Source organism: Malania oleifera, chromosome 2, assembly GCF_029873635.1.
Source record: "Malania oleifera isolate guangnan ecotype guangnan chromosome 2, ASM2987363v1, whole genome shotgun sequence".
NCBI classification, from domain to species: Eukaryota; Viridiplantae; Streptophyta; class Magnoliopsida; order Santalales; family Ximeniaceae; genus Malania; species Malania oleifera.
In genome coordinates this window covers 109,300,803-109,372,891 of record NC_080418.1, presented here as the reverse complement: position 1 = coordinate 109,372,891, position 72,089 = coordinate 109,300,803, and the positions used below count along the sequence as shown (strand labels likewise).

General features: G+C 38.1%; 1 protein-coding gene across 1 annotated transcript; it reads left to right on the top strand.

Moving 5' to 3' along the window:
* Window positions 1-12,441: 12,441 nt before the first annotated feature.
* Window positions 12,442-28,806, top strand: LOC131148625 (nucleobase-ascorbate transporter 1). The gene is made up of 14 exons (XM_058098461.1): window positions 12,442-12,739; window positions 15,711-15,808; window positions 16,236-16,412; window positions 16,838-16,938; window positions 17,028-17,103; window positions 17,634-17,693; window positions 17,782-17,969; window positions 18,049-18,145; window positions 25,783-25,869; window positions 26,966-27,024; window positions 27,128-27,219; window positions 27,549-27,626; window positions 27,979-28,136; window positions 28,284-28,806. Exons 1-14 carry the CDS (start codon window positions 12,664-12,666, stop codon window positions 28,494-28,496), a joined length of 1,560 nt encoding a protein of 519 aa, XP_057954444.1. The 5' UTR covers window positions 12,442-12,663; the 3' UTR covers window positions 28,497-28,806.
* The last annotated feature ends 43,283 nt before the right edge of the window (window positions 28,807-72,089 follow it).

Sequence of the window (72,089 nt, the reverse complement as noted above, 5' to 3'; positions counted from 1 at the left end):
GATCCACTATAACTGTAGATATTCTCCTTCTAATCCACGTAGCGATGTCGGATCACTGATTTTGGCAACAAACGGCACGAAATCTTAGAGAGAGAGAGAGAGAGAATGGAGATAACTTAGAATGTAAGCAATGAATATTCTATTTATAAATAGGTTGACCCAACCAGCCTCATCGATGAGTTCGAGTTCCCATCGACGAGTCAAAGAAGGTCATTCGTGGCTAAGAAAGTGACCTCGTCGACGAGCCTGAGATCTCAGAATCTTTGAAAATCCCTCAATATCTTCTCATTGACAAGTTCCTACATCTCTTCGATGAGCTCCGCTATTTTATCCTTTTTAATTTCTCTTCTCCTTTCTTTATTTATCTTCCGGATTCGGGTCCCTACAAAAACTGCTTCTAGGGTTTACTCAATTCAAACATCTAATTTCCCAAAATCATGCATTAATTCATAAATTTCACTCCCATATACCTGAATATCCAAAAAAATCATACATATAATTTCTGTAATTAAATACTACATTTTAACTGATAAATTTTCTAAAAATTCTTGACATAATCTATCCCCTTACCTGATTCCTGAAGAAATTTCTGCAAGAATCCTAAAATCATGCCTGCAGCGTTCACACAAAACCCTATATCCATAAACCCTAATTTAATCAACTCAATCTTGGAATAATAAACATTTTAACATTCCCTAGGCCCACACGTTCTACATAACTGATTAAACTTGAAAAACAACTTCCTTACCTTAGTTTTGGAACGGTATCCGAAATGCTTGAACTACGAAACCGCTCTGGTTAAACTATAGAGAATCGTTGCCGAGATCTCGTAACGACATTTATCCTTCAATTTTGGGCTGAAATCGGGTCAAAAATCGAGGAGAGGGAGAGAGAGAGAGAGAGAGAGAGAGAGAGAAGGCCACAGCTTTAAAGAGAGAGAGGAAGAGGATTTTAATTTTACAAATAAAATAAGCTTAAGGGCTATTTATAGATGGATGAACCCGGATGAAACCGTTAACTGTATGGTTTTTAACCAAACACTTTTTCACTATTTTACCCTTACCTGGTCATAGTAACTCAAAACTATCAACAGTTTTCTGAGCTCATCCAAAACCGTCGACGGTTTGGTTCGTGCCAAACCAAATTTCCTATTTTCTTTATTATTTTTATTATTACTATTTTCCGGGTCTCTACATTTTCCCCTCCTTAAAAAAATTTCGTCCTCAAAATTTGATATCCAGTACTTTTGTCCTCATTTAAAAGAAACCACCAAAATTTTATTTATCACCCTCACTTATGGCAGAGAAAACCATGGTTACATTTACGGTTCTAGGAGATTACAGATATCCAAAACAAAACTCTCCCAAAACCACTCAAGACACCAAAGTATTACATGAAAATCTACAATTAAATGCACCTAAACTACTTAACCTATACAAAACCTACTTATATACAATGAATCCTTACCTGAATTATTATTATTATTATTATTATTATTATTATTATTATTATTATTATTATTATTATTGTTTTCTTTTCGGCTAATGCTAGGCCCCACTAAATAGATATGGGTACTTCTGACGCATTTCATCCTCTAACTCCCATGAGACTTCCTCAATTGCATGGTTCCTCCAGAGTACTTTTACCAATGAGATTTTCTTGGTGCGTAGTTCTTGCTCTTTACAATCTAGGATTTGGACTAGCACTTCATCATATGACAGAGTATCCCCAAGCTTCAGTGCCTCATAACTTATTACGTGTGACAGATCTGGGACGTATTTCTTTAACATAGACACATGAAATACGTCATAGATTCTGGATAATGCTGGAGGTAATGCTAACCTGTAGGCCAATGGACCGATTCTTTCCAGTATCTCAAACTACCCAATATACCTAGGGTTTAGCTTACCCTTCTTACCAAATCTCATCACTCCTTTCATCGATGCAACTCTCAAAAACACATGATCCCCTACACCAAATTCCAATGCTTGTTAGCGGGTATCTGCATAGCTTTTCTATCAACTCTGAGCTGTTTTAATTCTTTTCTAGATAAGCTTGATTTTCTCAAAAGTTTGTTGTACAATCTCTGACTCCAAAATCTGTATTTCACCCACTTCATCCCAATATAGTGGAGTTCAGCATCTCCGACCATATAATGTTTTATATGGCACCATTTCAATACTCGCCTAATAGCTATTATTATAAGCAAACTCCACCAGTGGTAGATATTGAACCAGCTGCCTCCAAAATCTAATACACAAGACCGCATCATATCTTCCAGTATCTATACGGTCCTCTCTATCTATCCATCAGTCTGAGGATGAAATGTCATACTAAAAGTCAACTGAGAACCCAAAGCTCTTTGTAAGCTCTTCCAAAACTGAGACGTGAATCATGGGTCCCAATCAGATACGATGGACACTAGTACTCCATGGAGTCTAACTATCTCTTGGATATATAATTCTGCCAATCTGCTTATGGAGTAACTACTCCTGATTGGAAGAAAATGGGCAGTCTTCGTCAAACAGTCCACAACTATTCATATGACATTTTGCCTATGCTGTGCTGGTGGCAATCTTGTGACAAGGTCCATGGAGATATGCTCCCACTTCCATTCTAGAATATGAAGTGGTTGCAATGATCCTACTGCCCTCTGGTGCTTAGCCTTTACCTGCTGACAAGTTAAACACTACTTTACATAACGAGCAATTTCTCTTTTCATATCATTCCACTAGAAAGATTCCCACAAATTTCTGTACATTTTCGTATTTCCTAGATGTACCATATATAGAGAACGATGCACCTCTTCCAAAATGGTCTTTTTAATTCCAGCATCATCAAGTACACACAGTCTGGTACGATACGTCAAAGCTCCACCACTTGAGATATTAAAATCTATCTCTAGCCCACTCTATACCTTAGTCACAATCTTTACTAATTCTGTATCTTTCATCTAAGCAATCTTAATCTTCTCCAGTAAAGTGGGTTTGTAAGAACCCGACCTGAGATAAGTGTATTAAATAAATGAGGAAAAGAGAAGGAAAGTTTAAAAGGCAAAAAATCAGTAGGGCTCGTCGACGAGGCCACCTTGGCATTGACAAACTTCCTTCTGCGGCCCATCGATGAGGAAGTCGTCTCGTCGATGAGTCTGGCCGGGTCAACTTGTTTATAAATATCTTTGGCTTTGCTTAATGGTTAAGAAACCAAAAACCTCTCTCTCTCTCTCTCAGAGCTCTCTCTCTCTCTCTCTCTCTAGAACTCAGATACTTTCTCTTTCTCTCTAGGATTTCAGGCTGTCAGTTCCTAGAATCTACGATCTAACGTTACCATGTGGATTAGGAGGGGAATCTCTATATTTATAATGGATCAGAAATTCGTTTCAAGGATTTTCGGGTTTTGACCCAAAACCGAGGTAAGGCTCTGATTTCAGTTTCGTTTCGATATATATGTAGTAGTAAGAATTATAGTGAAGTATAGTTCTTGGATGTTTAGGTTTTGGAGACTCGGTTTGTAGTTTTGGAGTCGTAGAGTTCATATTTTGGTATTTAGGAAAAGGTAAGGGGATTCTATTTATGTCAATTATTTTTGAAATCGAGATCGGTAAACCTGTAATTTACGATCCTATGTATATTTTGGTTACTTATGTGGGAAAATCTATCGGGTATAAATGCGAGATTTTTAGGTTACAGTTTTTGGGAAAAATGGGGGTTTTAGGTATCATCTCTATTTCTGTTGGAAAATCGTATGTTGTATAAAACTGTAGTATTGAGATGACCGTACTTATATTTGTATTAAACTGTATTTCTTGAACTGAAAACTATATGATTTGTGTATGCTCAAGTAAGTGTGGAATGAACTGTTGTATGTAAAATGTTCTAGGTTTTGTAAAATAGCTAAGGGCAGCTAAATACCGTACGTTGATGAGTATAGGAACATGAGTTCCAAAATTGTTCCAAATTTTGTTAAGCAGCTAGGGGCGGCTAATTATCGTATGCTGCTGCCATGTCTCAGCTAATTACCATGGGCGAGAGTGTGCGGCTCTATATCTGAGAGTGTGAAATATTGCCAGTTTGTTCCGGCTGGTCACTGATGGGTGTGAGTGGACACCGTACTAGCAACGATATCGCTGTGAGGCTTTGGTTATTGCAGGGTATCGTGTGCTTAAGTGTGACAACATTGACCGTATATTTGGTATCGTATGTACTAGAACTAAATTGTAAAAATACTGGAACTGTATCGTGTTATGTTTTATGTTGAAATAACACTTGTATGCCACACATTGATATAACATGCTTTCTTCCTTACCGAGAGGTGTCTCACCTTGAATATACAAATGTTTTTCAGGTCCTTCGGGTAACCGAAACTAGCTTCCTAGCGTCCAGAAATGTGGGTGTCGGTTAGCTACGTTTAGTACCTGTGTCAGTACGGGTTTTGTAACTGAGTTGTTAGTGTTGGGTTTCGTAGACACTCGGAGTATGTATTATATTTTAGGAATGTATATTCCAGTTATGTATAGACTCTGGTATGGTATGATGTATGTATAGAAAGAACATTTTCGCTGCATATTTGATGCGTATGGACATGTATGTAATTGTGTATAGGGTTTACGTGTACCCCACGGGGTTGGACCCTCATTCAATATAGTATCATGGATGTTTTAAATGATATAGAGATAGGTTAGGTTACAAAAATCACACCTGGGACCCATCCGCAGGTTCGAGGCATGATAGGGTTGAAGAAACCAGATTAGTAATAAATGGCTGGTGATTACCCCCTATCAGCTCCACACCAAGTCTCTTTAAATCCATTCTGATATGATGTTGTGTCATCACTACTATTACTGAGGCACTTCCTAACTTCTGGCTCAAGGCATCAGCTACTACATTAGCCTTTCCTAGGTGGTAACTAATGGTGCAGTCGTAATCTTTTATCAATCCTAGCCATCTCCTCTACCTCACATTTAACTCCTTCTGTGTGAAGAAATATTTCAAACTTTTATGATATGTAAATATTTCACATTTCCCACCATACAGATAATGCCTCCAGATTTTCAATGCATACACCATTGCAGCCAACTCCAAATCATGCATTGGGTAGTTCTTCTCATACTCCTTAAGTTGCTGAGAAGCGTATGTAATGACCTTCCCCAGCTGCATCAAGACACACCCGAGTCCCTTCTAAGATGCGTCACTATATATCACAAATCCACCATCTCCTGATGGAATAAACAAAACCAGTGCAGTGACGAGTCACTGCTTCAATTCCCGAAAACTTTGCTCACAATCATCGGTCCACTCAAACTTCACATTTTTCTTCGTTAACCATGTCAAAGGACCCGATAGTCTAGAAAAACCCTCCACAAACCGCTGGTAGTATCCTGCTAGACCCAAGCAACTCATGATCTCTTGAACATTCATCGATCTCGCCCAATTCACTACCGCTTCTATCTTGCTTGGATCTATCGAAATAATGTCCCGGAAGATCACATGTCCACAAAATGTCACTTCCTTTAGCCAGAATTCACATTTCTTGAATTTAGCATACAATTTTCTTTCTCTCAGTGCCTGTAGTACCATCCTTAAATGATTTTTGTGCTCCTCAGAATTATTCGAATATACTAGAATATCATTAATGAAAACCACTACAAACTGGTCCAAGTATTCATGAAAAATACTGTTCATTAGATCCATAAACGCTACAAGAGCATTGGTCAATTTGAAAGGCAATAGCAGGAATTCATAATGGTCATACCTGGTTCAGAAAGCCGTTTTTGAGATATCTTCTGATTTAATTTTCATCTGATGGTACCCAAATCGAAGACTAATCTTGGAATAGACCCGTGTTCCCTGAAATTGATCAAACAAAACATCAATACGGGGAAGATGATACTTATTCTTAATTGTCACTTTATTTATCTCTCTGTAGTCGATACACTTCCTCATCGTCCCATCTTTCTTCTTTACGGACAGAACTAGTGCTCCTCAGGGCTATACACTAGGTCTGATAAACCCTTTATCCAGTAATTCCTGCAACTACTCATTTAATTCTTTTAATTCAGTTGGAGCCATTATATAAGGAGCTTTAGATATCGGTGTTGTCCCTAGAAGTAAGTCAATAGCAAATTCAATTTCACGGTCAGGAGGTAATTCAAATAACTCCTCTAGAAAGACATCTAAAAATTCCCTCACTATTGGAATATCTGCAAGTTTCAATTCTTCCTCTAGCATTTCCTTTACACAAGCTATATACCCCTGGCATCCATCCAGGAGTAGTCTCCTCACTTGAATAATTGACACTAGCTGTGGTGAGGAGCACACGCACAACCCCACAAATATGTACTCTTGCTCCCTAAGAGGTCTGAATACTACCTCCTTCTAATGACAATCAATGCTGGCATAATTAGCAGCTAGCCAGTCCATCCCCAAAATCATGTCGAACCCATGCATATCCAACACTACGAGATTGGATGGTAGCACTCTTCCTTGAATATTCACTGGACAGCCTTTAAGCACATTCCTACAAACTACTACTACTCATGCCCCAAACCCGGAAATGGGACCCAGGGATGAATTTAGTAACCTAACCTGTCTCTGTATCAATTAAAACATACATGATACAACATGAAAAGAGGGTCCGACCCGTGGGGTGAACAGATGCCCCATATACATACATACAAATGTCCATACTCATCAAAGTACGCAGCGAAATACGATATTTTATACACAACCAGTATCATACCAGAGTCTATACAAACTAGGATAACATACCCATAATACAAAACATACCCAGGTGTCCACAAAACTATTTCAACAACTTGGATACCAAAACTCGTACCTAAAAGGTACTAGCAGTAGCTACGACACCCCTGCTCCCAAACGCTAGGATGCTACTTACCGCTGCCTGAAAGACCTGAAAAACATTGTACGTACATTCGGGGTGAGACACCTCTTAGTAAGGAAGAAAACAGTTTATATCAATGTGTGGCATACCAGTGTCATTTTACATACTTCATAACATTATACATACGATACAGTTTGAAACAATTCGTACAGTTCATAATATTCTATACAGTTCCATACAGTTCTAGTAATTTTATAAAAACCATTCCAATTCATACGATACCCAAAACATACATACATACATACATACGGTCAGTGTCATCACACCAGTTCGCAACTACACAAGGTCACCCCATCTTACAACGATTACATTGCTACATACGCAACTACGCTGTAATGAACAAGGCCCAATAGTGATTACATTGCTCCATACGCAACTACACAAAGGTCACCTAGTCTCATAGCAATTACATTACAACACGTGCAACTATGAAGCGACGACTCAGGCCCACAGTGATTACATTGCCACATACGCAACTACACAAGGTCACCTAGTCTCACAACGATTACATTACCACATGCCCAACTACGCTGCGACGACCTAGGCCTAATAGTGAATCCATTGCTTCATATGATGTAGCATATAGCTCACACCACTTCGGTGACCAGCCAAAATTAAACTGGTGTTATTTCACACCCTCGGATATAGAGCTGGACACTCTTGCCTACGGTAGTTAACCAATCCATGGCACAGCGTACCGCCACATAGCTGTTTCGGTGTATGGTAATTAGCCGCCACTAGCCAATTTCACAAAACCTAGAATCATTTTAGAACTCACGTCCCTATACATTTCAGCGTACGGTAATTAGCCGCCACATAACTGTTTTACAAATACCTGGAACATATACATACATCCATACAAACCACACTTATTTGGTTTATGGCAAATCATATCATTTACAAATCAAGTATACAGTTTATGCAAATATGGATTACGGTCACCTCATTAGTACAGTTTTAACAAAACCAACAACTTTCTAAACAAAATAGAGATGATACTCAAAATCCCCAATTTTCCCGAAAACTGTAACCCAAAAATCCCATAATTTTACTCGATAGATTTCCCCAAATAAGTTACCAAAACATACATACAATCGTAGCCTACAAGCTTACCGATCCTAATTTCAAAAATGGACTGATATAAACAGAATCCCCTTACCTTAACCTGAATTCTAACTACGAACTCTACGGCCCTCAAGACTACGAACCGAAACTTCAAAACCTACAAACCACAGTATAGTACATGCTTACAATTCATACTACTACACATATATTGAATCAAAAATGAAAACTGAGTCTTACCTCGATTTTAGCTCAAAACCCAAAACTGCTCAAAACGGACTTCCGATATGCTAGAAATGTAGAGAATCCTTCACTGATCCTCGCAGTGACTTTGGATTTATGATTTCGGTGACAAACAGCGAAGCAATCGAGGAGAGAGAGAGAGAGAGAGAGAGAGAGAGAGAGAGAGAGAGCTTCAAATCCTAGAGAGAGATAGAGAGGAAAACCAAAACTTAGCTAAGAAGCAACTAAAAATATCCTTATAAAGACCTTTGACCCAGGGGATTTCGTTGACGAATTGGTGTCCTCGTCGACGAGGTCTTCAGGGATTTCGTTGACGAGACAGCGATTTCATTGACGAATCCTGATATTTAAATTTTTCCAAACCTCTTAGCTTTTCCTCGTCGACGAACCTCTGAATTTCATCGACGAGAAGCCTTCTACCTTCGTCGACGAATTATGGCCTCGTCGACGAAGTCTGTAGAATTCCATTTTTACCCCTCTTTTACATAATTAACCCGTACAACACAATTTGGGTTCTTACAACTCATGTCAGTGTGGCCACAGCTAATTTAGCGTCCAATACTTGAGGTTCTATCCCATACAATTTAATATACTCCTAAAAAATAATGAATGTGTGGCCCCTGAATCAAATAAAACAACAGCTTTAATTGAATACATAATAATAGTACCTGTCACCACATCGCCTGCCACCTCTGCGTCTCCTGGTGTCAGTGCATAAACTCGTGCCTGCATAGTATTCTTCTGTTGGCCGCCTTGGGGTGCCTAGTTATTTCCCTAGAATTGTCTAGGAGAGGGAGCATTGCCTGACTATGCACGACAATCTCGTGCTATGTGACCTAATCTACCACACTGATAGAAGACATTCCTTCCCACTCGGCACTCTCCCATGTTCCTCCTACTACATCTAAGGAAAATAGGGTAGGTCTGATCACCCTGATACCCACAGTTTTCTATCTCTTGTCTTTGTCCCCCAACATATCTATCTCTCCTCCATGGACCCCGACTAGTACCTGCCTGAAATCCAGGAGGCGTGGGCCTCTTCCTCTGACTCTACACCCCAGCACTCCTCTGCCTGCTCGCCTTTGCTACGATGGCCCTATCCACCAATTCTAAGAATTCTTGCACCTTTAAAACTACCAAATGCTCATAAATTTCCTATCTCAAGTCTTTCTAAAATTTTCTTACCTCTTTCACCTCATCTGGAACCATGTACAGGGTAAAGCAAGACAGTTCAATAAACTTCACTACGTACTACTGAACCATCAGGTGCCCCTGGGTCAAATTCAGAAACTCCTCCACCTTACCTTCCCTAGTGGTGGTGAGGAAGTATCAGTTGAAGAATATTTCCTTAAATCGGCTCTAGGTCATAGCTATTGGTACTAGTTTCTGCTCCTCCAGCGGCTCTAGGTCATAGCTATTGGTACTAGTTTCTGCTCCTCCAGTAATTTCACAGCTGTCCACCAACGCTCGGCTTCACCTATCAACTTGAATGTGGCATAGAGAACACTCTGTTCATTAGTGCAGTGCAGCACTGTCAGTATTTTCTCAATCTTCTGGCTCTAGTTTTCTGCCATGAATGGGGTTGGCTCCTCTTGAGAATGATGGGGGTTTCATTCGAGTAAACTGCTCAATGGTAAAACCCTGGTGAGCTGGTGGCTAGCTATGTTCTCTTGAATTTCTTGCTATCTCCGCCATTACTTGTTGGGCGACACTACGCAATACTGCATCAGAATCACTGCCACCCATACTAGAAGGCCTTGTATCATTACTACTACCAGTGTGTGCATCGCTATTCCTAGGGTCCATCCTGAAAGAGAATGAAAATAGTCTGAAAATCCTAACTTCATAACACAACTAACACATTAATCTAACTAAGAACCACAAAATATCCTCACACCACCAATCAACTTAATGTCGTTATTCCTAATTTATGGTTCAGTCTTATCACTCAGAAACAAAAACCTACGATAATTTACCATGATTTTCCTGAAATCGTCTTCCCAAGAAAATCACAGAAACCGTCACGAAATTCCTACCTCTAGGTTGTGAAAAAAAAATCCTAAATTCTTATCTTAACCTCCAACAATGACTTATTGATACCCTAATCTACCAATTTCCTTCCCTCATCAAGATCCATTCCTATACTCTGGTATTACTTTCCATTGTGCACTAAAGTCTACAGAATCTAGCAACCTAAGCTCTAATACCAAACTGTCACGACTCGAAAATTCTGCTACATTTTTTTCCATACTGTTAAAAATATAAAATTACTCTCATACCAATAGTAACATTGACAATGTCGTCTCGAACCCAAAGTGGGTACCGGGGATACCTATCCATAAATACATACTATCTCCATAAATATACATGTACGTCCCAAAAAATCCATAAAACATCCTAGGGATTATACAAAACATATCTCCTAACACAACCACTTACCCTTAAACTAGGACTATACCAACTCCTCCTCTACCTCGGAGCTTGCTCCACTCGTCTGTCTGGGTTTCTTGAAATGTTTGAATTCTAGGGTGAGACACCTCTCAGTAAGTGGGATAGATTATCATCAACGTGTGGCAACATGAGTTCTATTGTGTTATAAACATATACTGTACATAATTAAACGTAACATAATTAATTGTATCTGATAAATTAAGAAATATGTACTTATACTTATATAAGTCTGGTAAAATCATATTTAATTTCTCAACATAAGCATATCGTGTCATAATGAATTTCTATAAACATGTAAATCATTTGCTATTTCTATATAATATTGAAATTTTCCCCTGAATGGATAGCTAGCTGATATCAGGTATTACCCCCACACGATTAGGTTGTGTAGCCCATAGGCGAGACCTAGCAATGGTTGGTCTACCACGTTAAGCCAAAAATGACTCGTCTATAAGTACGATTGGTCTACCCAGCCTAGTTCGGACTGTCAGGGGGGCACACTACTCTTCTCTGAGCTCAATTAACTATCCAATCACTAACACTCTATCTGAGACATGTGGTGGCACTAATCTGACATAATAGTTACGGTACCATATGTTGAAACTAAACTAATCCATCACGGTTCTGCTCTCATATAATACATTTCATAATATAGTTATAACATAATTCATTTCATGTTTCTATGTAAAATCTATCATAGCTCCAAGTTAATATAGCACAATTAACTTTATAAAAAGACTTATGAAAGGGGAACCCGCCGCGCACGCGGGGTGGGGAGTGGGTGGGTGGAGGAGAAGGTAAGTAGTCTCTACTAAAACTACGAAAGGCATCAATCATACACTATTTTCTCATTTTTCAACACTAACTTTTGCATCATATAAGGTTGTTGGAAGTCTCTCAAGCTCTTCTTCTATTCCATTAGTTGCATGTGTAACAAGTGCATGCTAGATGACCTCTGGCACAAGAATTGGAATATGAGTTGGGTTTTGCATCAACAACAATAAAAGATGTTCAATTCTCTATGCAAATACTCATAAGAAAAAAAAAATAGAGTGCCTTTTTAATTATGTAACATCAAAATTAAAAACTATTTTTTCACAACTGAACAAGTCTTAAATGGTCTCTATCATCATTGTAAATACAAATTGTAGCACACTAAATGGACAAAAAGCTGGAGAAAAAGGAGATCCTTAAGGCAATGAGGTAAAAGATTTTGGTAGATCAATTGAAAACACATCTAGTATAGTAACATAATAATGGGTTTTAAGAGATTATTTAAAACTTGTGACATACTCAAGAACTAGAAAGCTAAATATAAAAATTGAATGTAAAACGTCATACAATTTAACATGATTTTAGTAGAATTTGATTCTCTTATATCTTTTGATAATTGAATTACAAAATTAAAGTATGCACATAAATAAATCTCTCAGCCGCGGATCCAAACACACCACTGCAGTAGACATATATATATATATATATATATATATATAAAATTTTTAAAAAAAGAAAAAGAAAAAGAAAAAGAGAAAGAGAAAATGAGAGGCACAATTCCTGTTGGGAGGGGCACCCCGTAGTTTCCTCGCAAATTTTGGAATCCATAGTTTCAAATTTCCAGACGGAGTCTCCGCTCTCCAGGTGGATTTCTTGTTGGTGATTTATTTGACCGTTTTGGAACGGTGGGTCCCAATGGCAGTTTCGTACTTAATGGCCGAAGGAGGGGTAGGCTGATAAGAAATTAAGTGCCCACTCAAAACAGGCTTATGTCGCTGGTCACTCATCAGGGGAGCTTGTTGCAGGTGCTTCCTCTCTGTCTCTGTCTCTGTCTCTCTCTCCCCCCCTCCCTCCTTCGCATATTTCTTTTCTCCTCTTTTTCCAACTTTTCTCTTCTTTTTATCTGTACTCTACTTTGTTCTCCCTCCTTCTCCTTCCTCTTCTTCTCTGATTCTCTCTCTCTCTCTCTCTCTCTCTCTCTCTCTCTCTCTCTCAGTTGTTCGAGTTTCAACAATGGCAGACATAAGCTTCCCTCCCATGGAACAGCTTCAAGACCTTGAGTACTGCATAGACTCCAACCCACCTTGGGGTATTCTCTTACTTGGGATTTGTTCTATTTTATTTTATATGAAGGCATCCTTTAAGGGAAATGAGTAGTTAGCTTGTGCGTGTACGTGGAAAGAGTTAAAGAGTTTGCTCTAATCGTTTGCAAGCTTATCGATGTCTTCGGGCAAGCTAGAAGCTGAGGGACTCTGGGTTTACAAACTTAATAGAAGTGAAAGATAACTCTCTCATTATCTGAAGAAAAATGGCTTTTTTTTCGTTTCGTTTTTTGTTTTTTCATCTTTAAATATGGAGGTTGATTGTGAGTGGGTTAATGGGAAAAGTGAAAATTTGATGCCGAAATTTATAATGTGATACCTTTTTTGTTTTTGTTAACTTGGGTAAGTGGGCCACGCCGCTTTCTTTTTCATTCGCGCTCTGTTTGGTTGCTGAGAAATGGTAGGAAAAAAAAATTTTGTACGCTCTGTTTTCCTTCTCTCTCTTTTTTTTTTTTTTTCTCGTATAAATTTTCGTTTCGTCCACCATAGAAAGTGCTAGCGGACAGTGCAGGGTCTATGAGGCCTATTTATGGCTGCAACCCTTTCCTTGTGCGTGGAAGCAAACTTCTCCCTTGTCAGCGGTATAATAAACGGATTGATGAGAAATGCTGTTTCTATGATCATATATAATGGGTGCCTTGTGGGAGAAGCTTATGATTTGGTGTATCAGTAGTTGTATCATGCATTGTGCGGCATTTACTAGAACTCTTCTGCAGTCTTATAAGTTGTAGTATTTATGGTATGTTGTACTATTAGTTCCTAAAAAAGGAAGAGTGGGGGTGAGGGAGTGGGGGACATTGCAATGAGAGTCAATTGATTTCTCTATACGGGCATTAATTTGGAAATATTGTGAGCTTGTTAATGAATATGCCGATTATGAGTCAATGTCTCATTTTTTTTTTCTTTAAGAGAGTCATTTTTCTTCTCACTTAATGCAGTGATCTTGTTGTTGTCGTCGTTGTTGTTTTTGTTTATTTATTTATTTGTTTGTTTATTATTATTTATTTTTTTTTCTTTTTAGCACAGTCATGACAGTTGGGTGTTGGCAAGTGAATGCAGTAACTTCAAAAATCATGGAAGGATGTTTCTCCAAATAGAAGATGGACTTTGTTTGTTTATTTTTTATAGGATGCCTAAAAGTTTATTCTGGACTTGGTGAGAAAAGAGTTTATTGAGCATTATTTGAAATAATTTTTTTAAGTGTTTACATGATCTTCAGATACATAAATGGTCCTTAGATGCTATTCTGGTTTGATAATTTGGCATAATGTATCTGTCTGTGTGCTTGGGTGCATGTCTATGCGCTGCAGCCCCAATCTTATGCTTGTTCTCTTGTCTAAGGCTCAAAGACTTTGGATCATCTTTATTTATTTATTTATTTTGTATGATGCATTTACATTCATTGGCTTGATGGTTAGTTTGTTGTCCTTTTCATTCTTACCTATTAAGTACACTAGATTTCAGGGTGTTGTTGCTGTTTACACCTAGACTAGGGGGATGTCCATTGGTAGAATACTCTAAATCTCAAGGTGCTAAGAATAGAATCAAGATTTTTTTATTATGAAGAGAAACATCATGATCCAAGTGGAGCAGTTGGGTAGAGATTAGAATAGGATGAAAAGGTGGTGAAAGATATATTTGGGAATGAATAGAGCCAGAGAATAGCAGTAATCTCTATTGAGGATTGAGGAAATTGCCTTCGATTGATTTCATTAAAACATGCACGAGGAAAAGCAGTGGCATCACACCCCTAAGATGCTGAGAAGAACTTAGGTTTTATGTTAATACCTCAAATTAAAATTCTCTAAATCTCAAGGTGCTAAGAATAGAAACAAGATTTTTTTATTATGAAGAGAAACATCATGATCCAAGTGGAGCAGTTGGGTAGAGATTAGAATAGGATGAAAAGGTGGTGAAAGATATATTTGGGAATGAATAGAGCCAGAGAATAGCAGTAATCTCTATTGAGGATTGAGGAAATTGCCTTCGATTGATTTCTTTAAAACATGCACGAGGAAAAGCAGTGGCATCACACACCTAAGATGCTGAGAAGAACTTAGGTTTTATGTTAATATCTCAAATTAAAATTCATTTGCTGCATTTGTTTTATGAACACAATTCATGGTTAGAATGTTAGAAGACATCAATTTCTTATTCAATTTTTTTTAAAAGGTTTTCATGCACTGTTGAAAATAAGAATTGCTTCTTCTGATATCTTGTTTGATTTAGATTGGATGGTGGGAAAAGCAAAATGAGGGACTTATGTTACATTTGGTTTGTAGAATGGCAATTACTAAAAATATAATGTTCAGAGTGTAAGGATTTGATAGTTTATGAAATAAAATGTGTTTGTCATCTTAAAGCCATGATAATGCAAAATTTTTTTATTGATCTAACATGGAATAGACAAAGAGGTACCAGCATACCTATTTCCAAATTTCATACGGGAATGTATATTTCTATCCATTTCCATGTTGGATGGGATAACGCAAACTTTTGCATTAACGACTTTTTTTGTTCTAAATTATTACATCCATAATATTTTTTTCCTATCACTGCTTCATTCCATTTCATTTCATTCCTATGAATAGACATTCTAAAAACCAAAATTAAGGTAGAAAATTAATCAATTGGTTCTAAAGTTATGTTGGGAAGGGGTTGAGGAAAGGCTTTTTGAATTTGTTTGTGCTAGATTTTTTTTTATTTTCCAATTTTCTTTTCTTTTTATTTATTCTTTGAAGACTTCTTGTTCTCTATTTAGGTTGTAACTCTTTTCTTTCTTTTTCTTGATAAATTTCTTTTGTAATAAAAAAAAAAAAAAATAGCTTGTTCATTTTTTTAAAGAATAATTGCTGTGGCTGCTTCCAGAATTTGTCATCGGCAGGCCTGTTTCTGTTTGCATCGTAATGACATTTTAATTTCTCATGTTCATTATATGATAAAGCTTTTTTCTTGCAGCTGAAACTGTTCTATTAGCATTTCAAAACTACATTTTGATGCTTGGCACAAGTGTAATGATCCCTTCATTGCTTGTCCCAGCAATGGGTGGAAATGATGTAAGCAGATGTTCCATCATATTGTTATTCTTTCCTTCTAAGCCTCAAATATATATGTATATAATATATATATCCTGTGAAGTTCATCTAGTTCAGGAAGTCTGCATTTGCAGGCAAGTGTTGTACTAACATCCTGGTGGGAATATGAAGGGAAATTTCAACCTTTGATGTCCCACTTATGAGATTTCCTAGGTCAAAATTCTACTGATTTAGAAGTTGTTGTCCAATGACCACAAGCATTGTCCCCTTTGTCCAGAAAGAAACTGTGAATTGGGCAGTTGTGGTCAATGTATATGGTTCACTTTTGGTCTAGAATATCTTGTTTGCTAGAATGGTTGTTATGATTGATCATATATGGCTTACTGGACTTAAATTTTCCTCTATTTTATTTTCATTTTATTTTGACCAGTTTCTTGCTCTTAACCAGGGTGACAAGGCACGAGTAATACAAACTCTGCTGTTTGTGGCTGGCATTAACACCCTTCTTCAAGCACTTTTTGGAACCAGGTTGCCGGCTGTTGTAGGGGGCTCCTTTGCCTATGTCATCCCCATAGCTTATATCATAGGCGACTCATCACTACAGCGAATTTCTGAACCTCATGAAGTAAGTGTCCCTCTTCTCACAGCCTCTTCTACACCTGATATATTGGGAACCACTTGCCTCATACGCCTTCTTGATGTTCTGATATTTATCAGAGTTAGAAAAGAAAAACAATAATATGAGATCATTTGCCAGACCTACGAAACAACTTTCATTAAATTGTATGTTGAAACAAATGGGTTCATTCTAAGCTGTGCTAAACGTTGTAAAAACAATATATTTAGTGTAGTTAAGAAAATTAGCTGTTTCATTCCATGTGTTATCCCATTTTTCTTAAACCTGTGACCATAAGTTACAACCCATGATCAATATTAATCTGAGTCTCACAATATCTATGCATTTTCCCTTCACAGGCATCAGAGGTTGTAACTTGAAAGTTTTCTTTTATGATCCATTAAAAGATATCTCCACATGTAATTGGCTTGCAGAGATTTATACAAACAATGCGAGCCATCCAGGGAGCTCTGATTATAGCTGCAAGCATACAAATAATTCTGGGTTACAGCCAAGTTTGGGGTCTCTTTTCACGGTATATTGCTAACATCCCATTGTTTAATGAGGCAATGTTGCTACCTGTTGTTGATGATAGTATTCTTAGTCTATGGGCCCTTTTCACAGGTTTTTCAGTCCTCTTGGTATGGCACCTGTTGTTGGATTAGTTGGATTGGGTTTGTTTCAACGAGGATTTCCTGCGGTAGGTATTGCTATTAGAGGGCTTATAGCCTTTTACAATCTTCACAAGGTTGTCTATAAAGTTGGGTCCTTCCATTTGACAGCATATGATCCATCATGTGACCAACAGCCATTTTTATGATATCATAAATTGTTAATTTAACATAGCATATTTTATAATTGTCAGAATTTTAAATACATCTTCCCACATGGTTCAGAAATTTTAATTCTAGGTTACTGTCTTAGCCTCTAAGAAAATTTTGACATTTTTGGAAATTTTGATAATTTGTTTGTTTGGGGGGGGGGGGGGGAAAGAGCTTAATAAATTACTTTTTCAATACTCTGTAAAATTGTTCTATTTAAATTTTAAATGCAAAAAATGATCTCAGAACAAAGTCTCAAAACTTCATTGGATCATTTGAATTGGGTGCCTTTATTATCCACCATGCTTGGTTCTTAACTTGAAACTGCATATTCCTTTTTCGGTGCATAATTTCTTCTCATTCTCTGCATAGTTTCTGTGATTTTATTGTAGCAATCTTTGTACTGCAGTTGGGGAACTGTGTAGAAATTGGGATTCCGATGCTGATGTTGGTCGTTGTATTATCACAAGTAAGTGAGTTAATACAACAAATGGAGTATTGTGTTATTCTGCATTACTGTTTTTCCTGAATTGAACATGTGTTGGTTGTGAATACAGTATCTCAAGAATGTGAGACCATTGAGGGATGTACCCATTTTTGAACGGTTTCCTGTACTGATCTCTATCGCAATCATTTGGATTTATTCCCTGATCTTGACTGGTAGTGGAGCCTATAGAGACAAACCCAATAAAACTCAACTCAGTTGCCGCACAGACCGAGCAAATCTTATATCCACAGCCCCATGGTATATGTAGGAGCATTTCTCTCTTTTTAACGCTGTTTCTGTGCCGGCTTTTAAATTCCATTTGATGTATTTTCTTCAGGTTCAAGTTTCCATATCCTCTGCAGTGGGGTCCCCCTACATTTGCAGCGGGGCATGCATTTGCCATGATGTCTGCAGTTCTTGTTTCAATGGTTGAGGTATTATTTTGATTTTCTGGCCTGCTTTACACATGGCTGTGAATCTGGAATTGCATCAGTTGCATTCTTAACATCTCTTGAGATGAACATTTGAAAATTGCTCTAGCTAAAGGTGACCAGCTAGCTCTTATGCTGAATCTGAGACAGCTTAATCTGACAGTTCCTTTGATTTTCTTATGCACTGTAACATGGACCTAATACATTTGAAATGTCCAGTTGTCCACAAATTAACTTGGTTATCGATTTTCTAAGTTCAATGTATCATGTAATTCCATTTCCAGACTAGCTAGTGTTTATCTAAAAGATGTTGGTGTGAGCTGTCATTAGAATCAATTAGAAAGATTATAGGGATGAGTCTTGAATGTAAGTCCCCTGTTTTAAGGGTCACCCCTTATTCTAGCCATAATCTTTGTATATCCAAATATAGGTTTCAATTATCTTCTATATATGTGGATTTCCATCTCTGTTTACAGTATGAAAGCAATAGACAATTTTTTTTTTCCAAAGTTTAACATGGTATCAGAGCCAATAGATCAGTAGCTCTCGGTTATCCCCGACCTTTGACACCATGGGTGGCTGCCAACACAGCCCTCTTAGATTTTCTTTCTGTCGACAACAAAAAGAAACCCAAGCCCTCGCGCTCTGCCACTGCTGACACCTGTCACCTCCGTAAGTCATGCTGCTGGTTAGTACAAAGTGTGCCGTCGTGTTTAAATCCTGAGCCTTGAACTGGTGAGTCCCTTAACCTCGTTATCCGCTTCTCTTTCTTACCCTCTCAGCATCTGCATCCTTCTCAACCGTCTCATTCTCCTTTTCCCATCAACACCAATGGAGGACATCGGTGACCTCGGCAACTCTGGTGAACCTTGAATCCACATCATTCTCACAGAACTAACCACCCGAATGATAGAAGTTTCTACCATAGTTCAAACCCCGACCCAGACCATCGAGAATTCTGTTGCACCGATCGACATCAAGTTGGATGGCACCAACTATGCTCTTTGGTCTCAAGTTGTCGAGATGTATATCTCTGGCAAAGACAAGCTGGGATATATTAATGCAGACTTTCCCAAACCTCCTTCGACGCCTGCATCCTTTCAAAAATGGTGCACAGAAAACGCTATCGTCAAGGGTTGGTTGATTAATTGTATGGACTCCTCTTTGATTGGGAATTTTATTCGATTTCCCATGGCAAAGCAGATTTGGGACTCGATTGCGACGGCATATTTTGATGGCAATGACACTTCGCAAGTCTACGAGCTCCGGCGTCGTGTAACCTGTTTGCGATAAGCTGGAGGTTCTCTTGAAAAATATTACAACAACCTCCAAGGTTAGTGGCGTGAGATCGCTTTCTATCGTCTGTATCCGATGGAGTGTCCTACCTATAGTAACCCAAAAATTTGCTCTGATACCAATCCCAAATTTTACGTAGCGGAAGATGTCCAAATATATTTATACCAGAGTATGAATTACCTTTATTACAACGATATCTCCAATATCAAAATTAACAACCCCAAAATTTCAAATACATTAAAAACACAACTAGTTTAATATCTATTCTAAATAATTCTTACTATCCCACCCACGCTTTCGCTACACTACTCTGATTTTGGCTAGACTCTTCAGGGCATCTGAAATATATGAAAATAATTGGGTGAGACACCTCTCAGTAAGTATGAACTAGATTATTATCAGAGTGTGGTTAAAATGAGCTTGACAGTATAAAAATACATTTAATAATTTTACTTTAATAAAAACTGCATTTATAATCCGTAGGTTGCATATATAATTAAATATATGAACTCTTCTCCAAAATATTATGTATAAAAGAACTCCTTTTGGCCTATGCAGGTCATGTTTATTCCCATGACTGGGTTGTGCGGTCCGAAGACTAGACTTAGCCAGTCGACTAACCAACCAGACTAACTCAAATATCATGTTTGTAAGTGGGATTTGCCTATCACATTCTTACTCTTTCTCATATTCATACTCATACTCATACCCTAGGCCAAATCCACTATCCCCTGCCAACATTTTCACAACACCGTGGCTGCACTAATATTCATCTGTAGTTGCGGCCATCAGGATTCTTAAAACATATAATACAATTTATGCAATTAAACAGTATAATAATTTGATCATTTTCCCAATCAAACACATAATAAATAAAACACCGTAAAATTCACTATAAAACACATAATAAATATACCACAAAAATCCCTAACTTACTCAAATATGCAATAAAATAAAATAAACTCATGCCACACAATTTGCATATTAATTATAATATAATAAATTACCAGGGAAAAAGTATAATAATCCACCTATTTAATTTAATACCAATATAATCAGAAAACTCGATATAATTAAATTCCCGCAGTATAATTTAGCTTAGGCATATGGAAATACTTGAATTCGCATAATCAATTTAAATCAAGAATATATTTTAAACTAAATTCTGATATAATCTAGTCCACTTACACTATTAGCCCTCGAGTGATGCCTACGGCGTGCCATCAACAAAATTTCCTCAATTAAATTGTTGCAAACCAGAGCTGGGACCCGGAAATGGTGTCCGTTCTTCAATTCTGCTGAGAAATGGAAGAGAAATTGAGAGAGAGAGAGAGAGAGAGAGAGAGAGGCGAGACCGTGCCTGAGAGAGAGAGGGACTGAACAGAGAGGGGGGGATTCAATTCGATTTGAACTGAATTGAATCTTTAGGATACTTCCTGAAGATTCATATATATATATACATATATATATATATATATGTATATGTTATTATATTATATTATATTATTTAATTAATTATAATTTTTAATTTAATTTTTTTAATTATTTATTTATTTTTTACACTTCCATGCATATTATTTTTGGGGTCGATATTAAACACTATAACCTTCTATAGGAAGACCGAGTGTACGTCTTCTTAGAATGGGCTTGATGATCGACTAGACAAGATTCGAGGTGATGTGCTACAGATGCATCCATTCCCTACCATCAAACAAGCTTATGGTCATGTTCGCCGACAAGCAATCTGGCAAATTGTTATTATTAACGGCGGAACCAATGACACCCCAGGAGCAGTTTTGGCTTCTAAGGGTTTCAAAGTAGGAAAAATAGCATCTTCCTCTACAAGATTTCTTTCATTGGGCAGTGGGAAATTCGGGGCGTCCTCCAAGCCATTATCTGATGAAACCAAATGTACTCACTGTCGAAATTTGAAGCATATTCGTGATACTTGTTTCAAGCTACATTGGTATCCCAATTGGTGGAACAAACTCCAGTTTTGGAAATGCCGTGACGCCGCAAGAATTGATAGAGGAATGGGGAAGGCTACTGTGGCCACTGCAAAGTCATCTCTCTCCTTTACACTGCCTTTCGAACCTTCCTAGTGAGTGTTGTTATCTCTCTCGGATTCAAGTAATTCTGGTATTGTTTTATTTAGTTCTCATCAAGATGCTGACAGTGGTACTTGGATACTTGACTCTGGGGCTGCCGACCACATGATGTTCGACGCCAATGATTTCTCACACACTTCTCCACCGCAATGCACTAGCATTGCTGCTAATGCCAATGGAGTTGTTTCTTTGGTCACCGAGGCTGGCACTATGACTTTGTCACCTTCTCTCACATTATCTAATACTTTATTGGCTCCCTCTCTATCTCATAAGTTATTCTCTATCAACCAAGTAACAACAGACTTAAATTGTGTTGTGCTCATTTATCCTACCTTTTGTATTCTTTAGGATATTCTCACCAAGGAGATTATTGGGCGTGGTACTAGGAGGGGATTATACTACATGGATGATTTCAGTGTGGAACGAGCACATCACATGTATCATCCGAATGGTACCAAGGGACAGATTTGGCTTTTACATCGTTGGTTGGGACATCTGTCGTTTGGTTATATGCAACATTTGTTTCTTGATTTATTTTCACATATACCAACTATTGACGTCAAGTGTGATACTTGCATCCTTGCTTAAATTCATCGAGTTACTTATCCATTGAGTATGAATAAAAGTGATGTTCCATTTGCTTTAATTCATTTTGATGTGTGGGGTCCTCTCCTGTTTCTACCACATCTAGGAATCGTTGGTTTGTAATATTTGTTGATTGATTGTATATGCATGTCTTGACCATACTTGCTGAAACATAAAGTTGAGGCATTGAGTGTGAGGTATTGAGTGTGTTCAAATCATTTCATGTAATGGTTCAAACTCAATTTTCAGCTAAGATATAGATTCTCAGATCCGATAATGGTGGTGAATTTGTTAATCAGGGGTTCCATGATTATTTCCAACACCATGAAGTTATTCATGAAACCTCTTGCTCGTAGACTCCTTAGCAAAATGGTGTTGTTGAACGAAAAAATCGACATATACTTGAAAATGCTCGTGCTCCCTTGCTTGGTGCCCACGTGCCCAACAGGCACTAGGCTGATGTTGTTGCTACAGCCGTACACCTCCTTAACCATATGCCATCCAAAGTATTGGGTTTTAAGACACCCCTACAGGCCCTTTCAACTTATGTATCCTTCCATGATTATTTCCAACACCATGAAGTTATTCATGAAACCTCTTGCTCGTAGACTCCTTAGCAAAATGATGTTGTTGAACAGAAAAACCGACATATACTTGAAAATGCCTGTGCTCTCTTGCTTGGTGCAAATGTGCTCAACAGGCTCTAGGCTGATGTTGTTGCTACAGTCGTACACCTCCTTAACCATATGCCATCCAAAGTATTGGGTTTTAAGACACCCCTACGGGCCCTTTCAACTTATGTATCTTTGCCCACCGTATTGATGATTCCTCCTCGGATCTTTGGATGTATAGCCTTTGTACATCTCCACAAGAACCAACACACTAAACTTGATCCCTGTGCTGTTCGGTGTCTTTTCTTGGGGTATGTCTTGCATAAAAAAGGATACTATTGCTATGATCTGACCACCAAGCGCACCTATGTAACTATGGATGTAACGTTTCTGGAATTCAACACGTTCTACTCCCCCTCGGTATCCAAGTCTTCTTTTTAGTGGGAGATCCAAGCTGAAGAACATAATTGGTTAAGATTTGACTGGAAGGGGTTTAATGACATTAATGTGGTGGTCAATGGGGAACCTGATAAAACTCCAGATGCATCTCTGGAGGATGACATAACTCTAAGAGCGACATATACACCACCTGAAGCTAAACGTGAATCCCCCCACTCCTCAATTCCTGAAGAGCCATCTCCTGAGAATATCCTTGAGGTAAACTCTCCCATTGCACCTTCGACTAATAATGATATGGATACCTCTGCTGGTTATATCTTACCTTTCAGGCATTATCGTGGAAAGCCGCCAAATAGGTACTCTCAGAAATTGAGAAACGAAGGTCAAAGTATCCGATTGCCAATTATGTATCTATCAAGAGACTATTCAAACCCCTAAAAACATTTGCGCACAAATTTCCTTGTGCCATGTTCCCGCTAGTGTTCAGGAAGCTCTAACAGACCTAATTTGGACCCAAGCTATAAAGTAAAAGATGGAGGCATTATTGAAGAACAAAACATGAGCTCTTGTGTTGTTGTCTAGAGGAAAAAGGACAGTGGGGTGAAAATGGGTGTTCTCCATCAAACACAAGGCAGATGGATCGGTTGAACGGTATAGAGCAAGGCTGGTGGCAAAGGTCTATATGCAAACATATGGTGTGGACTATCAAGAAACTAACTCACCAATGGCCAAGTTGAATATAGTTAGAGTTTTGCTATCTCTAGCAGCAAGCCTTGATTGGCTACTGCACCAATTTGATGTAAAGAGTGTCTTTCTTCATGGTGAAAATGGGTGTTCTCCATCAAATACAAGGCAGATGGATTGGTTGAACGGTATAAATCAACCTCAACGACTGAGGTTGTATGCAAATTACAACAAGCACTGTATGAATTGAAGCAATCACCTCAAGCATGGTTTGGGCGATTTAGCTTGGCAATGAAGAAATATGGCTTTCAACAAAGCAATTCAGGCCATACGCTCTTCCTAAAGCATCAATTGGGCAAGGTAACGACTCTGATAATTAATGTAGCTGACATGATTATTACAAGAAATGATTTAGAAGAAATTTTGAAACTCCAAAAGTAGTTGGCGACTGAATTTGAGATGAAGAATTTGGGAGGACTTGAATATTTTCTGGGAATTGAAGTGGCTAGATCAAAGCAAGGTATATTTCTCTCCCAACGAAAATATATACTTGATCTACTATCTGAGGTGGATGCAGTGATCAGGATCTTTCGATACTTAAAAGTCATCTCCTGGAAAAAGCACTTATGTTTTCAAAGAATAATCATCTAAGGGTTGAAGGATATACTGATGTAGTTTGGGCAGGGAATATCTTGGACAGAAAGTCCAGGTTATTTCATGTTTGTTGGAGGGAATCTGGTTACATGGAGAAGTAAGAAACAAAAGATAGTGGCATTATCAAGTGCAAAAGCCGAATTCCGTGGAATGACTAAGGGTCTCTGTGAGCTCCTTTGGCTAAGGAGACCATTGACAAAAATCGGCTTTGCTCCTAGTTCTGAGATGGATCTGTTTTGAGACAATACGGCAACTATTAATATTTCTCACAACCCTGTCTAGCATAATCGCACAAAACATGTGGAGGTAGATCGACATTTCATCAAACAAAATCTTGAAGCCAAAGTAATTCGTTTTCCATTCGTGAAGTCTGAAGACCAGTTAGCAGACATACTTACAAAGGCAGTATGCAGCAAGATATTCTACAACTCACTTGACAAGTTGGGCATAAGAGATTTGTATGCACCAACTTGAGGGGGAGTGTTGGCGTGAGCTGTCATTGGAATCAATTAGAAAGATTATAGGGATGATCCTTGAATGTAAACCCCTAGTTTTAAGGGCCACCCCTTATTCTAGCCATAATCTTTGCATGTCCAAATATAGGTTTCAATATATGTGGATTTCCATCTCTGTAAATAGTATGAAAGCAATAGACAATTTTATTCCAAAGTTTAACCAAAGTTTTTTATTTTTTAATTTTATTTATTATTTTTTTTTGACTTCTAACTATCCTGCAAAAGGTTAGATCTTGTCCAACAAACCTGACATTGATAGTTTTCGTTTGGACATCTAAGAATTAGTCAAACGTCAGATGCTTAGATCTTGTGCAACAAACCTTGACTCCTGGAGATTTGGCCAAGGAGATCTTATCCAACAAACCTTCTGGGTTCTCAAGCATATTCAGCTTTGTCAACTTGCAGGGAAAAGCTTGGAGTTATAAATATAATGTCTTTGTGAAGTTTGGTTAAAATAAACTATTTTTAGAATTTTTATATTTTGAAATCACTTATCTAAATTGGATGGAAGTTTTAAATTTACAGTTAATTTTCCTCTGCAAATCAGAACAGCTTGATGGGTCTGCATATATCTGATATTTTTTTATTCCCATATCTGTATCATTGAACATAATAATGCTAGACTCTAAGCCAAAAGTCAGTGAATTATCTTACATGCTTTGTAATGCTTTTATGCCAGGGATGTGCCACAGGCTGAAAATGACACACCTACTTCTTGGAACAAATATATATTCATGGATAAGCTCTCTCTGACTGAAATGGTTTTTAATTATAATATCTATGTGCAGTCAACTGGCGCGTACAAGGCAGCTTCTCGGCTAGCAATTGCAACTCCACCTCCTGCTTATGTGTTGAGTCGGGGCATTGGCTGGCAGGTGAGTCTCGTGGAACAACTGGTTACTCTAAAACTTGTGGTTATTACTTTTTTCCACACACACTCCCCCGCTCATCTAGTCCTTTGAGTTAGCAAATGCATGGATATTTCTAGTTTTCTGGGAGGTGTGGTGATTGAACGCAGAACCTCCTGCCAGAATATGTTGTTGAATAATCAGTTACTCTAAAATCTCTAGATTGTAGAGAAAAGTGGCTCATTCCTTATATATATAGGTGTTATTTTGTACCCTATTTTAGTGGTACATCAGATAGATGAAGAGAAAATGAGGAATGATGCTGAATGGAACAAAACTTAATGGTTGTAGACATGTTATCCCGGTTGTTACAAAAAGTGCCTTATATAATCAGCATTTGTGATAGGAAAAAATATATGTGTGTATCTTAGTAGTAAGAGTAAAAATACTAAAAATGGTTTTATTTCTCTGCAATCTCATTGCAGGTAAAGTTTGGCGACACACTCAATGGGCCCCAAACAACTATGTGATTCTGAAAATTGTTAATCTTGTTCCTGCATCTGAATGTATTTATACTAACAAGTCCTGTGTAAGGCCTCATTTTTGACAATGTAAAACACATAACTCAAGGAAATTACTATAATTTTTTTCATCAACATTTATTAAAATTAGTTGGGAAAAAGATTTCTAACCGTTTGATATTACACAATATTCCAAAGTAATTAATTGGTTTTTAAGGATGATATATTATAAAGTTATAGTATCATTAATATTACTAAATCTGAAAAATATGGACCTATGAATCTTAAAATATTTAATTTCTGGAGTACTTTCAGTGAAGGAAGTTTTCAAAATGAGCTGAAAGGTTTAGAATGCCAGGATATCTCAGTTCGAAATTGAAAAAAAAAATGTCCAATCTTTAACTTCTATTGAAATGTAATTTTTGAGTGTCCTTTTGGTGCTACATTTTTAGAATTTTTTTTAACCAAATCCACACTTGCAAGCAATTTGCATACTAACATTGTCCTACCTAAGTTGTTTTTATTTTACACATGTCATCTTCTTCACCCTCCTACCCCCAAACCTGAGAAAAAAAATATTAATATTGGTTTCACTTTGGCAGGGGATTGGGATTTTGCTTGATGGCCTTTTTGGAACTGGGACCGGTTCTACTGTATCTGTGTAAGAACTCAAAATTAGATGTGCCAGGGCTGCTGGCTGGTGGTTGTGTTTTCTCTCTATGTTATAGAAACTGCTTGACAGAGATAATCATCATGTGTTTTAGGGAAAATGTGGGACTCCTTGGACTGACCCGAGTAGGGAGTCGCAGAGTTGTTCAAATTTCTGCTGGCTTCATGATATTCTTCTCAACCTTAGGTCAGCATTCAAATTTCATAATGGCCTGTTCACTACATCATGATTCATGAGTAAATGTTTGCCCAGGCAGCAATATAATTCATGCTCCCCCCACCCTCTACCTGTTTCCCCTGGAATGGCATGTGATTAGCTGGTTTTCTGATGTCTTCCCAAATGTCCATTGAGTTGGCCTGCGTATGATTTGTTTAATCTTTCCTATTTGATGGCAGGAAAATATGAAGCTGTTTTTACATCTATACCTTTCCCCATATTTGCTGCATTGTATTGTGTTCTCTTCTGCCTTACGTGTAGCCCGTGTATAATTTGTTGTCTTTCTTATTTGATGGCAGGAAAATTTGGAGCTGTTTTCGCATCTATACCTTTCCCCATATTTGCTGCATTGTATTGTGTTCTCTTTGGCCTTGTGGGTATGCCTTTAGCTCTCTGTTTTTTTTTTCCCCCAATTAAATGATAGGATACAACAAACCACCCTCGGTGGGAGCTTGAGTCAGCTTATAACCGGAAGAACCTGAACATGAGCAGGATTTGAATTTTGAACATATTCTTGACATGGGACAAAAAAAAAAAAAACGTAAAACAACCACACTTGGCAGGAGTCAGGTTTTTTATGAGCCCAGTCATCAGTGTTTTCCAGCCTTGGCTCATTTTACCACCCCTGCTGGGCTGAGCGCTCTGGCTGGCATGACCTTAACATTTAGCTGCATGTCTTGTTTTTTTTCTTTTTGTTAAATTGCCTTCACTTGGTTTCCTGTTTTGCAGCATCAGTTGGTCTCTCATTACTGCAGTTCACAAACATGAATTCTATGAGAAACCTTTTCATCACTGGACTTTCGCTTTTCCTTGGGATCTCAATACCCCAATTTTTTAATGAATATTGGCCTAGCCACCATGGTCTTGTTAGGACCAAAGCTGGGTGGGTGAGTATCATCTGAGTAAACAGGATTGCTTTTGACCAAAATGTAATGAAAGGTTCCTAAAGGACAACAAGCCCTACAATAACTTTTTCTGCTGTATATTATTATTTTCAAATGATTCATTGCTGATCTTATATTGGTGATTTGCAGTTCAATGCATTCTTGAATACCCTGTTTTCATCACCAGCAACAGTGGCCTTGATTGTTGCAGTGGTTCTAGATAACACACTTGAGGTGGAGAAGTCAAAGAAAGATCGAGGGATGCCATGGTGGGTAAAATTCAGAACATTTAGAGGAGATAACAGAAATGAAGAGTTCTACACGCTGCCCTTCAATCTCAACAAGTTCTTTCCCCCAACATAGCAAGGTTGAGCAAAATCAGCAAAGCCAAACGAGTTCTTTTTCCTTTCTGTTATATCACCATTCATTTAACAAGATGTAGTAGAGATGGGCTTATCTTGAAAAGTCCAAGCCATGTTTTGTTCCCATCTTCCCTTGTTCATCCCTTCTATTTTTTTGAGGGCCATGTGTAGCAGGGTCCAATTTAGGATGGTAGTTTGTAGAGCCTTGATCTATGCTTCTTTGTAGGTTCTAATTTAATAAGAAAATGTAAGGACCTTCCCTGTTCATTATTATTTAAGCCCTCCTAAGCTCTTCTTTTTAGTTTGGAAAATGCTTGGTGTCACGGGCTATCATGTTTGATTCTCATTTCCCATACAAGCGAGGAGAAGGGCGGCTGCGGGAACAGTGCAGTCTCTTCTCGTGTGCTGCCACGGCTCCTGATTCATAGCTTTGGTTTTTTATTCATCTTCCTAACCTATATTTATATTAATACTACTGAAAAACTTCTGGTTTTTTTATTCACCTTTTGGCCTATGTTTATATTATATTAGTATATTATTAAATTTTAGAAAATGAAAATTTTGAATTAATAAAATATTTATCTTTTAATATAAAAAAATTGCATTTTCAAACCTGGACGCCTGAATCAATTGAAAAGTATAGTCAACTTTTGACTATTTTGTTGATTGGGTCAGGTATAAAAAAATAGTTTTATCTTTTTAAAAGCATAAGAATCAATTTCTAAATCACTTTAAAAAATTATTGGGTTTAAGCATTATTGACAATCAAACTTCCTAACTTAATATACTAATAAAATTTTGAAAAAAATTTAAAAATATATTGCTTGAACATGTTAATGTTAGATTGTTAAATAGCACTATTTTGTTTGTATTATTTTAGGTTGCTTATCTATATTCGTCTCATTGTTAGGTTCTATAGTTGATGGCATTAAAGGTAAATTTTTTTTTTTTTCCTGTTTTAAAGAAAGCAGAAGTTGAAACTCCGAACAGCCATTAAACAACCTAATCGCAATAAATTTGTAATGTATGGTGGCATACATGCTAGAGGATCATTGCTTGTTGGAGTGAATCTACGAATTGAGCCGATTCGAATGACGAACTTGAGAATTAGGAATGGGGATGAAATTTAAGTATACAAGTTATCTGAGTTGCTATTAATCTATCTTATCTTAGGTAGGGTTAGAACACCTAATTATTTACTATCGATAGATTAGTTGTATCTCGGGTCAAGAAACTAACAATTAAGGCCTACATTACTAAAAAAAATTAAGTTTGAGAATACGTTTATGCAAGGGGAAGGTATTAGTGTCCCTTTACACACCTATTCCATAAATAATATCATGATAATATTAGAATTTTCAAACATAAGTCATGCATGACCATTAATTTTGATTTTATTGTCTTATATTAAATATTGGTCCATATGACCATCAAGTACCTTGGTCAAATATATAGGGTTTTCCCTCCCCTTTAAAAGAAAGGATGTTATCATGCCACTTTTGGGTTTTTTGTCGTATTGATTGAATTAATGCTACATTTGAGAGTATGGATTTTGGACCTTGAATTTGGATTTAGGTGAATTTGGATAAATTTTAATACAATTTTATATTATATCTTATCTAAATCCAATACAAATTCAAATCTAAGATCTTTTCAAACATAAAATAAGGGTTTTCAATATTAAATAATGTTGTGATATGTGACTCATATAGTGAGTGGAAGGCATGCACAAAGAGAAAACATGGTGAAAATAAAATGTTGGTGTTTTCTGCGGAAACCATCGACGGTTGCCCTATATCCATCGATGGTTTGGTCCAGTTTCAAAGAGGCGATGGTTTGGTCCAGTTTCAGAGAGATTTTGCTCTCGATATTAAACTGTTGACGTTATGTTTGCAAACAGTTGACGGTTTGACTCAGGAACCTAGCACAGATTTTCAAATTTTGAATTGAGACGTTAAGTTGGTTGGGTTTTGGAGGGAGAGCCTCCAAGAACTTTAGATATGCGGTGTATATGTTGTATCTGTGATGTTATTCATGTCTTTGGACACAAGATAATGAAAAACACTATTGATTGCTCACGTGGATGTAGGCAATGATGAACCACGTAATTCCTTGTGTTATTGTTATTGTTTTCATTATAATATGTGTGATTATTGTTCTATATATTTTCATCGTTGAGTGTTGTGTTGTAAGATCGTTTTATTCCACTGTGCAATTCATTTTTCACAATAAATTGGTATCAGAGCATTGTTGTAATGGCCTTTGGAACTTCTTCTACAAAGTTCGATATCGTATAGATTGATGGAATGGGAAACTTTGGTTTATGGCAGAGAAGGGTGAAGGATCTCTTAGTGCAACAAGGTATGGTGAAGGCTTTATACGGAGTTCAACCGGAAGGCATGGATGATACAGATTAGAATGAATTGGAAGTGAAGGCAGTGTCGACTATCCGACTTTCTTTGACTAATGACGTGTTGTATCTCGTCATGGATGAGGGTTCTCCGACAACAGTTTGGCAAAAACTGGAAAGTCGGTATATTTCTAAGTCTTTATCAAACAAGTTATTTCTTAAGCAAAGATTGTATTGGCTTAAGATGGTGGAAGGTTTGGATTTAAATCAACACATCAATGCATCCAATCAAATTTTAAGTGATTTGATGTGTGTTGATGTGAAGTTCGAGGAGGAAGACAAGGCCCTGATGCTATTGAATTCCCTTCCCGCGTCTCACATGTATGAGAATTTGGTTACTACTCAAATATGAGGCTAAGAAATTAAGCCTGAATTTGGAAGAGATGACAAGCACATTGCTGAGTTTTCAGCAAAAAAAGATGGCTAGCGATGAAGTTTCACATGGTGAAGGGCTTGTGGTTAAGAGTAATCAGGAACGTGGGAGAAGTAAGTCCTAGAGCGGATCTTGATTGCAATCTGGGAAGAAGAAGGACACAAGTCATTTTAAGTGTGGGAAAATTGGGCACATAAAATTGGAGTGTCTAGAGTGAAAGAAAGGGAATGGCGAAAATCATGAGGGCTCGTCAAAATCTGAAAATGTAGTGGAAGAAGACTCAGGAAGTAGTGATGATGATATGCTATGTGTATCATCGGGTTTAGAACGCCTCACGGATTCTTGGATCCTAGATTCCGGATGTTTTTATCACATGATACCAAATAGAAATTGGTTCAACACCTACTGGTCAGTTAATTGTGATTATGTTCTAATGGGAAATGATGTTGCATGCAAAATAATTTGAATAGGAAATATCATAATTAAGGTGTATGATGGTGTTGTGAGAACTTTATGTATATGATGTAAGGCATGTACTAGATCTACCGACGAATGTGATATCATTGGGCACTTTAGATTGTAACGGGTATAGTTACAAGTCTGAAAGTGGGATAATGAAAGTGTGTGAAGGCGACTTGATGGTGATGAAAGGAAAAAAGTTATCGGGAAATATCTATGCATTACAGGGTATCACAGTTGTAGGTCAAGCTGTAGCTGTAGAATCCGAGTCAAATGTTCTGTGGCATATGCGGTTAGAGCATATGGATAACTATATTTATTTAGATGTTTAAGGACCGGTGAGGATACCATCACAGGATGGACATATATATTTCGCTAGTTTATCACGAAAGGTCTTGGTGTATCTCATGAGACATAAGTCAGAAATGTTTGCTAGGTTTAACTTGAGGCTAAAGTGGAAAACCAGACCGAAAAAGAGATTCTCAAGTCAAACATTGGGACTGAGTGCACTGGTTTTGTTCAAGGAGTTTTGTAAGCAGCATGGCGGGTTGTATACAGGGCTTGCAAGGAACTTTTTTGGTGAAGACAGTAAGTATGACGTGTTTCTTGTTTAACCAATTGCAAAATGTATCACTACATGAGAGAGTTGCAGGAGAGTTATGAACAAGTTTTGCAGTAGACTACTCTAGTTTGAGTAGATGTTCACAGATGCACGTTTCTAGTGAGGTGAGATCTAAGCTTGGTATAATGTCCAAACAGTAAGGTTGATTTTGCCATTGATTTACTCCCAAGGATGGCACCAATTTCTAAAGCCCCTATAGAATGGCCCCAGCATAATTGAGAGAATTAAAGGATTAGTTGCACGACTTATTAGATAAAGGTTTTATCATACCCAGTGTATCACCCGGGGGGGGGGGACCAGTTTTGTTTGTAAAGAAGGAAGACGAGACGATGAGGATGTGTATAGACTACCGAGAAATAAATAAAGTAACTGTTAAGAATAAGTATCCTCTTCTTCATATACATGACTTGTTTGATCAGCTCCAGGATACACGGGTATATTCAAAGATTGATTTACGCTCTGGGTACCATCAGGTAAAGATCAAGGCAAAGAAAATCTTTAAGATAGCATCTCGAACCTAGTATGGACACTATGAGTTTTTGGTCATGCTATTCGGGTTAACAAATGCTCCTTTTGTTATCATGGATTTGATGAATAGAGTTTTTCATCGGTATTTGGATTAGTTTGTAGTGGTTTTCATTGATGATATACTAGTTTATTTGAGGAATTTTGAGGAATATGAGACACACTTAAAGCGGGTACTTCAGACACTCTGAGAAAGGGAGTAATACGCCAAATTTAAGAAGTGTGAATTCTGGTTAGAGAAAATGGCATTCCTTGGGCATGTCATAACCGGGGATGGAATATCAGTGGATTCAAGCAAGATAGGAGTAGTAGTAAATTGGGCTAAACCGAGAATGTACAAGAGTTCAGAAGTTTCTTGGGATTGACGGGATATTACCATCAGTTCGTAGAGGGATTCTCTAGGTTGTTAGGGCCTCTGACGAAGCTAACCAGGAAGAATGCTAGATTTAAGTGGAATGATGATTGTGAGTAGAGCTTCCAGGAGTTGAAGCAGCTGGTTGGTCACTGCATCGATATTATCTATTCCATCAGGAGAGGATGGATTTGTTATATACAGTGATGCGTCCCAGAAGGGACTCGGGTGTGTGTTGATGCAGCATGAGAGGGTTATTGCTTACGCTTCTTTGCAGCTTAAGAAGTATGAAAAGAACTACCTGGTACATGATTTAGAGTTAGCTGCAATGGTGTATGCTTTAAAAATCTAGAGACATTATCTTTATGGTGGGAGATATGAGAACTTCACTGATCATAAAAGTTTGAAGTATTTCTTCACCCAGAAAGAATTGAATATGAGAGAGAGAAGATGGTTTGAGCTTATTAAAGATTATGATTGTACTATTAGCTACCACCTAGGGAAAGCAAACGTGGTGGCTGACGCTCTGAGCCGAAAATCAGTGGGAATAGTATTGTCAGCAGTGGAGATTCAACATTCGATTCATATGGATCTGGAGAGGCTCGATGTGGAGCTAGTAGAGGATGATCACTAGGCATATATTGCCAACCTAGTGATACAACCTACCTTGCAGGAAAGGATCAAAGCTACTCAGAGGAATGATGCAGAATTGGTAGAGCTGATAAAGTACAGGACGGACAAGGGGAGGAGTTCAGTATTTAAGATGATGGAGCTCTGAGGTTCTGTACTAGGCTATGCGTACTTCTAGATGCTGAGATTAGGAGAGCTATCCTATAGGAGGCACACAGATCCCTTTACACGATGCATCCTAGCAGCACTAAAATATATCGGGACCTTCGAAAATTTTTCTAGTGAAGTGGCATGAAAAGGGAGATAGCTGAGTTTGTGGAGCAATGTTTGACATGCCAGTAGGTAAAGGCTAAGCACCAGAGATCGGCGGGACAGTTGCAGCCACTCCATATCCTTGAGTGGAAGTGAGATCATATATCCATGGATTTCATTACAGGGTTACCACTGGAATTGCATGGACAGAATGCTATTTTGGTGGTCGTTGATCAATTGACAAAGACTGCTCATTTTCTCCCTATTAAAGTCAACTACTCTATGAACAAACTGGGAGAGTTATACATTCAGGAGATAGTTCGACCCCATGGTGTGTCAATATCCATAGTTTCAGACCGAGATCCATGATTTACATTACGATTTTGGAGGAGTTTTTAGGAAGCTTTGGGGTCTCAGTTAGCATTCAACACAACCTTTCATCCTCAAACTGATGGGCAGACAAAGAGGATGATCCAGATACTTGAGGATATGCTACGAGCATGTGTACAGGATTTCGAGGGTAGTTGGACTCAGTATATGACACTAGTTGAGTTCGCGTATAATAATAGCTACCAGGCCAGCATCAGGATGACACCTTATGAGGTATTATATGGTAGGAGGTGTCGTTCTCCATTATACTGGGATAAAATGGGCGAGAGGCGAGTTCTGGGACCATAATTGGTGTAGTAGGCGTATGATAAAGTCTGGCTTATTAAAGATAGAATCAGTGCAACTTAGAGTCGGCAGAAAAGTTACACAGATACTCGTCGCCGGAAGTTGGAGTTTGATGTGGGAGATCAAGTGTTTTTTAGAGTAGCACCTCTAAGAGGAGCAATGAGGTTTAGTAAGAAGGGCAAACTAAGCCCTAAGTTTATTGGCCCATTCGAGATACTTGAGAGAGTGAGTTCAGTCACCTATAGGCTAGCTTTACCACTAGCTCTATCTAGGATTCATGACGTATTCCATGTTTCCATGCTGAGGAAATACGTCCTAGGTTCCTTCCATGTGATTAGCTACTAGGAGATAGAGCTTAAAGATACTTTAGCATATGAGGAAACACTAGTGCAGATCCTAGATTGAAAAGAACAAGAGTTGCACACTAAGAAAATTCCACTAATAAAAGTCTTGTGGAGGAATCATGCAGTAGAGGAAGCGTTGTGGGAGCTTGAGGAGGAAATATGATAGAAGTGCCCATATCTGTTCGGTGAGGATTAATATTAGACAGGAAAAGGAAGGTAATAGTTCAAATAAAGTCAGTATTGTTTAATAAAATCAATATTGTTTATACAGTGCAGGGTAATTAATGTATAAGTTGTATTTTAGATTATGGGATAGGTAGTGTTTTGGTTTTGGGGGAAATTTTTTTTATGTGTATATTTGTAACCTTACAGAACCATAATTGTAACCACAGTATTCCTTCGCCATAAGTGAGGGTAAATAATTAAATAAGTAATACTTTTTCCTCAGAGAGTATATAGCATAGATAGCAAATTTCGAGGAGGAAATTTTATAAGGAGGGGAGAATGTAGAGACTCGGAAAAATAATAGCAATTAAATAATAAAGAGAAATAGGGATAAATGGGAGAAAAAGGAAAATTCAAAAAGGAACCAAAGTTAGGGTTCGTCGACGAACTACTTGGTTTCGTCGATGAATGCCCTTGTATGTTTTGTGGACGAGCCTCAGTGTCTCGTCGACGAAAAGATACCGAGAGGGGAGAATTTCAGACCTTTGGTTCGTTGACGAACTCTCTTCATGGGTTCATCGATGAGGCCACGTGTCTCGTTGACGAAGTCACATGGATAACTGCTAATATATAGTTGCAAATCACATTTTAGCAAGGAAATAAATTCCTCTTTCACTTTCTCTCTCTACATTTCGATTTCTCCACCTTCTCTTTATAATTTCAGCTCCGTTTCTCCCCGTTTCGACGATTAGAAGTTCCCACGTTGATCTTGGGGAAATTTTCTGCAACTTAGCCGGAGTAAAATTTTGGTTTGAGAAGTTCAGGTACCATCCCAAAATCAGGGTAAGTAGGTTATTCTAGGGTTTATATGGTTGTAGGCTTTTATGAACCCAGATCTTGTGTTAGATGGAAATATACTGAAGTTTGAGTTGATTAAACTAGGGTGTTGTGATTTTAGGGTTTGGGTTTCCAAACACCACAAGCATGGGTTGAGGATCCTGGCGGGTGTTTTCTGAGGAACTCAGGTAACATTGACAAATAATTAGTAGTTTAGAATTTTATGGATAAAAGGGATATTCGAGCCTGGGGAAAAGGCAAGTATAGTTATTATTCTGAGTTTGGTTTAATTGAATTAGGAAATGTACATTATTTTAGGCTTTTGAAATCATGAACGTCGTAGGCGTGAGTTAGAAATCAATAAACGAGATCAGTTAGCCAGGTAAGTGAAATATGTTATGCTAGTAATTTAAGGAATTTTTACCAGTAAAATATAAGTATTTTGGGATATGAATTCTAGATGTTCTATGATATGAAATATGTGTTTTCAGGAAAATTCTATAGATTATAAATTATCTTTATTATAAAAAATATACAGGTTACAGTACATGGATTTAAATACAAATTACAGTATATGGGTTTTATTTATTTAATTGTGTGGCATGAATAAATATCAGTTTAGTACAGAATTTACACAACTTTCAAAGAATCATAATTTACAGAATACCATGATATTCAGATATTTTAGTTTATTCAAATCAAATGTTGCAGTTATTCAAATAAGCTTTTCCAGTTAATACAGTTGAAACAGAATCATGGTAAAACAGTAATATTTATATATAAAATAGTATTATATATAGTATCAGACCATGATGGATCAGATCAGATTTCAGAGCACGATACCATAACTATTTTGGTACATAGTGCAACCACATATCTCATATAGTGTGTGAATTTTATTAGTAGTCGATCATGCCTAGGGAGGTACTGCAGACTCCCTAGTAGTCCCGGTTGAGGCTGCTAATTAAACCAGGGAGATTTCAGTTGACTTATCATGGTAGGCCAACCAGTGTTAAGTCCCACCTACGGGCTGCACAACCCTGTCATGAGGGGTCAAATCATGACTTATAGTTAACCATCCAGGGAAGTTTTCACAGTTGTGTGTATATATAGACTTACAGAAAAATAGAAGACATATTTATAATGACTAAAAGTATGATTAAATAGAAAGTTCAGAAACAGCTGCATTTTAAGCCACATAGGTGTGAGTTATATTGTATATTATTTTATTTGCTATCTTAGTTTCAGTTTTTTAACAATATATTATTCAGGTAAACTCAGCTGCCACACACTGCTAATAGCATATTTCATCTTACTGAGAGTTGTCTCATCCCAGTAATTTAATACTTTTCAGGTGACCCAGCTAGATGAGCAAATCAAGCTCGGAGATAGAAGGGACGTTTGTACTACCCTGTCTACAAGGTAAGTGTTTCAGGGAGATGTATTTTTTGAGTAGATCTTAGGAGGTCTAGTGGATGTTTTTGGAGTGATGTGTATGAATATTTTGGGGAAAATACTGAAATTCTGATATTGTATTTATGGTATTAGGATTTTATGTTTTCCGCTGCATAGGTGTGTTATCTTATGAACAGGTATTCCTCGGTGCCCACTTTGGGGACTGAGATGTTATAGCAGATGTTATTAAGGGTATCAGAGTAATACAATTATATAGCATAAAAAAATGATATGAATTTTTGGGTCGTTATAGATGCACCCATTGATTTCCAACTCAATGCATCAACTACCATATTAACCTCTCCTTGGTGGTAACTAATGGTACCGTTGTAGTTCTTTATCAATTCAAGCCATCTTCTCTATCTCATGTTCAACTCCTTCTAGGGGAAAAAGTATTTAAGACTCTTATGACCAGAAAAGATCTCGCACCTTTCACCGTATAGATAGTGCCTCTAGATCTTTAACGCAAAAACTACTGCTACCAGCTCCAAGTCGTGCATAGGATAGTTCTTCCCGTACTCCTTGAGTTGGTGAGAAGCGTACGCAATAACCTTTTCTTGCTGCATCAAGACACACTCGTGTTCTTTCTGAGATGTGTCACTGTAGATCACGAATCCACCATCTCCTGATGGAATGGTCAACACTGGGGCTGTGACTAGTCGTTGCTTCAATTTCTGAAAACTCTGCTCACATTCACTAGTCCACTCAAACTTCTTGTTCTTTCTTCTCAGCTGTGTCAAAGGACCTGACAGCCTCAAAAACCCCTCTACGAACCGGTGATAGTAGCCTACAACTTCTCCTTTAGCTCCTTTAATTCAGCCGGAGCCATTTTGTATGGAGCCTTAGAAATTGGTGTTGTCCCTCGATTTAATTCAATGGCAAACTCCACTTCACGATTAGGAGGCAATCCCGGTAAGTCCTCTGGAAAAACATTCGAAAACTAACTTATCACTGGGATATCCTCTAGTTTAAGTCCTTCCTTCGGTACTTCTTTTACAAATGCAAGATACCCTTGGTTACCCTCTAGAAGTAACCTCTTTGCTTGAATTGCTAAAAGGACATATCGTACAGAGCGCACACACGACCCGACGAATTTAAACTCCTGCTTTCCAAGAGGTCTGAACACTACCTTCTTCCTGTGGTAGTCAATGCTCGCATAGTTGGGTGCTAGCCAATCCATACCCAAAATGACGTCGAACCCACGCATATAAAAAACAATTAAGCTAGCAAGCAGCATTCTCCCCTAAATCTCCACTGGGTAGTCTCTGATCACCTTACCACACACCATAACTAAACTTGCTGGCATGACCACACCTAACTCGGCATCAAACAACTAAGTCTTTATCCCGCACAATTTAACCAGTCCCTAAGATACGAAAGAGTGCATTGCACCAGAATCAAAGAACACTACAACACTATTCAACAAAATGGAAATAGTACCTATCACCATATCGCCAGTGTTCTTCGCATCTCCTAGCATAAGTGAGTACACCTGCGCCTGGGCAGTGCCCCTCTGGTTACCACCTCGAGGTGCTTGGTTACCTCCCCGATACTGATGTTGTGAAGGAGCATAAGTCAACGCTGCGCGGCAGTCCCACGCCATATGTCTTGTCCCACCACACAGGTAGTAGACAGTTGATCCATACTTGCACTTGCCCCAATGCCTTTGATGACATATAGGAAAGGTAAGACGCGGTGAATTTCCTTGATGGGCTCAATATCCCATACCTTGCTACAGGCCCATGAAATTACCCGGCCTCCTCCATGAACCTTGGCTGGTACTAGTCTGAAATCCCTAAGGCAAGGGCCTCTTCTTCTAGTGTGTTAGTCTCTCACCCTCTTCAATGCTGGCCTTAACTGCCATGGCCTTGTCTACCAACTCAAAAAAACACTAAGCCATCAACGCCACCACCTGTGCCTGTATAACCTGCCCCAAACCTTTCTCAAACCTTCGGGCCTTCTTCAGCTAGTCCGGTGACTCACTCAAAAAGTGAGCATCTCGGAAGTTATCCAAAGTATAGGAGTTCTGTCGTGTAATATTCAGCCCAAAGGCCAGATCATCTCCTCAGGGAATGCGGTTAATCTCAAATTTTACGTATTTCCAATAAAAAGTCACTGAACTCAACTTAGATTCGGGTTCTCTAGTTTGTTTGAGATTTTTTAAGACAAATTAAACGAACATGCAAATTAAATTCTAATCCTAGCATGCACTGAATTAAATAACGAGAAACGGAAATCCTACGTCTAATCAGACAAGAATTAAAACATGCATTTAAACTCCGGAACGAAAACTAAAGGCGATAACTTTAACACGTAACTAAAACACGCAATAATGAAAACTCAATCAAACTCAAACGCAAACAAGAAAAACCGAACTTTTGACAAAATCAAGAACCTGAATCAAGATCAAAAATTAAACGCAAACAAGAACTTGAACAAAGATTAAAGCTTTAATAATTTGAACAATAACTAAAAAACAGAAACTTTAATGAGATTAACCCTAAACTAAATCGAATTTCAATAAAATTTAAATTTTAAAGAAAACAACTAATTTAATTTCTAAAAACAAAAATATTTTTTTCTTTTTGTATTTTAGAAGATTAAACCAAACTTTAATCAATTAAAACTAACTTAAGTAAAAATTAAATCTAATGCTAATTATTAATTAAGAACAAAAATAAAAATAAATAAACTTTAATAATAATAACTCCCAAACAATATTCCAAAAATTAAGACTTTAATTAAAATCCTACCAAAAAAAACAATAACATTTATTCAATTCTTAAAAGCAATAATAATAATAATAAAAAACTAAAAGATAAGATAAGATAAGAAAGAAAAGAAAAAGAAAAAGAAGGGAGAGAGAGTTGAGAGGTGCAGGCCATGGCTGGCCGTGGGATGAAACGGCAGCAGCAGCAATGGAGAAAGCCTTCTAGGGTCCTCCCTTCAGCAACCACCAGCAGCTACGGCAAGAGGAGCAGCTACAGCTGTGGAGTCTCGAGTTGCTGGCAGATGGGTGCTCTCGGACAGTAGCAGAAGGAAGATCTTCAGTCCTTCAGCAACAGCAGCAGCAACCAGAGATAGTTGAGAAGAGAGCTGGAGGCTTGGGTTGGCAGCACAGATGCTTCGGCAAAGCAGGGAGCTATACGTCCTAAGGGACACCGACAGGGGAAGTTCCACAGACGGAAGAAGAGCTAGCTGCAGCAGCTGGAGGAAGAAGAGATGGCAACAAGGTGGTTCTTGAGTTATTACATACACAGCACACAAGGAGAAGACAGAGAAGGAAAAAAAATAAAAGAGAAAGAGAAGGAGGAATCGAGAGAGAAGTTGAAGAGAAAAAGAAAAGAAAGGAAGAGAAGATAGAGAGAGGTACAGAGGAAAGGAAGAGAGGGAGAGAAGGAAGAGGGAGAGTTGGGGATGTCCGTTGTGTACGAGAGAAAAAATATATATATAGGGGGAGGGGGGAAGAGACCTTCCCACGTACGCCCACAAAGACCCGGTTGCATGGCCGGGTCAAATCAAAATATTTTTTTATTTTAACCTTTTTCTTTTTTTTTTTCCTTCTTGTTTCTTCTTTTTCTTTCCTAGAGAGTATGCCCACTTTTGATAATCCTAGAGCCTATATCTCTTGAAGTTTGAAACATGAAAGTCATAGAGAACCCCCTTAGCGTTCTCCTGAATTTTGAATCATCTCGATTGGAGTTCGAACGAAAATTTTACGTGCAAATTACGAAACGATACTAGTTTTAGCTTCCAATAATTTCCCTACAATAAAAAAATTCCAAAAAATCATAAATTACTCAATAAAACCCAATTATTACGAATAGGACACAAATTAAAATATTGAGAGTAATTAGGTATTTAATTAAAAATATAGGCTCTATTAGCTTTGGTGTATTCCAAAGAGGGGGAGGGGTGAATTGAAATTTAAAACTTTTTCCTAAGTTTGACCTAAATAGCAGCAATACATTCATAACCTAGGGTTTGTCTATGCAGTTTCAAATGCGCAGATAAGTAAAACGTGCGAAAATTAAAATCATACGCAGCATTCACCAACTATAACATACATGTGCAAAAATGTAAATTGCAGAAAGATAAACAATGCACAGAAGATATGTTATCGGGGTTCGGCCAACTATGCCTACGTCCCCGCCTCTAGCTCGTAAGCCCAAGGATTTCACTAATGCTCACTTAACGGGTGGAGCGGCACCAATTACAACCAGGTCAATTAGCACAGGGCTGACCTCAACCTTTACAAACTCTCCTTGCGGGGCGGAGAAGGTCCTAAGTCAAATTCACAGGGCTGACCCCAACCTGATCCTTCCGGGCTAGATCAAACCCCCTCAGATCACGCTTGGAAATATAACAGTATTTTTCTCAATAAGACTGGTGCAGTGATTATGCTTTCATGTAAAGCATATATGTACCCAATACGCACAGTATAATCAATCAACCACACATCAACAATGTAGGAAATGTAAGCTCAGTGATGTGTATTCTTGTGCAACCCACACTCAACAAGATATGATCGCTAATATGCTCGAAAGTTTTCTAATCAAGCTATTTCTTTGAAACAGTATATATCAAATCTCAATAATAATTAGAGTTTCAAAGATGCTGCAAATATTCAAAACAACTTAAAATATTTTCTTCAATGTAATATGCTCAATTGTTGCTTGAAAGAATAATATAGCTTGTAGAAAAATGTTTTTGCACAACAAAATCAAGCTATATGAATCTTTGCAATGACAATGCAAAGATCCTTAAGCTAATGAGTTTTTTCCCAACACTAGATTTATCAAATAAAAATCTGTGGGAAAACTCTTGCTTGACACCCCAAAAATAAATCAATCAATCAAACAAGAACAATGGGAGTATTAGCAATCTAATATACACTAGCACAACCAATATACTCTCACAATACTAAAATGTATCAAGGGAATAGAAATTTGAGAGTATTTGGACAAAGGAAGTATTTTCAAGAGAGGATTTTTGGCTAATTATTATGGTTAATCTCTTACTAATCCTCACAAATGAACCCATATTTATAGGCAGGGGTAAAATTATAACCGTTTGGGACTGGTTGAGAATTATTAGAAAAGATTCAAAATGTTTAAACGCACTTAACCCAACTTAACCCGATTTTATAACAATTAAATTAATTTTAACTCACCGAGGTTTGGGTGGTTGAACCAAGCTTTGGTCGCCCGAATAGACACAGCTTTAAATGTTATTTAAATAAGTTCGGTCGCCCGTGTCATGCTTCGGCAGCCCGAAACAAAGTCAGTAGCTTTTGTTCGTGACTTTGGGTGCCCGGTCCTAGGTTCGGTCACCAGAACTCTTGTGTTTGGTCGCCCGAAGCTTATTTTGAACTGTACAGTTCGATCGCCCAAGTTGGTGAAAAGCACTCTGACATGGGTTCAAGTGCCCAAGGAAGATACGTTCAAAAAAGGTTCGGTCACCCGAAACCGAGTCAACTTGATGACTTCCCTACAGTTCAGGCGCCTAAGGAGTTTTGAACTCTTGGGGTTTGGTTGCCCAACCTCTCTCATTTTATGCCTATTAGGTTTATTTTCACTTCAATTGATTTCCCAGAATAATAAATGATATTGGGGACTTTCTTTTGTGCAAGTGCTGGGACCTAGGGTCTTTTCTAAGGTCTTACTGAGTACGCCAAAAACCTGGCATCGGTCGACCGAAAGGTGCCCTAAGGTCATTTGGTCTCTATGGTCAGTCTATGACATTTTGAGCTTACAAATCTTACATGCATGACATGCAGAGATTATTACAGACCTTTGAAATGAAATTATTACAGACCCAAAATATAACATGAATTACAATATAAAAATAGATCTTCTGGGTCTTTCATCTTCAAGTTTTCACGTGCCATCAAATGATCAAACTAATATGAACCTGCACACAAACTTGAAAGCGATCAAATACAACAAGTATTTTTCATTATCAAAATCGGGTGTGACCTATCACGTCAACAAGCTCCAATGTATGAATTAAACCACCTAATTACGCAATTTAAGCGTGTAATCACACCCCCAACTAATGTTTTGCTAGTTTCTAGCAAATAACGTGAATGAATTCCAGGGCGGTATCCACAGATACTAACTCCAACAAACATGAAATAAATACACATGCGACACAATCATATCGTTTCACATTCAGGGATATAACCAAATTTCACACAAGCTCATCATATACAATACACACATCTCCGAAGTAAGTCATTCATGCGAGTCTCATCGTTATATGGTCGTTAAGAACAGTATACTCTCATGAAATTAACCAACAATATAATTCAGAATTAATGCAGTCATAAAAATTCGAGTATAAACAAGTGAAATCTCTATGAATGTGTGATGTGTGTGACTCGTTACACCTAGGATACTAGTGGACACCTACAGAACGGTCGTTTTGACTCGGCCTAACTGATATACCCTAAAAAATACTCAAAAAGAATGGGTTCACTTGTCATATGTGAGGAGGAGTGTCGTGATCAAAGATCTCACATATTGCAAGGAACAACGCTAAATATATAGAGTGGACTAGTCTGAAAAGGATCTAGCCTTTTGGTGAGGTGATGGGTCCTTCACCCTAGCATCTTCTCACCTACTCGCCATGACCAACCAAGACCACCTTAGATCAACTTATTCACAAACTTGGCGTGAATATATCTTAGGTATTAAACGATTGAAGAATCTTCATATGTGGAGAACATGTGTCGTTTTTCCTAACTTTTTGTGGTATTTGTGCAGAGCAAGCATTAAAATTTCATTTCATGTGCATTTCTATTTGTCTTATTCTTTCTTCTGCTCATTCTTCAATTTCTATCTTTTCATTTTCAATTAGGACAATCATTACACTTCTTTCGTTGTCTTCATACCATCAATGGGAATTAAACTCGAACAGTAGTCCATGAACTAAGTCTATCTCTAGGGGTGGTTCAACCTTCACATCTTGAGTAGACTACAATACCTAGGTTTCTTTCTCCCCACTAGCTGTCATGTAACGACCTGCTAATAAAATAAAATTCTTGTTGATTAAGGTGTAATCCCAAGAGGGGGGGTGAATTGGGTATTTAAAAAATTCTAAGGCACTTAGTTACCTCTTACACCCTTCTTATAAATTTACCAATAAATTCTTGTTACTCAATTACTTAAGTGCAAGACTATCCTATCTATGCATTCAATATACACAAATTAAATGCAATGCTGAAAATAAAGAGTGAAGGGAAGAGAGAAGACAAACACAGTTTTACGAGGTTCAACCGACTTGGCCTACGTCCTCGCCTTGAGCAACCACTCAAGGATTCATTAAAAACCCTGCTCCTTAAAGTGGGACGGAACTTCCCGTACAATCCGCTGCTTACAAAAGGCACAGCTTCCTCCTACTCCGCTGCTTACAAGAGATACAACTCTCTTCTCACACACCGGTTCACACCCCGAACCGTGTATACAATAAAATTTGGAAAATACACTCAAAACAATGCTTCTAACAAAATTTTGTGAGTACAATTCAAATTCCTAACACATTAACATATGATATAACTTGAAGCTCATGAATGTATGAAAAACGATACAATCGTTTGATATATGATATGTGTGAACACACAAATTCGTATTTAATCAAAACTTCCAAGTAAAAATATATTTGAAATGCCTTGGAGTTAACTAGGGTTCTTGGTTCACTTTGTAAATATGCAAAAGTATGTTTGAAGTGAACTCGTTAACAAAATGTTTGTCTTGAATACAAGCTCAATCAAAATCACAAAGCTTTATTTCATGTATTTAATCACAAACCGAGAATATTAATTTTTATAAATATCCCTCAATTAAATGTATAGTTGTAAGTACCAAGGATATTTAATCAAGTAGTAATATAACTAAAATATATATCCTTTAGAAAACACACACTTGAATAAAAAAAATCAATCAAGCAAGTTAAATAAGTTTTCTCAAGTAATGACCTTCTCAAAAATATATTTTATATGAATAGGCACACTCAAGATCAAAACTTTTCAATACTTAGTCAAGAACAAGCAATGAGATGAGATGAAAAGTCACAACACTAGTAACTTGAAAGATCAAACCTCAATACTAGATTGAAGTCCAGTAGAGTAAACAAGTTCCCTTTGAAAATCTGATTTGATTTGCCCAAGCTTGAAGATTTTAGATTGATGTATAGGCAATCGTATAACACTTTTCAATGATCTTGCAACAAGGTGTGTTCTTCTCTTTCTTGTGTGTCTAACTTGTGTTCTAGGGTTTAGATATTCATAATATATAGTATATTACCTTTAGGATTGATCTCAGCCGTTGGATCAATAAGATAGCTTGCGAGTCTTTTTAATAAAAACTGATTTTTAGGCTTTCCCGCGAGTTCAGGCAACTGAACTCGACTTCAGGCTCCTGAAGTGGCAACTTCAGGCGCCTAAGGTTCCAGGGTCAGGCGACCGAGGTACCTCTGCCAGGTTCTGCCTTTCCCATTTAATTCTTCAGGCTACTGAACTTAATCTTCAGGCTACCGAAGAAATTCTTCAGGCGCCTAAGGTTAACTTCAGGCTACCGAAGTCCCCTCCTTTTTTATTTCCTTTTTCTAATTAAAAAAATTGCTTTGCTCTTTTTCTTGGGCCTTTTATAAAACATATATTTCGTGATTTTCCAAACATTTCTAGGTCCATGAAGTTCCCTAATGATGTACATGAAATGCATGAATCCTAACAATCATTCTAAGTTATGAGCCTCAAATTAAATCATACGAAAATGTAAGTACATGAGATCTAAATACCCATTCCCAAAATATTCTTGAACTTTGCCGCTTGCATCTTGATTCTCATACTCTTTGAGTTCCATGGTATTTTCTAAAATGTATAAGCTTTACTTTATGGCGTCCATGACTCGTTATCTTTCCGTGCATGCTCAGTGTAAGTCCTGTTCACAAACTCAATGCACAAATCAATTATCAAGTGATTTGTCATTATCAAAATAGGATTGGACTCGTAGAGTCAACAATTCTTTTTCCCTATATTAATATCAAACATTAACCTGTACAGTGGAAGGCCAATCATATAAAATAAATCCACACATAATACAATACCAGAGTGTCAAATCATTCCACAATATACAAACATCACTGTTCTCTCGAAACTACCCTTACTGATACCAAGGGTTTACAAAACATGCCACCCAAAATATTACTCACTCTCAAAATGGGCAGTACGACAGCCCCTCTACCTGCGAGTCTGCTCTGCTCACCTAGCTAGTTCACTTGAAAAACAATTCAACACTAGGATGAGCCAATGCTCAGTAAAACGAAACATGCTATTACTAGTGTGTGGCTACTGAGTTATATTTTGGTAAAAATATTCTGATTTAAGAATAGTATGAATAATTAAATCGAAAAATGATGATGTTACATATCGTATAATAAAACCACTAACTACATAACTTAACATGCCAATATGTATGAAATTACTTTTCATATTAATACTACTATTCTTGAAAGTCTAATAGTACTCACAATATCTGAGAAATTTTCCTAGATGATTGTATATCATGATTTAACCCCTTATGACAGGGTTGTGCGGCCCGAAGGCGGTACCTATCCTGGCTGGCCGACCGGGGTAAGTCAACTGAACTCCGACAGTCTAATCGGTCCCCTCAATCCATATCTGATGGAGAGCCTGTCCCGACATGGGAACGATCGACCTCATACTACTTACTATTTGAGTAAAGTGGTTGCACTTTGAACTGAATATCTGCAGTTACGGTACCGTGCTCTGCTGTCTGATCCATCAGGGTCTGATACTATATAGGTAATTGATATCTGTAATATACTGTTTTTACTGTGGTTTCTAAAATAACCATAATCCCATAGAATTTATCTAAAATTCTAAATAAACTAACTAAAAATCTGATTTCTGTATAATTGAACTGTTGTCTAAATATCTATATATCGGGGCATTATGGTACTGATAAACATGTTATTCTGAAATTACTGAAAATGCATATTGCTGAGTATACTGTATATTGAAAAATTCGTCATTCTATAAACATGCAAATCTCATAGTATTTCTGTCACTCCCCAAACCCCGTAATGGGACCCAGGGGTGAAAATGTAACCTAACCTGTCACTGTATCATACAAATTATCACAGATACAGTACAATGGATGAGGGTCTGACCCCGTGGGGTTCCTAGACACCCTAAACACATCCAACCACAATCATATACGCAGCGGAAAAAGTCATTCTATATCAACATATGCAATACCATACTAGAGTCTATACAAGAGCAGAACATGGCTCTAACAAAACGTACAAACTAGGTGCCCAAATACAACTCAAAATGGTAACCCAACAAACTACAGTCCTAGAACTTATCCAAGTGCTAACGCAGTACGCCGGCCACTACGCTCCCTACACCAGGACGCTAGTTCCGGTTACTCGAAGGACCTGTAAAAATGTATGTACAGCAGGGGTGAGACACCTCTCAGTAACGAAGAACACAGGTTATATCGGTGTGTTTCATTTGAGTGTTATCATGATACAACATACACGCAGTTGAATGCAATCTAGTACTAATTCACACAGTGCATACACGCATGCATACGGCGGCCATTTATACGTAGCCCCGTCACAATACACACACATGATCAGTAATACACAGTGTCCTCACACTCATCAACCTGAAGCTAGTCCGACATTCTGACGTTGGCCCATAGCCAACCCGCGAAGCACGGCGCCACCAGCACATGGCTAGTCCTCGACTCCCATGGCATCGTACCGGTGCTAACTAGTGGATCCACACCCTTCGACCTGATCTACCGGAATAGGCTCACGCCCTCGGATATAGAGTCAGACACTCTTGCCTACGTGACAGGCAATAAACACATGCCCTCGAATATAGAGCCGGACACTCTCAGTACCTGGAATCATTTTGGAACCGTGTTCCTATCAGCAATTCCGCATATCACACACACATGCATGCTCATATAACCAAACAAGCCACACTCATTTGGCAATCTAAATCATGGTTTTCCAAAGAAATACATTTTAAACAAAGTCAAGGCACGACCATCCCAATATCACAGTATAAATCACATATATACTCGGATTTCAACACAACCCGGGATTCAGCCCGCCGCCCCCTTTTTTCCAAAACTGCAATAATGAAAACTCATAGTTTTCCCCGTTAGATTCCCACAAATGAGTAGCCAAAACACACACAGGACCGTGGACCATAGTTCCACCGAGTCCGATTTTGAAAAGAACCAATATAAACATAGTTCCCCTTACCTTAACCCCGTATAATAAATCCCGAACTCCAAGGTTCCTAAACAGCGAACCGAGTTCCAAAACCTACAAATCATAGTACAGAATATACTTACAAGACCATCCTCTATAAAACTACCAGATCAAAAATGAAAACCGAGCCTTACCTAGATTTTTTGCCAAAACCCGAAAACCTCCGAAAAGAGATTCCGATCCATAGAAGTTGTAGAGAATCCTTCCACGATCCTCGTGGTAACTTCCGTTTCCTGATTCTATCAACGATCGGTGAAGAAATCTAGAGAGAGAGAGAGAGTAGGGAGAGGTTTAGAGAGAGAGAGAGATAAGTTTGAGATTTCTTAATGAAGAAGTAATGAGAATTTCCTTTTATAGCCCTTTGACCCGGCCCAATTTCGTCGACAAAATGGTGCCTTCGTCAATAAATCTTTCATTGGCTTCGTTGACAAATTGGTGGCCTCGTCAATGAAACCGAGATCGCCAGTTTTTTCGAGACCCCTCGACTTCTCCTCGTCGACGAGTCTCTAAATTTCGTTGATGAGAAGAACACAGGCTTCGTCGACGAAATCCGGCTTTATCGACGAATCTGCTCTTTTACCAAAATATCCCTCTCTTTATATAGATAAACCCATTATCACTGTTCGAGTTCTTACAATCTCCCCTCACAAAAATTTTGTCCTCGAAATTTGCCATCTCTCATTCACAGATTCATACATACAATCGAACACATAGACACAACTCAAAAGCGAACTGGCGATCACCACAGCGCAGTCCCATCATACACATACACATACATACCCTCACTTATGGTGGAGGAATATCGTGGTTACATATACAATTGTATCAGGAGTTCACAATACGCATACACTCCCGACAACTAACCACCTATCCCAACCCACAGTAGGATCATGTACAAGTGCTTAAAACAACTGTGGATACTTCCGGCGTATTTCCGTTTCCAGTTTCCAAGAAGCTTCCTCAACCTCGTGGTTTCGCCACAATACCTTCACTAACGGTATCTCTCTGGTACGAAGCTTCTGAACTTTACGGTCCAGAACCTGAACAGGTATCTCCTCATACGCTAAAATATCCCCAATTTCCAACTCATCATAACTAATAACATGTGAAGGATCCAACACGTACCTCCTCAACATGGAGACGTGAAACACATCATGGACCCTCGAAAGTGCTGGAGGTAATGCAACTCTATAGGCTACCGGACCCACTCGCTCAAGTACCTCAAATGGTCCGATATACCTCGGGCTCAGCTTGCCCTTTCTCCCAAATCTCATCACCCCTTTCATCGAAGCAATACGTAGAAATAGCTTGCCTCCCACTTCGAACTCTAACTCACGGCGGCGAACATCTGCATAACTCTTCTGCCGACTTTGAGCTGATCTAATCCTCTCACGGATCAAACCCACCTTCTCAGATGCCTGCTGCATAAGTTCAGGTCCTAACACCTAATGCTCACCAACCTCATCCCAACACAAGGGAGATCGACACCTCCGACCATACAAAGCCTCGAATGGTGCCATCCCGATACTAGACTGGAAGCAGTTGTTATAAGCGAACTCCACAAGTGGCATAAACTGTATCCAGCTACCACCAAAGTCTAACATACAAGCTCACAACATATCCTCAAATATCTGTATCGTCCTCTCCGACTTTCCATCAGTCTGGGGGTGGAACGCTGTACTGAAAGTAAGCTTCGTCCCCAATGCCTCCTGCAAGCTCATCCAAAATCAAGAAGTAAACCTTGGATCTCAATCCGACACAATGGACACCGGTACCCCGTGCATTCTCACAATCTCCTGCATATACAAATCTGCTAGCCTACTCAAAGGATAGCCAACTCTCATTAGTATGAAATGAGCAGATTTCGTCAATCTATCCACGATCACCTAGATAGCATTCTACCCGTGAAGTGCTGGCGGCAATTTGGTCACAAAATCCATGGAAATATGCTCCCATTTCAACACCGGAATAGGCAAAGGCTACAACAGCCCTGCCAATCTCTGATGTTCAGCTTTCACTTGCTGACACGTTAGACACTACTCCACGAACCGAGCAATCTGCCCCTTTATACCAGACCACAAGAAGGTCTCGCACAAGTCCCGATACATCTTCGTACTACCAGGATGTACCGTATATATAGAATGATGCGCTTCCTCCAGAATCGTCCTTCTGATCTCATCATCATTCAGAACACATAGTCTAGTCCCAAATCTCAACACACCTCTCTCGAAGATATTAAACTCTGTAGCCAATCCCTGTTATACCTTTTCCCTAACCTCTGCAAACTCTGTATCACTAGCCTACGCGGCTTTTATACACTCAAACAAAGTAGATTGGACCGCCAAACTAGCAAGATAAGCCTGATGATCACCAACCACCAACTCTATACTTGAGCTTTCCAAATCCTGTCTGATGCGACACTGAGTTACAACCGCAGATACAGCCATAGGCCCCGACTTCCGACTCAATGCATCAGCCACCACATTAGCCTTCCCTAGGTGATAACTGATCGTGCGATCGTAGTCTTTAATCAACTCTAGCCACCGCCTCTGCCTCATGTTCAACTCCTTCTGTGTGAAGAAATACTTGAGGCTTTTATGGTCTGTGAAGATCTCACACTGCACCCCGTACAGATAATGTCGCCAGATCTTCAATGCATACACAACAGCAACTAATTCCAGATCATGCGTAGGGTAATTCTTCTCATACTCTTTCAATTGCCGAGAGGCATACGCCACTACCTTACCCTGCTGCATAAGCACACATCCCAAGCCTTTTAGAGACGCGTCGCTATAAATCACAAACCCACCATCCCCTGAAGGAATAGTCAACACTGGAGCAGTAACCAGACGGTGTTTCAACTCCTGAAAGCACTGCTCGCAGTCACTGGTCCACTCAAACTGCATTCCTTTCCTAGTCAATTGTGTTAGAGGTCCAGACAGTTTAGAGAAACCCTCTACGAATCGACGATAGTAACCTGCTAGTCCCAGAAAACTCCGAACCTCCTGTACATTCTTCAGCCTTACCCAGTCAACCACAACTTCAATCTTGTAGGATCAACTGATATACCATCCCCAGTAACCACATGGCCTAAGAACGCAATCTGACTCAACCAGAATTCACACTTCTTCAATTTAGCATACAACCTCTTCTCCCACAGAATCTGTAATACTAACCTCAAATGTTCAATGTGCTCTTCCGTACTCCTCGAGTATACCAGAATGTCATCAATGAATACCACTACGAATTGATCTAGGTACTCATGGAAAACTCTATTCATCATATCCATGAACACCGCCAGTGCATTCGTCAACCCAAAAGGCATGACTAAGAACTCATAGTGGCCATATCTAGTTTGAAAAGTAGTCTTCGCTACATCCTCCACTCTAACCCTCACCTGATGATATCCTGATCGCAAGTCAATCTTCGAATAGACACGTGTCCCCTGCAACTGGTCAAAAAGATCATCTATACGAGGTAAAGGATAGCGATTCTTCATAGTTACCTTGTTAATCTCACGGTACTCAATGCACATCTGCATCGATCCGTCCTTCTTCTTCACAAACAATACTGGAGCTCTCCAGGGCGAAACACTAGGTCGAATGAATCTCCTATCCAGTAATTCCTGAAACTGCTCCTTCAACTCCCAAAGTTCTACTGGAGCCATTCGGTACGGAGCTTTAGAGATCGGTGCCTTACCAGGCAGCAACTCTATCGCAAACTCCACCTCACGATTTGGAGATAAAATGGGTAAATCATCTGGAAACACATCTGGGAACTCACTGACCACCTGAATGTCCTTGAGTCTCAGCTCATCCCGCGGCGGTTCCTTTATACAAGCTAGGTACCCCTGACATCCGTCCAAGAGTAGCCTTCTCTCCTGTAGTGCTGACAGAATCTGTGGCACTGAACGCATACACAATCCCACGAATCCGTACTCCTACTCCCCAGGAGGTCTAAAAACTACCACCTTCCTATGAAAGTCGATCACAGCATAACTAGAGAACAACCAATCCATCCCTAGAATGATATCGAACCCCGACATGTCGTATACCACCAGATTTGCCAGTAGCAGCTTCTCCTGAATTTCCACTGAGCAGTCTACCAACATCTTCCTACAGAAAGATACACTCCCTGATGGCGTAGTAACAGATAACACCTCATTCATGTCTTGGATCTCAACCCCACATCGTCCTACAAAATTCACAGATACAAAGGAATGGGTTGTACCCGAATCAAACAAGATAGAAGCTTTATTCGAAAGCAATAATAAGGTACATGTCACCACATTACCTGCATGCTCAGCATCTGCTAGAGTAAGAGAGTATACTCTGGCTGGAGCTGTATTCGTTTGAGTGGTTCCCCAAGGTATCTGGTTGCTTCCTTGGGCCCCACTAACTGCAGGCACGTCTCGCCTCGGTGCTCGATAATCATGAGACATGTGACCTGGCTGGCCACAGTTGTAGCAACTACCCCCAAATTTCTGGAACTCACCCTCGTGCCGCCTGTGGCATCTGGTACAACGACCACCAGTCTGGCTCATTTGAGAATCCTAGCGCTTGGTATTCTGGAAGTAACCCGAGCCCTTGCTCCTCTTCTTCCACAATCCCTGACGAGATCCTGTCTGAGAACCAGAAGGTACTGTCCTCTTCCTCGATTCCTGATCCGCCTCATCCTCTTGAATACTAATCTCGATCACCGTGGCCTTATCCACCAATACTGAGAACTCACGAATTTGAAGCATACCCACCAGTCTACAAATATCCTTCCTCAAACCCTTCTTGAACCTCCGAGTCTTCTCATACTCGCTCTAGATCATACATGGTGCAAAACGGGACAGCTCTATGTATCGAGCCGCATACCCCTGCACCGTCAAACTCCCCTGCGTCAGAGCAGAAAACTCACTTGCCTTCGCATCATGTACTAAAGCCGGGAAATATCTGTCAAAGAACACCTCCTTGAAACAGCTCCGTGTCATCTCCTCAAAACCACCTCTCTGCTTCTCCAGCAGATTCACTACAATCCACCATCGACCCGTCTCCCCAAATAGCTGGAAGGTGGCATAAAGAACTCGATGCCTATCCGTGCAGTGCAAGACCTCCAAGATTCTCTCAGTCTTCTCCACCCAATCCTCTGCTGTCGTGGGGTCAGGTCCTCCAGAGAACGTTGGAGGATGCATGCGTGTGAACCTCTCAATGGTGCACCCCGCAACAGTAGGAGAGCGCTTACGTCTCCTCACACTTCTCCCAATCTCCCGTAACACTTGCCTCGTCCAACATCGAGTCACAGAAGGAGACTCATCACTCGCAATCTCCTCGGAGCCACTTCCCAGGTTATTATCCTTGGGCTCTATGTTGCAACACAATAGGAATCTATCAGTATCCCTACAACACATACAGTTAACACCATGATCTACACTAATCGCGTTAACTACTTCCTGCCAGGTCTAGGTTTGTCCTATCACACCGACAAAAAAGTCATCAATGATCTGCCCTGCTTTTACTAGAATCGTCATCCTAGGAAAAAAAACGGAATACCGTCGACAAATCCTAGTCTAGCAACCGAACAACCCTCAACCAACTTTACCCATATCCACATCCTATACTCTGGTATGTACTCATAACTAAGCCTATCCAAGTCTACAAGATCTAGTAACCTGGTTAGCTCTGATACCAAACTGTCACGCCCCGAACCCCGTAATGGGACCCAGGGGTGAAAATGTAACCTAACATGTCCCTGTATCATACAAATCATCACAGATACAGTACAATGGATGAGGGTCCGACCCCATGGGGTTCCCAGGGATCCTAAACACCTAACCACAATCATATACGCAGTGGAAAAAGTCATTCTATATCAACATATGCAGTACCATACCAGAGTCTATACAAGAGCAGAACATGACTCTAAAAAAACATATAAACTGGGTGCCCAAATACAACTCAAAATGGCAACCCAACAAACTACAGTCCTAGCACTTACCCAAGCGCTAACGCAGTACACCGACCACTATGGTCCCTACTCCAGGACGCTAGTTCCGGTTACTCAAAGGACCTATAAAAATGTACGCACAGCAGGGGTGAGACACCTCTCAGTAAAGAAGAACACAAGTTATATCGGTGTGTGGCATTTAAGTGTTATCATGATACAACATACACGTAGTTGAATGCAATCCAATACTAATTTACACAGTGCAAACACGCATGCATACGGCGGCCATTTATACACAGCCCCGTCACAATACACACACATGATCAGTAATACGTAGTGTTGTCACACTCATCGACCCAAAGCAAGTCCGAAATTCCAGTGTTGGCCCATTGCCAACCCGCGAAGCATGACGCCACTGGCGCATGGCTAGTCCTCGACTCCCATGACATCGTACTAGCGCTAACTGGTGGATCCACACCCTTCGGCCTGATCTGCCGGAATAGGCTCACGACCTTGGATATAGAGTCGGACACTCTTGCCTACGTGGTAGGCAATAAATACACGCCCTCGGATATAGAGCCAGACACTCTCAGTAACTGGAATCATTTTGGAACCGCGTTCCTATCAGCAATTCTGCATATCACACACACATGCATGCTCATATAACCAAACAAGCCACACTCATTTGGTAATCTAAATCATGGTTTTCCAAACAAATTCAAGGAACGGTCATCCCAATATCACAGTATAAATCACACATATACTCAGTTTTCAACAAAACCCGAGATTCAGCCCGTCGCCCCCTTTTTCCCAAAACTGCAATAATGAAAAACTCATAGTTTTCCCCATTAGATTCCCACAAATGAGTGGCCAAAACACACACAGGACCGTGGACCATAGTTCCACCGAGTCCGATTTCGAAAAGAACCAATATAAACATAGTTCCCCTTACCTTAACCCCGTATAACAAATCCCGAACTCCAATGCTCCTAAACAGCGAACCGAGTTCCAAAACCTACAAATTACAGTACATAATATACTCACAAGACCATCCTCTACAAAACTACAAGATCAGAAATGAAAACCGAGCCTTACCTCGATTTTTCGCCAAAACCCAAAAACCTCCGAAAAGAGATTCCGATCCGTAGAAGTTGTAGAGAATCCTTCCACGATCCTCATGGTAACTTCCGTTTCCCGATTCTATCAATGATCGGTAAATAAATCTAGAGAGAGTGAGAGAGTAGCGAGAGGTTTAGAGAGAGAGAGATATAAGTTTGAGATTTCTTAATGAAGAAGTAATGAGAATTTCCTTTTATAGCCCTTTGACCCGGCCTAATTTCTTCGACGAAATGGTGCCTTCGTCGACGAATCTTTCACTAGTTTCGTCGACGAATTGGTGGCCTCGCCGATGAATCTGAGATCGCTATTTTTTCCGAGACCCCTTGGCTTCTCCTTGTCGATGAGTCTCTAAATTTCGTCGACGAGAAGAACACAGGCTTCACGATGAAATCCGGCTTCGTCAACGAAACTGCTCTTTTACCAAAATGTCCCTCTCTTTATATATATAAACCAATTATCACGGTTCGGGTTCTTACAATTTTTGTTAATAACTATAAACATGGTATTCACAAATTCTATAAATGTAGTACTATTCTGTTATCAACTCAAGCCACACAAATAAATATTAATATTATCAGATTCTAAAAACTGTAAATATATATATAATCTAAAAAGTAATTTGATAACAACCAATATTTTGTACTGAAATCATAATCAAGTTTCCTAACATAGCATGTTCCCTTTACCTGACTACTGGAAAGCCCCTATGGTATACTGGTCCAACACCTGCAGGGCTTCCAAATCAACACCCTGAAAATAACATTCACCATAACAGAATATCATTATTTCTTTGTCTCCATCATTTCCTACAACTTCCAGAAGGCCAAAAATTGAATAAAAGGCCTTACCCTGATTCAGGGAAGAAATTCAACTTGATCCCACCGACGATCTGCCTCGGTAAACTTGGAGAGAACTTCGCCAGGAGCATCGTGGTGGCCTCAGATCATCGATCCGGTGACTAACGGGGCCAGAATCGAGGAGATAAGAGGGAAGGACCATAGGAGAGAGAGAGAGAGAGAGAGAGAGAGAGAGAGAGAGAGAGAGAGAGAGAGAAAGGTTTGCGTTGAGTTTTCTACGATTAAACCAAGTTTAGGGCTATTTATACTACAACCTTCATCGATGAGCCACGTCATCTCGTTGACGAGGTCTAGAAGGAGGTTCGTCGACGAATACCACCTTCTCGTCGATGAAATTTAGAATTCAAAAAACAATCATTCGGTACTTTCTCGTCAAAGAAATGCTTCCTCGTCGACGAGGCCCTCATGTACCCTCGTCGACGAATCCCCTATGTTCGTCGACGAAGCCCTATGAAAATTCTTAGGTTATTACATCCAAAGTGCAATGTCGTCAACGAACACTTCGCGTTCTTCTCTTCACCTCCTTCTATTTCTATTCCCATTTCCCTCCCTCTTTATTATTTAAATAATATTATTCTTCGGGTCATTACATGTCACCTCTAAGATAGCAAGTCAAAAACAGAGGCTAGTGTACAAAGAATCATCCAGACGAAAAAAGAATTGAGTTTCATGAACTCTGATTTGATGTTAACACTCAAAAGGACAATAAATAGCTCAAGGATATCTCACAAGGTGTCATAATCGCCACGGTTGTTCTCTCAGTGCTCACAAGGAACCCTAAGTACAATGAATCACGTGAATGTGTCTATTCAGCCTCATGAGATGTCGTGTAAATACAAGAGTTTATATAGCTAGATTAACACGAGTGTACTACCAATCAATTTTTCATGGAGTTACAAAATCATATAAAGAGAAACTACACATAAATGACTCAAGTGTGTAATTCTTAGGTTTTATGCAAGTATGTGAAGGGTATATGTCAATGTTAATCATGGCATCGTTTATCCTCAATACTCTTTCTTTCTTCTTTTTTTTTATAATATAAAACCCAGCAAGTAGACGTACACAGTGTCACATGCAAATTGTCACCCCTCCCCCCCCCCCCCAACTAAAGTGGAACATTGTCCTCACTATGAAAGCTTAGGGGACATAGAAAATTTGTGCATGGGAGAAGTAGGGTGTACCTGGGTGGAGAAGTAATAGAAAAGAAAAACTGAACTACAAGAAAATGTATCTGAAAATTAACTAAAAATAAAATAAGATAAAACAAAATGAAAAGAAGGGAAAGAAAAACATCACAATTGTCTGGTAGAGGCTCTAGAAGAATTTTTTCTGGTGGGTGTAGGTCTATAAATTGAACTAGTGGGTCTCCAAATTTAAGCTGCCACAATGAATCGGTCTGCATACCTGCACGAAAGTCAGCCTCAAAAGCATTAATACTCTTCAAAATACTAGACAATACATGTGCAGATTGACTTTCTTGTTTTAACAAGAAAGAATCTTTATTCAGCATATTTTCTAGGAAATTTACTTCTTTACGAATTGGTTTTTGAGGAAAAGTTGTTGGAATAGTTACCTTTAGTTCTTCAGAAGCATTAGCATTAAAAGTTTTACCTAATTCCTTGAAAGTTAAACATTCACCATTCTGCTCACCCTCTTTATCGGGTATACCAGTCATCTAATCACTGCGGGGATTTGCTTTAGCATTGGACTCCTTGACATTTATTCCAATTAGGAGTGACAGTTCCAAAGCTTCCATGCTTTGAGGATAAGATACCACAGGTTGGTACTTATTATTAGTATTAGCCTCATCATTAATTGACTACTTCACTTCTAGACCCGCTTCCTTTGGTTTAACTTTGACTTCATCTATCTCGGTTGTAACTTTAGGTGCTAGGGCAACTACTTTTCTATCGATGAGCATCTCAGGTTGGGGAACTTCTTTCCCGCTTCTCGAAGTAATGATGACCTTAGTTGTCTCAAGAGAAACATTATGTATTTGTTGTTGCTGCTGGTATTCTTGAGGACTAGGTTGAGATTCCATAGGAAATTCCCCTTTTTCTAAGATATCCAACTGCGTGCTCATCGCATTAGTGGTGTCCAACAATTCATTTATGTCATGTGTATACTAATTTATTTGAATTTGCATGAATTGCTGGAAGGCATCCTTAAAAGACATCCCCGGTGGAGCAAGTGCTGCATTAGATTGAAATCCTGACGGCGCACAGCTATGAGGGATCTGTTGTGGCTGATACTGAGGCAGAAGAGTGTCTGGATAATATGTTGGCTCATATTTATCTTCACCACTGATTGTGCTGATAGGTTGTACTGTCATGGGTGCCTGATTGTATCGTGTATTCCATTGTAGGACACTTTCAGCTAGGTAATTAAAGAATGATAGTGCCTAATCCAGTTCCTTGTTGAAGAGTTCTCCATTGCACATGGTCTGGACAAAGTGCTTGCAATCAAAAGTAAGAGTTGTATAGAAACAATTAACTAACCTCCATGATTCAAACCCGTGATGTGTACAAGTACTTAGCAAATCCTTGAATCTCTCCCAGCAAGCCCGAAAAGTCTCGTCGCCCTTTTGCATAAACTGAATAATATGTTCCTGCAAAAATTGAGTTCTCTGTGAGGGACAAAACCTATGCAGAAATTCACGCTCCATATCAGCCCAATTGGAGATAGAGTGGGGTCTCAAAGAATTAAACCACATTTGCGCCCTATCCTTCAAAGAGGCAAGAAATAAACGTAGTCTAGTAGATTCATCAGTTTTAGCACGAGCGAAAAAAATATTGCAAGTCAACTCGAACTCAGTCAGGTGCCGATAAGGGTACTCAGATTTTGTCCCATAGAACTGAGGTAGCAATGACTTCCTCTCGCGCTGCATCATGAAATTAAGTTTGTCATTAGGTAAAGCAGTGTAAGATGGTGCAGTGGTGTATTGAAGCTGCAAAAAAATCCATAAGCATGTGTGGTGTAGGTGCAACCATAATTTTTTTTTTTCAAAGCTCAATTCTTTTTTTTTTTCTTTTTTCACGAGATTAATTAAAATGATGGGAAAAACATTAATTTGAGACTAAAAGTGACATTCCCCAGCAATGGAACCAAAAACTTGACTCACTCGAAAAATGAGCAGCTCGGAAGTTATCCCAAGTATAGGAGTTTTGTCGTGTAATATTCAGCCCAAAGGCTAGATCGTCCCCTCAGGGAATGCACTTTAATCTCAAATTTTACGTATTTCCAATAAAAAAAAAGTCACTGAACTCAGTTTGAATTCGGGTTCTCTAGTTTGTTTGAGATTTCTTTTGACAAATTAAACAAACATGCAAATTAAATCCTAATCCTAGCATGCACTGAATTAAATAACGAGAAACGAAAATCCTATGTCTAATCAGACAGGAATTGAAACATGCATTTAAACTTTGGAATAAAAACTAAATACGATAAATTTAACACGTAATTAAAACATGCAATAATGAAAACTCAATCAAACTCAAATACGAACAAGAAAAACTGAACTTTTGACAAAATCAAGAACCTGAATCAAGATAAAAAATTAAACGCAAATAAGAGCTTGAACAGAGATTAAAGCTTTAATAATTTAAACAATAACTAAAAAATAAAAACTTTAATGAGATTAACCCTAAACTAAATCGAACTTCAACAAAATTTAAATTTTAAAGAAAACAACTAATTTAATTTCTAAAAACAAAAATATTTTTTTTCTTTTTGCATTTTAGAAGATTAAACCAAACTTTAATCAATTAAAACTAACTTGAGTAAAAATTAAATCTAATGCTAATTATTAATTAAGAAAAAAATAAAAATAAATAAACTTTAATAATAATAACACCCAAACAATATTCCAAAAATTAAGACTTTAATTAAAATCCTACCAAAAAAAACAATAACATTTATTCAATTCTTAAAAACAATAATAATAATAATAATAATAATAATAAACTAAAAGATAAGATAAGAAACAAAAGAAAAAGAAAAAGAAGGGAGAGAGGGTTAAGAGGTGCAGCAGATATCTGAGGTTTAATACTAACAGCTAGATATCTTAGGTCTGACCCTTTTTGCCATTCTTTTATTCAAAAAATTATGAGTGCTGCCAGAGTCTATTAAAATTTGCAATTTCTCCTTGTTAGCCATGCCTGTAAGCTTCATGGTTGAAAGCTTTTAGCACACCACAAGCATACACAGATATTTTGGGCGTAGAAATGACAGCATCTTCAATATTTCCCTTCTCTCTACTCTCTTCTTCTATTGTATTTTTGTACCTTAGTTATCAATAAGTGTTCTCTTTTGTACTGGTGTCCGAGAAAGCCTTCTCGGGTCCTCCTCCTTTAGCAGCTACAGCAAGAGGAGTACCTACAACTGTGGAGTCTTAGGTTGCTGGCGGATGGGTGCTCTTGGACAGCAGCAGGAAGGTGGATCTTCAGTCCTTCAGCAACAGCAGTAGCAACCAAAGAGAGTTGAGAAAAGAGCTAGAGGCTCAGGTTGGCAGCACAGCTGCATCGACAAAGCAGGGAGCTGCAGGCCGTAGGGGACACCGGTAGGGGAAGCTCCACAAACAAAAGAAAAGCTAGCCGCAACAGCTGGAGGAAGAAGAGATGTCAATAAGGTGGTTCTCGGGTTATTGGGTACGCAGCACACAGAGAGATGACAAAGAAGGAAAAAAAAAAAAAGAGAAGGAGAAATCGAGAGAGAAGTTGAAGAGAAAAGAAAAGAAAGGAAGAGAAGATAGAGAGAGGTACAGAGAAAAGGAAGAAAGGAAGAGAAGGAAGAGGGAGAGCTCGGGTTGTCCGTTGTGTAAGAGAAAGAAAATATATATATATATATAGGGGGAGGGGGGAAGAGACCTACCACGTACGCTCAGAAAGACCCAACTGTATGGTCGGGTCAAATCAAAATATTTTTTCATTTTAATTTTTTATTTTTTTTTCCTTCTTGTTTCTTATTTTTCTTTCCCAGAGAATATGCCCACTTTTGATAATCCTAGAGTCCATATCTCTTGAAGTTTGAAACACAAAATTCGTAGAGCACCCCCTTACCATTGTCCTGAATTTCAAGTCATCTCGATCAGAGCTCGGACGAAAACTTTACGCGCAAATTACAGAACGATGCCTGTTTATACTTCCAATAATTTCCCTACGATAAAAAAAATGCCAAAAATTCATAAATTACTAAATAAAACCCAATTATTACAAATAGGACACAGTGTTAAAATATTGAGAGTAATTAGGTATTTAATTAAAAATATAGGTCCCAATGCATGAATTAAACCACCTAATTACGCAGTTTAAGCGTATAATCATCTAGGATCATGTATGGAGCGAAATGGGATAGTTTCATAAATTTGGCCACGTATTGGTGTATGGTCAAGTCCCCCTAAGTCATATTCAGGAACTCCTCCACCTTAGCCTCTTGGGTGGCAGTAGGGACGTACCTGTCGAAGAAAACCTCCCTAAAATGGCTCCAAGTTATAGCCGCAGGTCCTGACCATTGTTCCTTCGCCAGCTTTGCCGATCTCCACCACCTTTTTGCTTCCCCCACTAGTTTAAAGGTGGCATACCACACCTTTTGCTCCTCCGTGCACTCTAGCACACCCAACAGTTCCTTAATCTCCTAAACCCAGTCTTCAGCTATGATTGAGTTGGCTCCTCTTGCATATGCTGGCAAACTCGTCCAAGTAAACTGCTGAAAAGTGCAGCCCCGCTCAATCAGTGGCTGATCTTGCTTTCTAGATTCCCTTTGGTTCTCCTTCCTAGCTCGCTGCCCTTTACTTCGCAGCACTGCCAAGGCATCGACATTATCCTCACTGGAAGTCTCCACATGATTATCCCCTCCAACAACAATGTCCTTTCCCCTAGAATCCATCATGAAGATAGGATAGAAACTGACTTAGAAATTCCACATTTATCATGGTTGATGTAAGTATGAAATGAAGAAATAATATAACATATGAGTACGTAGTTAAAAAGAATCATTTACATAATCCTGCCACAAAACCATCGACGATTTTTCTAAAGGGTCCCAAAACCATCGACGGAAAACTTGAATTATAGAGACCTCTTTTGAAGAAAACCAGTGACGATTTTATATTCCTCCAAGAAATCATCGACGATTTGCCTTTTGCAAACCACCCTACCCTCTGCTGCTCGTATAAACTTAGTCAAATTAACGTATCGGCCTCTAATCACAACACCGGGATAAACACATACTCACTCAACCAAACGTACCAACTTAAGTATTTAAGTTCCAGTCTCTCAACCCATAAACGAAACCATCAATGAATTTACCATGGTTTTCCTGAAATTGTCATTCCAGGGAAAACACAGAAGACCTTCAAAGGATCACTGTCTCTAAGCTTCTAGACCAAGAATCACCTAATCTACCCATTCCTATCCTTAATTTATCTCAACTTATACTCAGGTAATTATTAACCATCAAAGTTTGTAGAACCTAGCAAACCTAGGCTCTGATACCACCTGTACCACTCCGACCTGCCACGTGGGGCCCAGAGTGCTACTTTAGCGATATTTGTGTACCTGATACTATATTCATTATATAAATGTAGCATAAATAAATAATACATTTTCCTAAAATACATTACTAGAGTTCTAAACTACCTTTGTACACATAAGTCTCCAAAGATTCATATTACAACCCAAAATATCATACAAAAACCAATTAAGTCCATACGATCATCACACATATCCAAGGACATCAGACACAACTTAATCACATTAGAGTTCTTGCAGACACACAAAAACTAGCTATCACCCCACCCCAGAGTTCACTAAGCTCGATCTCGATATTTTCCTGAAAAGATAATTTGTATATTGGGGTGAGACACTTCTCAGTAAGGAAGATTAAGTTAATATCAGTGTGTGGCCAACATGAGTTTTAGTGTATACAAAATATCATCAGTTGTTAATTAACCACAGTTATAAAATCATTCTCAGACCATACTCACACACACACACACAATTATTTATAAGCGAAAGTTCACGAGGATAAGGGAGATTACACACTCATACATGTAGCTCCCCCCTCTGCTTTAATACGTTATGCAACCTGGTATGGCTACACTTGATACCTATCAGGGTACTCGCCTTTCTCAACAAGCCTTCGGGCGGAGAGTTTACTTCATCATAAACATTCATGCATTTTAATTCACATACAAATACTCACACCTTTATAGTTGAAAAATATGCATTTGCTTCCTTAGTATAAACCAGTTCAATAAATAATAACACCATTTACATAAATTAGCATATATGCGTAAAAGACACTCCCTGGGACTAAAGACATGCTTAACCCCCATGACGGGTTGCGAGGCTCGAAGGCTGGACTAAGCCTAGGGGGATCAACCCAGAAAAAGTCAGGGTAACCATCTGCTACTACGTCTGCAAGCATCTGCAACCTAGTTGCAAGTCCGATTGCCTTACCACTTCTTAATCCGGACCCCAAGGATGGTATAACCTCTACGTAGGCCAATCGGCTGAAACAACCCTACACCTCTCAATACAGTGTGGGGGCATATGACCAAATAATAATTCCCTAGCAATGGTACCGTCCTCACAATATAACTAGTCCTTAGTGTTCTTAAATCATATCATATAATTTAAGTAATAAAAATTGTAGTATAAATCCCATTTCATATATAATGTGCTATTTAATAAAACCCGGCCCCAGCAATAAAAAAAAACCCGACTCACAGTCGTTAAATAAAACTAGGCCCTCGGCCATTAAATATAACTCATCCCCTGGCCGTCAAGTGAAACCCAACCTACAACCGTTAAATAAAACTCAATATTTTGCAAAGACGGTTTCAGTATATTTCACAAACAATTCAGTATTTTTCACAACCATACGCAAATTCAGTTATACCATAACCCATACCGACAATTCACTTGCCACACAATTTTTAGTATTTGATTATAATCCAATAAAGAACCAGGAAAAACATAATATATTTAGTTCGTATGATAAAACCAAACTTTCCACCGTTCATTTTATTCAAATATCATAAGATATAATCGTAGTTTATAAACCCCTTTTTGAACGGTCAATTTTCGAAATAACTTTGAAACTATAGGTATACATACATATAACACCTTTTAATCTGTTCAAATTCGATAAAAACCTTACTTAACTTAATCCCCTTACCTGTTCCTAAAAAAGAAACTGATTCCATTTGAAAAAGGAAAACCCTAGCTTTTCGATCCCGCCACCAAAAATGATTTGGCAAGCCATGAAAAGAGAGGAAGATGATCGGAGATCAAGCACAGGCTCTGGGTGAGCCTACGGGAGAGAGAGAGCCACGAGAGAGTGAGAGTAAAGAGAGAGAGTCAAAAAACCCTGAGAGAGAGAGAGAGAGAAGAAATATTTGAGTTCTAAAACAATATGAGTTGCTTAGCTCTTAAGTAAGCAAACTCGCAAGAAAACCATCGACAGTTTTCCCTGCACTCACAAAATCGTCGACGGTTTGGCAGTTGACCCACCCAGTTAACTGAAACCGGTGACAGTTTGGGTCCTGCCAAACCAATTTCCTTTTTTTTTTTCCTTTATTTTCCTTTATTTCTCTCTTTTATATTTATTTTATTTTATTTTTTGGGTTCAGGTTTCTACAGCTTCAAAGAATTAAAGTCCTAGAATGAACTTCTCCCACAATATTTTTCAAACAAAGATATGAAACTTAGGGTTCTTGCTCTTTTAATAAAATATTAAATAAAAATATGAGAGAAGAAAAACTTTTACAATGAAGATTAAATGCCCAAATATAAAACCTTGTATACCAAACCTCTATATCAAACGTGCTAGCAAGATGTGTGCGTGAGAGTCCTTTGTGAAGCTGAGAGAATGCTCAAAAGATGTTTGAACTTGATAGAGTGTAGGCAAAGTATGCAAAAAGTGATCTCTGTTTGTCTTGTTGTGTTCTCCTAGGTTTTGGGGAGTGTTTAAGCATGTATTCTTAGCATTGGATCAAATCCTGGCCGTTCGATCATTTAAAATAAAGTATTTACATCTGTGTCCACGTTGAACTGTCGTTCTGCACCAGGAACTCATCAATGATCGAGGGTTCAACACTCGTTCATTGACGAGAACATGAGTTCATCAATGGGAGGACTGTCTGAAATTTTTGAGCTCTCGGTATTTTCTCGTCAACGTGTACAGTAACTCATCACCAAGTGGCCTTACGAATTCGTCGATGAGGCTAGGACATTCATCGACGAGGCCTCTATATTTCAAAAAAAATTTGCCTTTAAAATTCCATCCAACCTAGAACTAATGTAAATTAGTTTTTCATAAAATGCACGAGTCCTAAGGTCAACCTAGGGTATATTTGAGCTTCCAACTATATCTTATGAAATGTGTAAATACAAGTGAGACTAAACACACATTAAAACTGAAAATCTGAGGTCTCTTCGTCCTTTTGCTCTTTTAATTTCATGGAGTATGTTAGGTCGTATGTACTTCAAGTTCCTTATGGCTTCTATAACATTCGTACCATCCGTGCGTGCTAAATAATGATCCTGCTAAAAGGCTCAATGCACAGATGAGATAATTGTGTTTTGTCATTATCAAAACGAGATTTGACTCAAAATGTCGACAAATTGTTTATTGTGTATGAGTTAAAAGGTTGTTTCGTTTGTGAGTAACCAGACATTATTGTTTGCTTGATAAAGTGACAAATTAAATTAATAAATTGTGAAACACTGAGCTAATTGTCAAGCAGCCTGTAATTGGGTAATTGTAAGTTTTCAAAATTAAGCCTTAAGGATTTAAACTTTTAAAATACCCAATTCACCCCCCTATAGGGATTACACCAGAATTCACACGTACTCTACACACTAGATCACCTACTATATAGAATAAAAAACACACATGCATAATCATTAAATAAATAATGTTAGGCAAACATTGCTCACAAAGATTCTCATTAAAATGGAATAACTAAAGTTATTAATAAATACTAAAATCGATTACATAAAGCATGTCTTTCAGTATAAATCCCTAATACCGAGATCAATCTATATCAAGTTATGAAGCTTTAAGGACAGAATATGATGTTCAGGGTTCTTAGAAGAGCCTCAATATTCAAAAAAGCGAGACATGATGCATATGAGTTCTTTGTGCTCTTTCCTAGGGATGCAGCTCAGCTCCCCTGAAACTGCGATGATTATGTGTGGATGAAGTTTAATATTCTTTTAGTTTTCACTCATTTTTAAAAAATATTTTAACATTTATTTTATCATAATCATCTTATCACATGGTTTTATTTTGGGAAATTTCTATCGAAATTTAGGCAGCATGCCGTCTATAATTTGAACATTTTCCCATTTTACCATGTACCTGAAACCTGGTTGTCTTCATCAAATAATTCATTTCTAATCATGCAACAACCTAAAATTCACTACTAGCATGCAATTCACATCACTGCATCCGCCATGCAGGAGACATTCTAGATTAGGCATGCAATCAGGTAGCTCAAATGCATTTAAGCAAAATTAACTATCCGCAAAGATAATATGAATCAATAAACAACAAAGGATAGTTATGAGTTCAATGGAATGTTGTTTTTCACAAAGGCATATGGAAACAAGATAATGTGAGCATTTAATAGAGTTATGAAACTATAAAGAGAAATGCTCTCCCTCAGTTACACATTATTATCGTCTTATGCCTTTTTCTATTTTTCAAGTTCTTAGCCAAGTGTTCTAAGATTTTCAGTGATTTAAACTTGGCGTTGAATGCTTTAGGCTTAACAGACCAAAAAGTCACAATGAAAATTTATTCAGAGTCATAAGTGTACTTTGCCTCTTATTTTATAAGTCTTAACGCGTTATAGGCACCAGTTCGAATGGCTTTTGTGATTCCGGTGTTTTCCCAAAAGGGGAGGTGAATTAGGTATTTTTTTAAATTAAGTCCTTCAAATTCTAATTTTGAAAACTATCAATTACAAACTTGCAAGCTACTTAACAACTAGCTCAATGTTTCCCAATTAATCAATTTAAAGTGTGTCTTTATCAAACATACAATTTTACCCAATTACTCACAAACATACCGAATGTTCAATACATACACAATAAGCAAATAATTTAAATGCAAGTGGAAATTAAAAAGAGTTAAGGGAAGAGAGATGTAAACTCGATTTTTACGAGGTTCGACGTACCCCAGTCTACGTCCTCGCCTTGAGCAACCCACCCAATGATTCCACTAAAAATCCACTCCTTTAACTAGGACGAAGCTTCCCTTACAATCTGCTACTTACAAGTGGCATAGCTTCCTCCTCAACCCTGGTTCACAGCCCAAACCATGAATACAATATAAAGATTACAATTTTGCAACAACTCAAAATGCTTCTAACCAAGCTAGTGAGTATAAGATAAATCCTAGCACATAATCATATGATAAAACATGAAGCTCAATATGTATGTAACAATATGTAACAATATGATCTTTATATGAAGAATGAGATGCTTCACAAATCTACCATTTAATCAATATCTCCCAAAAATTAATTTTTATAAATAAATACTTTGGAGAACTTAGGGTTTTATTTTAGAGTACTTTATGCAAGAATATAAAATAAGATCCCTTGTAAAAATGGTCATGAATAACACGTACATCTATGTTCTTGCTATCAAGTAATTTATAAAATTTAAATCTTCAAATAAAGAATGTGTCCTTAAATATTACAAAGATTTAAACACTATTTTTCAAGTACCTTTTGCACCAATAATGTAAATCTTTTTTAATAAAAAATATAACTTTAAGTGTCACAAGGATTCAAGCTTTAGGATACTATTCCGAAAAGATTTTTCAAATAAATAACTATAGGAAAATAGGTTTCTTGCTCCCAATAAGATTTTTATATAAACAAATAATGGAGAAAACGACCATTTAATAAAATATTGAATACTCAATAAAATATTTTTCCAAACCTCAAGATCAAACCTAGATTAGCAGAAGTTGTGCGTGTATTCCCTTGGATCTTGAAGTTGTGAATGCCCAGAAAAATATGAATTCTTTGGAGTGCAGGAAAAAGTTCTTAGCCAAGAATCAAAGCTCTCAAAAGTATGCCAAAGATTGATGTAATATGTTCAAGGCTCTCAAGAGATGGGCAAAAAGTATTCTTCTAGGGTTTAGGGTTAGTGTATATAAGCAATCTCGCCATCTAAACAATTTTGGCCATTGGATCATTTAAAATATTTTATTTACGTTTGTGTCCGAGCTAAAACATTGTTCTGCGCCGCGACCTTCGTCGACGAATGGGCACGTTCGTCGACGAGTGTACAACACTCATTTGTTGAGAGGCCATGAGTTCATCAACGAGAGCACTGTTTGAACTTTTTGAGCTCTCGGTATAATTTCGTCGATAAGACAACACTATTCATCGCGGAGTGGCCTTCATGAATTCGTTGACGAGGCCATGGGGTTCATCTACGAGACCTCTAAAATTTGCCTCTAAAAATTCTTTCAATCTAGAACTAATGTAAATGAATCTTTCATGAAATGCATGAGTCCTAAAGTCAGTCTAGGGAATGTTTGCTTCATTATATCATATGACATATCTAAATACATTCAATTCTAAATACTCATTCCCATTGAATATCTTGAACTTGAAGCTTGCTTCTTCATTCTTTTATTCCTCTAGTTCCATGGATTGAGCCAAGTGATATGTACTTTAGGTTCCTCGTGACTTCCATACAAGTTTTCCGTTCGTGCATTCTAAATCATGATCTTGTTCACAAACTCAATTGCACAGGGCAAATATCAAGTGATTTGTCATTATCAAAATAGGATTGGACTCATAGAGTTAATAACTTTTAATCTTAACTGCTCCTGCATAGGTTTCTTGGACATTTGCATTTTCATATAGATTAAAACCTAGTGCAATCTTCTTAGCCATTGAACAACAATCTATGGACATGAACTGAGAAGGATTTGATTGATATTTAAGAGCTCATGAGAGAAGTATAGGATAAATACTCTTAAAATGTAAATTACTATTGAGTTTAGAAGACTATTTAGGAAAATTAGGACATTATAAATGAATATTTTCGTGCTAATTGACATGTCCTAACTAATTATCCAAAGAGCATTTAGGAGTATATGAATTTTGAATGTTGCTCTTAGGTGATTTCTAATTTGCTTTTATTGGAAGGTATCCTTTACATATAATTAAACTCAAAGGGAATATTTTGATTTAACAGTAAAAACTTGAATCCCTTAATGGATGCCTCTAATTTTGATTACTAGGAAGATGACCTTTAATAAGCACTTGATGAATTAAGAATTTATGATTATTAGTGTTTAATCCAAGAATGATGACTAATATTTGGTTATTGCTTTTATGTTCAAGGATAAGATTAGGGTTAAATGATATAGTGCAAGATGAATTCCCTAAGACTTAGGCTTGTGCAATGGATAGATATGAGTTTAACTTAAGATATCCATATTTAAGGATTGGTTAAGCATTTAGAAATAATTGCCCAGCAAAGATTCCATGTCCAATTGGAAGTGGATTTTAACTTCAAGCATGTTTTTTCTATGGTTCTTAGTATTATCAGAAATGTGTATAGTGGATGCATATACTAGGTTTTTACATTTTAAGTCTGAACCACTTCCTAAGCCTTTTAGTCAACACAACCCTGACTAAACCTACGATCTAAGGAAGAATTAAATAATTATATAATTCCTATTAGAACCCATCCTTCCTCTTGTCCTACAGGGTTTTCCTTCATAATCACCCACATCATTTCTTTGTTTATGCCTCTGGCACCTCTAAATGAGGAGATATATCTCATGTGCTCTTTTCTTTTACAGAATAAGCAAGTTTTATATGTGCGTGAAAGATTATACTTATTTACTCTAGATGAGGCATGCAGATGAAAATGGGTTTTAAAAGATGAACCCTTTTTGAAAGATTTATTTCTTTTAATTCCTAAAGGGTTTCTTTGACATGTTCTTCTCACTTTTAGCCTTCAATCTAGAATCTTCTTCCAAGTAGATAATTTTTGCAATCTTCTCAATCTTTTTCTTTTTCCAAAATGGCATAATAATTCTTTAAATCTTTTAATTTTTTTTCCAATCTTTTATTTTCATTTTTCAACACTATTTCTTGCTTAGACATCCTAACTATTTTAAATAAATCTTTTTCTAGTTCATTGTGAGAGGGCATGCATTTATCATAAAACTCATTGCATGATTCAATACAAGATTTGATACAAGAATTATTACATGAATCAATGCATGAATAGTCAACCAAAACATCACATGAGCTATAAGACAATTCATCACAAGATATATTGTGAATTTATGTGTAATCCCAAGAGGGGGGTGAATTGGATATTTTAAAACTTATGTCACTCAAGTTCTACTTTTGAATGTGTGATTGTATTAATCAATCAATCTTACCCAATTGCTTTACAGATGTACTAAAACATTTAACACATACACAACAACCACGTAAGTAAGTGCAAGCGGAAATTAAAAGAGTTAAGGGAAAGAGATGCAAACAAAGTTTTTACGAGGTTCAGCCAACCAGGTCTACGTCCTCTCCTTGAGAAACCCACTTAAGGATTCCACTAATCCTGCTCCTTTAACTGGGACGGAGATTCCCGTTACAGAACGCTGCTTACAAGAGGCGTAACTTCCTCCTCACCCTGATTCACAACTCGAACTGTCAATACAATAATAAGATTACAATTTTCTACAAAACTCAAATGTTTCTTAACAAGCTAATGAGTACAATTGAAATCCTCATACATACTCAGACGATATAACTCGAAGATTAGTTGAATGTATGTAATATGTTCGATGAAATCTTTAGTAATAAAAATTGAATGATCTTTGTATAAGAAAAGATGTATAAAAAATATGTTCCAAAGATCTAATCCAACTATATGATCTTTGTAAAAATATATGTAAAACAGTTTTGCTCCCAAGATCTAAATCAAATCAATTTTACAATAATGAAACTGAGATAAAATATTTGAATAAAATATAAACTTGAATGTTTTCAAAGATTTAAACTTTAATAAACCCTTTAAAAATATCTTCAAGTAATATATATATATAATATATAACAATATGATTGTAAGAGTATAAGCACTTTGACAATAAAATCTATATATCAAAAATAATATTCTGTTTACCAAACCTCAAAGACACGATCTTGCTTACGAAAATATGAATGAAAGAACCTTTGATCGTGAGAGTAATGAATGGCCAAAAATCTAAATACAATAGTG

Coding starts and splice junctions, on each gene's coding strand:
- LOC131148625 (XM_058098461.1), top strand. CDS start 12,664: ATGGCAGACATAAGCTTCCCTCCCATGGAACAGCTTCAAGACCTTGAG. Junction 17,104..17,633: donor TTCAACGAGGATTTCCTGCG/GTAGGTATTGCT, acceptor TTTGTACTGCAG/TTGGGGAACTGTGTAGAAAT. Junction 28,137..28,283: donor TTAGGACCAAAGCTGGGTGG/GTGAGTATCATC, acceptor GGTGATTTGCAG/TTCAATGCATTCTTGAATAC.